At 38.1% G+C, this 61,914-nt stretch overlaps 4 protein-coding genes and 1 long non-coding RNA gene across 5 annotated transcripts; 3 read left to right on the top strand and 2 right to left on the bottom strand.

Annotated features, from left to right (window-relative positions):
• Positions 1-25,589: 25,589 nt before the first annotated feature.
• On the top strand, positions 25,590-32,387 carry LOC114276829 (cellulose synthase A catalytic subunit 7 [UDP-forming]). The gene is made up of 13 exons (XM_028218666.2): positions 25,590-25,820; positions 25,927-26,122; positions 27,280-27,479; positions 27,581-27,680; positions 27,829-27,949; positions 28,291-28,557; positions 28,693-29,038; positions 29,124-29,387; positions 29,497-29,709; positions 29,825-30,038; positions 30,138-30,334; positions 30,618-30,971; positions 31,606-32,387. The coding sequence occupies exons 1-13, from the start codon at positions 25,746-25,748 to the stop codon at positions 32,185-32,187; spliced, it is 3,129 nt and encodes a 1,042-aa protein (XP_028074467.1). The 5' UTR covers positions 25,590-25,745; the 3' UTR covers positions 32,188-32,387.
• On the bottom strand, positions 28,094-29,942 carry LOC145824607 (uncharacterized). Its single transcript, XR_014366411.1, has 3 exons — positions 29,803-29,942; positions 29,491-29,717; positions 28,094-29,384 (listed from the first exon to the last, which is right to left on the bottom strand). It is a non-coding gene; the product is annotated as an uncharacterized LOC145824607 (long non-coding RNA).
• Positions 32,388-33,985: 1,598 nt separating the features above from the next.
• Positions 33,986-36,593, bottom strand: LOC114276830 (pentatricopeptide repeat-containing protein At4g30700). The gene is given in 2 exon segments (XM_028218667.2): positions 33,986-34,476; positions 34,479-36,593. Coding segments are annotated over 2 exon segments (2,331 nt in total). The 5' UTR covers positions 36,541-36,593; the 3' UTR covers positions 33,986-34,207.
• Positions 36,594-45,100: 8,507 nt separating this feature from the next.
• Positions 45,101-46,419, top strand: LOC114289928 (uncharacterized). The gene is made up of 3 exons (XM_082923243.1): positions 45,101-45,796; positions 45,878-46,260; positions 46,404-46,419. The coding sequence occupies exons 1-3, from the start codon at positions 45,101-45,103 to the stop codon at positions 46,417-46,419; spliced, it is 1,095 nt and encodes a 364-aa protein (XP_082779369.1).
• A 154-nt stretch (positions 46,420-46,573) lies between these two features.
• On the top strand, positions 46,574-47,898 carry LOC145823318 (uncharacterized). Its single transcript, XM_082922885.1, has 4 exons — positions 46,574-46,928; positions 47,068-47,272; positions 47,354-47,547; positions 47,649-47,898. Exons 1-4 carry the CDS (start codon positions 46,580-46,582, stop codon positions 47,804-47,806), a joined length of 906 nt encoding a protein of 301 aa, XP_082779011.1. The 5' UTR covers positions 46,574-46,579; the 3' UTR covers positions 47,807-47,898.
• Positions 47,899-61,914: the final 14,016 nt, after the last annotated feature.

Below are 61,914 nucleotides of genomic sequence, written 5' to 3'. Positions count from 1 at the left end.
GTGGCCGCAATGAAGAATTTCCGGTTGCCCAGTGCTGTTGGCAGTGGCCCTACTATATCTAGCCCCCACATGGCGAAGGGCCAAGGACTGGTGAGGGGGAGAAGTTCCCTAGCAGGCTGATGGATCTGATGGGCGAATTTTTGGCATTTTTCCCACTTGCGGACGTACTTTTGTGCGTCGGCCTGCATGCACGGCCACCAGTATCCCTGTGAAATAGCTCGGTAGGCCAAGGACCTGCCCCCTATGTGGCTGCCACAAATGCCTTCGTGAATTTCGTACAAGAAGGTCTCCACACTACTCGAGTGCACGCACTTTAGATAAGGACCGGTGAAGGACTTTTTATACAACGCACCAGATGGAGAGAGCCAAAACCGCTCTGACTTCACCCGGACTTTGTGTGCTTCTTTCTTGTCAGTTGGTAGAGTCCGGTCTCTGAGGAACAAGATTAAAGGGTCCATCCAAGAAGGACCTAGCGCGGCGCAGAGAACATCCGACTGCCCGGCGTCTTCAATGCTTGGCCGTGGAAGAAAGTCAATTAACAGGGGGTTTGGAGACGTACAATCTACCATGGAAGCGAGGCCGACCAGCTTATCAGCTCGGCTATTTTCTTCACGGCCAATCTGTTGGACTCTGATTGCCTGAAACTGCTTGATGTGTTCCCTCACCAGAGCTTGGTACTTCGCCATCTTGTCGTCCTTTGCTTCGTAAATTCCAGAGACTTGGTTAACCACAAGCTGGGAATCACTGTACACAAGTAGCTCGGCAGCCTTCATTTGAATGGCGCTCTTGAGCCCGGCGAGAAGGGCCTCGTACTCAACCTCGTTATTAGATGCGGGGAAGCCAAGTGTGATAGAATGTTCAATGGTTAGGCCATCCGGGGAAATAAGAACGATACCTAGGCCGGCACCATGACGGTTGGACGCTCCATCAACAAAAAGCTTCCACATTTCCCCAATAAAAAGCTTCCAGCAGTCTGATGGGTCTTGAGAGTTGCGAAGGGCAATGGGGTCACGGTTTCTTGGCTGTCTAGGTTCAAGTTCCGTATTGATTGGTTCCACTCCAGCCCCCCTTGGTGATTCGGCATCGGACTCAACAAGTCGGTCTGTAATGCTCAAGTCCGTAGGCGAATCATCAGGTTGCAGTGCTATGCCGACCGCAGGTTCTGAGCTGTGGGGTTCCATTTATTCCCCCCTTGGTGATACGAGACCGGACAGAGCAGATGAGTCGGTGATACTCAACTCCGTCATCGCATCACCAGGTGGTAAAACCGTGCAAACTGAGGGCGCTTCGATGGTGCGCGCAAACTCCGCGTCGCTACCTCCACCAACTGGTTGTATCTCGGATGGGCTTGCGTGCATCTCATCATCTGCCACGGTAATATCGACCGGGCATACCGGATGAGTGCCAGATGAGAACTCGGCGACGAAGTCTGCCAAAGTCTGGGCTTTGATTGCAGTGCGCGGCTGGAACTTCACATCAAACTGTCCCAACTCGACCGCCCACTTAAGAATTCGGCCTGAAAAGTCTGCCCGTTCAAACAAGGCCTTGAGGGGAAACTCGGTCAGTACGACGATGGTATGGGCGTGAAAATAATGCGCCAACTTCCTTGAAGCCATCATCAATGCCAACGTAAGCTTTTCCAGCGGCAAGTACCTCGTCTCAGCCGGCAGCAAGGTCTTACTGACATAAAAAATTGGGAGGTGCTTGATTCCTTCAGCGCGGACTAGCACCGCACTGACTGCGTGCTGGGAGACGGCGACGTAAAGGTAGAGCTCCTCACCCGGCTTTGGTGTAATCAACAGTGGCGGAGAGGACAGATATTCCTTGAGCTCGGCCAAAGCTCGGTCACACTCTTCGTCCCACGAGAAATTTGACTTCAACGCTTGAAAGAAAGGGCGGCAGCGATCTGATGACCGGCTTATAAACCGATTAAGCGCGGCAGCCATCCCGGCCAGATGCTGCACGTCCTTAGCCGAGCTGGGCTGCTTCAATTCTTGCACGACTCTGATCTGAGTAGGGTCTGCTTCGATGCCTCGGTTCGTGACTAAGAACCCCAAAAATTTTCCAGATCCCACGCTAAAGGCACACTTTGATACATTCAAGCGCAGCTGGTGCTTCTTTAAAATGGCAAACATCTCGGCTAAGTTGGATAAATGGTTTGCCTCATGTCGGCTCTTTACCACCATATCATCGATGTAAGCCTCCATTGTACGGCCGAGCAAAGGAGCAAACATTTTGGTCATCATCCTCTGAAAGGTTGCCCCGGCGTTCTTCAAACCAAAAGGCATGACTCGGTAGCAGAAGAGTCCCCTTGGAGTCGTGAAAGAAGTGATCTCTCGGTCAGGCCCATGCATGGCGATCTGATGGTAGCCGCGGTAGGCATCCAAGAAACTGAGCCTATTATGTCCAGCCGTCAAGTCCACAAGCTGGTCAATTCACGGCAAAGGGAAGCTATCTTTGGGACAAGCTCGGTTGACTGTCTTATAGTCGACACAAACTCGCCACTTTCCATTCTTCTTGGGCACCACTACAGTGTTGGAAATCCACCGAGGGTAGTGCACTTCCTGAATTGCTCGTGCCTCAAGCAGGTTCTTCACCTCCTCTGCAACTACCTCGGCGTGATGCAGTGCCGATCTCCTTGTTCGCTGGATGACTAGCTTTGCTCCAGGGAAGACATTGAGGTGATGGCAGATGAAACTTGGATCGAGGCCAGGCATGTCGTAAGGCGACCACGCGAAGACTTTGATGTTGGCCATCAAAAACTCAACCATCTCGGTCCTTTCTATGGCCGTGAGACTTGTGCCGAGCAAGAAGAACTTGTCCGACTGTTCTGTATCAATTCGTACCTCAACCAATTCCTCAACAGCCTTGTCTTCGGCCTTGGTGCCCACATCATCCAAGACACCCTGGTCCTCCAGTCCCTCAATCATTTGAACGAATCCTTTGGTAGCCCAGCTTCCGTTGACTGCCACGAAGCACTGCTTGGACATGACCTGATGACCCCAAATCTCCTCGATTGCCCCTATAGCCGAGGGGAATCTCATCACCTGGTGGTTGGTCGACGCTACAGCTTGCATAGCGTGAAGTCATCCCCTTCTAAGGATAAGGTTGTACGTCGAAGGCACTTGTAGCACCCAAAACTCCACTTGCTTGACCACGGATCCCGCTTTAACCGGCAGGATAATCTTTCCCAAGGGCCACTCCGGTTGTGAGTTGTATCCAACCAGTGGCGAAGTTGCCGGAGCCAAGTCTGTCTCCCGGAGTTTGAGCTGCTTGAACGCATCATAATACATGATCTCGACCGAGCTTCCCTGATCGATCAAGATCCGTTTAACATCAAATTCCTTGACGCGCAGTGTTACTACTAGGGCATCATTGTGTGGCGTCTGGATACGCTCTAGATCATTTGAGGTGAAACTAATCACGTCTTTTTCTTCTGTCTTCCCTCTTTTGATGGCAGGCTGTACCGACAAAACCTCCCTCATATGCTCTGTCTTTTTTATCATGCCCCGGAGTTCACAAACACGCTCCGGTTCCACGATGACGTGGATAACATTAATAACTCCCTGTGGTGGTGCGTCTCGGTCATCCTGTCCCCTGGGGTCGACCGGAGCCTGGTTCGGCTTTACGCCGCCATCAATGTAAAGGTTTAGATGCCCGGTCGCGACCAGCTCTTCTAAGTGTTGCCTCAAAGGCAAACAATCCTCAGTCCGGTGGCCCCTCTCCCGGTGGAATGTGCAATGATACCGCGGATTGTAGCCCTTCTGTCCATCGCCCAACTTAGCAGGAAACCGGACATACTCCTCGTCTTGGATTTCACTAAGTATGCGATAAATTGGAATCTTGAAGACCGTGGTGATGCCAGTCCTTGCCTTCAATCTTCTGTTAGCATCCGCAACATCATCTCGGGCGTAGTCATCCCGGTCGTTCCGACGTCCTCTACCCCGGTTTTTGCGATTCGAGCCACGGTTTGACTCCTCTGCTCGGTCACTTGTGCGGCTGGACTCTTGCCTAACTGCGTGCACTTTGCCCGCTGTTTTCTTGTCTGTTGCTATCGGAATTGCCTTCATGGTAGAAGCTGACGCGTCATCCTCTACTCGGATGTGCTCATTGATGCGCTGCATAAGCTGGCCCATGGAGGTCGGTTGGTGCATGGTCAGCGAGTCCCGCAATCTATGGCCGACCGGGAGACCACGCTTATATTGCGCGATTGCGAGGTTGACCGGGTAATCCAAGATCTCGTTGAAGGTTTCCCAGTACCTTGAGTTGTATGCCTTCAATGTGTCGCATGGTTCCATCTTGACACTTAGCAAGTGATCGACTTCCTTCGGTGTTTTTGTGTTGGTTTTGAAGCGTGTAACAAACGCCTCGGCCAACTGATGCCACCTTTGTATGCTCCCTTCCGGCAACCTCTCGAACCACTTTAAGCCCAGCTCGCCTAAACTTGACGGGAAGATTAGGCACATGAGTCCGTCATTTCGCCTATGTCCCGCCATAACCTGTCGGAAGTGGCTCACATGCATGTAAAGATCGGTTTTTCCGTCGTAGAGTGTGAACTTAGGATGGTGGAAGCCTGCCGGAAGCGGTGTTGTTTCTATTTCCAGGGAAAAAGGGGTGGCACTCAGCCTGGCCAAGTCTGTATCTTCAAAGAGTGGCACTGCTTGCCGGGGTGGAGGCATTCCGACCTCCTCGCTGGCGTGAACCCCGTAGGATAGCCGCTGGAAAGCCGGTATTCTCTGAGCTTCGCGCCGGCGAGCCCGCTCCTTTAAGACCGCCCGTAAATCCTCTGAATGAGCGGAATAAGAGTACCTCGACGTCGTCGCCGGACGTGAGGGTTTGTAGGTGCTGTCTTGCGCGCTAGACTTTTCTGCATGCGCGTCGGAATCACCAACCTGGTAACTTCTGGTAATAGATATGGACTGAGTACGTCGCTGACTCTGACCGCCTGAACGGCGGGATGGGGTGCGCTCACTGTGGTCTCCCACTCCAGCTACACCTTTACCTTTGACATGCCGCTTCAGATCCTCCATCTCCGCCGCCATTCGCCGGATGACAGCGTCTTAGTCCCTCAACTTATTTTCCAGACGTCTGGCATGTGAGTCTCTCCTCCGCCGGTGACTGTCTGGACTCCGTGAATGACCATGACTTCTTCCGCGCTTATCCCGCGCGTCTCCTGACTGTCCTCCGGTGGGCATCCCCAAGTCCGCCATTGGATGGATGGCGGGAGGGCCTTCTCTCCTTCGGGTGAACTCCGGGGTGGATCCGTCTATGGCAGACAACGGAAACTCGTCGTTGTTCGCCATGGACGGCGATCAGATGAACCTGGAAGACAAGGTTTTGTCTGTCAAGCTTCCCACAGACGGCGCCAATTGTACGGGGAGCAAATATTCCGGCAAGCCCGTACTCCTTTCTTCCAAGCTCCGTTTACATCCGATCACCTGCGAGCAAATAACGGTGAGCTGCCCGGCGGTGTGTGGCCGGAAAAACCCTCCAATGATCAAGTCAGCACACCTTAGGATAGAGAGAGAGAGAGAGGAGTGTTAGAGCATAGGAGTTTTCTTACAAAGTGTTCATCTATCGCGTATGGGGGGCGCAGATATGCTTATATACCCTCTGCGCCCCATACCTACTCCCAGTCATCTCCTGACATGTGGCTCCGCTATCCCATCTGTCAACGTAAACCTTGCTGAACATCACTTAATCTCAACTGCCTGTCTTCTCAGCTGGAGCTCGGCAGCCGGGTTGCTCCATCCACGGTCGTGCTGTGCTTCATACCCAAGCACTTTACTGGCCAAGTCCAAGGAGGACCGGGCTAGGCGGCATCTCGGCAAAGCCGAGCCCGGGGCACCTCCTGTGGTCGGCCTTCTTGCCGATCAAACGATTACCTCAGCTGACCACGCCTTTCCGGGCGCCGGTTACTCAGCTTGACAGGCTCCACCATCGCCTAATCAAGCAGCTCGGTCCAACCGAGCACTGCCTTGCCGAGCAGCTTCTTTACGGTCTGGGGCGACACATACTTGGCCCAACTTCTGCCCGGCCCAAGTTCTGGCAGCCCATCCCCGGGCGGATCGCCGGTCAACTCGGCCCCATGCACCATTAGGCTCTCAACCTGCTCGGCCGTTACCTCGGCCCAATTCTAGATCATAAATCTCCCTTTCATATGTTTATAGCACGTTTGAATTGTTATTTAGTGAGTTACAAGATTTTATCAAAAAGTAGTTCAAGTTTAAAAAATAGTAGTGAAGTAATTTAAAATATATATATCTATATATATATATAGATATGTGATTAATATATCTAAATGTTCCAACCGTTTATTCAACAACCTTTTATTTAAAATGTATTTAACAAAAGTGTAAAAATCATATTATTTCTTCACCTTCAAATTCTTTAGTACAAAAAAGTGACGTGCTTTGTAAAAAACTAACTATAAATTATTTTACTTGTTTGTATTGTGGGGATTTGGCTCCTCTCCACCCTTCATCCGGCCATATTATGGACTAAGAAGTGTTACAAAACGTGGTATGCTTTTAAAAATGCAAATTATATATATTTTAAAGATTGACAAAAACATGTTAATAATAAGTAACAAACATATTTAAGAATATTCATTTTTTTATTTATTTAAAGGTTTCTATAAATCGAGAATATTTGATAAATTTAGTATAAATTATTGATAATTCTAGAATGGTAGGCCGAAACACATCGACCCTAGTATATACCATAGTAATGACAAAAAAATAAAACATTGGCTAGTACGGTATTTAGGGCTGTTCAAAAATCCGTTCAAACCAGTAATCCGGACCGAACCAGGCCGAATCATACGGTTTGGTTCGGTTCCATTAAGAATTGGTTCGGTTTTGGATTAAGAAATATGAGAACCGTAAAAACGGTTCGGTTAACGGATTTTATGAAAAAACCGCGGTTCGAACCGAACCAAACCGAATTTTAAAAGATATATATATATATATATAATATAATATCAAGTTTTATTTTTATTAATTGGTTTTTTATAATTTTAATGATATTAGGATGATATAGATATGTAATATTAAGTAATGCCTTAATATTGTTAGTTTTTATTATGAGTTAAATATAATTAGTTGGAGTAATTATTTTGCTAATATTAACAATTTATTCTTGTAAATAGAAATTTTTGGAACCGTAAACCAAACCGAAACCGAACCGTTTTTTTGGTTTGGTTCTGGTCCGATTTTACAAGTGTAACGTTCTGGTCTGGTTTTCAAAATCACAGAACCGTTAGGATCGGTTCGGTTCTTAGATTTTCTCAAAACCGAACCAATCCGGACCGTGTACACCCCTAGGTATTAGCATGTAGAAGTAAAAAGTTTTAGATACTTTACCCGTTATAGGGTGAGCCCCTTTCAACACAAATAATAATAATAATAATTTTAAAAAAAATAAGCACTTCAAAGTTCTATCATGGCATTGGTCTTTTAAACTAATACGTTTGGTTGAGTTTTAGAATTAATTTTTCAAAACTCAAAACTAGCTTTCATAAAATACAATTGAAAGCCTCATATTGAATCCAAAATCCAAAACTCAAAACCTGTTTGGTTTCAAGTTTTCACAAAATTGTTTGATTTTCAAGTATTGGTTATGTTAGGTTTTATTATTGGCAATCCCGTTTAACAATGATTTCTTTAAAAAGTTATTTTTCTTCCAAAATTAGGATTACTTTTGGATTTCTATAAGTAATTGGATTTCTTCCAAAACTAGGATTACTTTTAAATTTTCTATAAGTAGTTGGTTTTCTCCCAAAACTATTCAATTCCTCCAGATCTTCTTTTTGGTTCCTAAGGTTTATATCTGGGGATATTTTGTTAGTTTTCTTTGATGTTTTCTTGAGTATTCAACTCATGGTTTAAAGAGAGTACATCAAAGGTTTTGTTTGTTATACACAAGAGAGAGAGAGTCGTTCTTCGGTGGATTCTGAAGAATTCGAGCCTAAAGTTTCGGTGGATTCTGGAGTGGCTCATCGTAAAGATAATTCCGAGGTGAAGACGGGGTTGGAAGAAGCACATAGAGGTTGGTTCAATTAGGCGTGGATTCGCTAGGTAATTGAGAGTATACTTGTGTAATTCCTTTAAATCTTCTTAGTGAATTGTTTTGTGACTGTTGCCCGTGATTTTTTGATCACAGTTGGAGGTGTCCAATTGTGGTTTTTCCACGTTAAAATCGTTGTGTTGATTTGTCTTGATTGTTTGATTGAGATTGTTATATACTGCTTAAAATTATTACATAATCACAAATCAATATCTAGGGGATTTCTAAATTTTTCAATTGGTATCAAAGCAGGTCGTTCTATTTTTTTAAAAAAAATTCTTTTAAAACGAGATCTTGTTTGATTTGTGATAATGGATTCAATTCGTGAGGGAAATTCTATGTTCGACCACCCCTACTTGACGAATCCTCGGAGAGTGGTGATGAAGAGCTTGAGCAAACTTATGAAAAGTTGTATAAGGAGTCTCTTAACTTATTCAAATTAAATGACAAACTCACAAAGAAACTCAAAGCATGTGAAAGTGAGAATGTCAAACTTAAGGAGGAGATTTTCGAGGCCAGGATTGATGCCATCAAGATAACTGATGATCGACAAGCTTTTTGTGCAAAACTAGTGACTTGTGAGACAGAGAGGAATGAGCTACAAGAAACCCATGCCATGGATGAAGAAAAGATTGAATCTCTCGAGATGTCACAAGTTGCTTTGGAAGAACTAATGATCAAGAAAGAGGAAGAGCTCAAGTATGTTATGGCTACCATTGGTCTTTGGAATAGAGGATCAAAGACTTTGGATAATATCATTGGGTCTTAACAAATTTGTTCTGACAAGAGTGGCATTGGCTTTGGTGGTAAGAAAGAGCAAAAACAGAATGCACCACATCTCATGATATAAGAACTCAAGGAAAAGCAAAACAAAAAATTCAACATAAGGATGGACTTCTCAAACTTGCTAGAGTTGGTAAGGTAAAAGAAAAGAAGGTACATCCTGTACACCCTGTTTTTATTTGTCATCATTGTGGTATGCATGGTCATATTCGCCCTTATTGTTATAAGTTGCATGGGAGAGTGCCTCATAGAGATGGAAGAAATTCTAACATCTCATGGGGTAGGATACACTTCATTGGTCATAAGGAGGTTAGGGGTCATAATAAACCTTGCTATTTTGATTTACTTGAGACCAAACATGAACAGAGGCTGTGTTTTCCTAGACCTAGGAATAAGAAGTTAGAAACCATGTCAAGACGGGTTCTCATTGAAAGCAAAGGGAACCACAACGTCAAAACACCACCCAAGAACCGCAATGCTTACAACTTTGTTCATACTAAAGCGGTTTGGGTGAGAAAACTTGACTTGTATTAATTTGTTTATTTGTTTTAGTTTTGGGGTTTCTGTGTGTTTTTTTTTAATGAAAAAAAAAATGTGTGCATGTTTTTTTTTTTATGTCTTGCTTTGTTTATAAAAAGAAAAAAAAAATCCAAAAAAAAAAAGATTTTCTTAGTACGGTTTTGCAAGCTTGAAATTTTTGAGTGGTCCTTGGTACATATTGGAATTGATGAGAATATCCATTATATGTTAATATGTGTGTGCTTTCTTTGGTCATTACTCATTTTAGAGTGTGTATTTTTTGATTAGTATGTCTTATTCTGTACACACTCTTGGATTAGCAAATATCGGAGTCTTCCGCCTTAGTGATTATTTTTTTTGGACTTCTGGCATGGTATCTTTTGTTTTTCTAGAGGAATTGACCGATACTAGCATATCTTGGGTGATGTTGAGTCTCTTAACCACCTTCCATCTTTTTGCATCTCCACGGCTTTCCTCTCGATTCTTTGTAGTCCAGCCATGAGGAAAAGGCTACCTAAGAGTCACCAACCAGGCCATCCTTATTATATCCATGCTTCTCTGGTTCGGTTTCCATACTCTTGAGCGTGTCAGCCACCAATGAGTGTGCAAAAGAAAAAGAAAACGAAAAAGCAAGAGTATAAGAAAAAATATGCAAAAGAAATAAAGAAAGAAAAAAAAAAGATTCATCGATTGAGGGGGAGCCTCCGCATTTACTCACCTAATACCCCTTGATTCCTAGTGGTTTGACTTTCCTTTGTTGTGCTTAGATTCTCATGTCGGAGGTCCAACTTTCAGATCACTACTAGGATTGAATCTAGTGTTTGTCGAACTCTAAGAGTCACACACACACTTTTATCATGGGATCTATGCTTTTCACATAATGCATCACTTTCTTTCATAAGGAATCTTCTACTGACTGTGCACATTGTGTTTACTAGTAATTGTGCTTCATGGATAATCTTGTGCGTTTTAAGGTACAAATCTGAGATTTCTTGCTTGCTCCACCATATTGTTTTTGTCGTTTTCTTCTTGTTCACTGCTTTCAGTGTTTGTGGTTGTTTTTCGTGAGGGGGAGTTTGATTTATCATTACAAGAGTTTGTTAGCATTAACACTTTGTTTTGTTTGGTAAGGGAGATTGGCTTTAGTTATTTTGCATGTTGCTATGCACTGTTTGCTTATCATTTCCTTCTTGCATGTTCCTGATATTTACATCATCATATCATTGCTTGTGTGGTTTATGATATGGCTTTAGTTGATTGCGCTTCCTTTGTCAATTCGTGACAAAAAAGGGGGAGTATGTGTCTTAGTTTTCAGGTTTTCATGCTACATGTTCTTAAAGTTTTCAGGTTTTCATATTACATGTTCTTAAAATCTCTAAGTCGCATCTATTCATGTTTTCCATCTCATGCTTCAAATGCTTCAAGATAATCTAGCCATATGTTTATTGTTTTTTCATATACTCTTGTGAGACTAATAGTTGTTTTGGAGATTGTGACACTAATAGCTGTTTTGCAGATCTTAATCTTGAGAAAGAAGTTTGTGTTTGTTGGTTGTAATGGATTGGGGTGATTAGGATTTTATTTGTTAGGTGTGTTTTGTCCCGGCATTGCCAAAGGGGGAGATTGTTAGGTTTTATTATTGGCAATCCCGTTTGACAAGGATTTCTTTAAGAAGTTGATTTTCTTCCAAAACTAGGATTACTTTTGGATTTCTATAAGTAATTGGATTTCTTCCAAAACTAGGATTACTTTTGGATTTTCTATAAATAGTTGGTTTTCTCCCAAAACTATTCAATTCCTCCAGATCTTCTTTTTGGTTCCTAAGGTTTATATCTGGGGATATTTTGTTAGTTTTCTTTGATGTTTTATTGAGTATTCAACTCATGGTTTAAAGAGAGTACATCAAAGGTTTTGTTTGTTATACACAAGAGAGAGAGAGAGTCGTTCTTCGGTGGATTCTGAAGAATTCGAGCCTGAAGCTTCGGTGGATTCTGGAGTGACTCATCGTAAAGATAATTCCGAGGTGAAGACGGGGTTGGAAGAGGCACATAGAGGTTGGTTCAATTAGGCGTGGATTCGCTAGGTAATTGAGAGTGTGCCTGTGTAATTCTTTTAAATCTTCTTAGTGGATTGTTTTGTGGCTGTTGCCCGTAGTTTTTTAATCACAGTTGGAGGTGTCCAATTGTGGTTTTTCCATGTTAAAATCGTTGTATTGATTTGTCTTGATTGTTTGATTGGGATTGTTATATACTGTTTAAAATTGTTACATAATCACAAATCAATATCTAGGGAATTTCTAGATTTTTCAGATTAAATAATTTTTTTATATTTTAGATGTATATAATTTAGATAACTTGGCCAGGGTTGCTTAACATCTCCACCGGTCCCAAGACCGGGTAAAGGAGGAGGGTTGTGTGTTAGGTAGTGGACAGCCAACACGTAAAAATGCCGCTTAGATCCTTTATAACATGAAGCTTAATATCTGAATCGATTAAATACTAGGTCGTTCCCCTTAAGTGACGCATTGCGCCTGCCTCCAAATGTTTCGAAAAGTGAGCAAGGGGCGCCACATCGACGCTTGGGTGCGGTAAAAAATGAGTAAAGATTTTTGCATTTTTCTGGACGAGCGCAGATAAAGAAGCTAGTCCAAGATTATAGGTTCAGGATAGCCACATGGAATATAGGAACTTTAATTGGTAAGACTATGGAATTGGTATATGTCATGATTAAGAGGAGAGTTAGTATAGCTTGCATATAAGAACTAAGTAGATGAGTGAGAAAATTTGAGAAGTAGAGAATACCGGTTTTAATCTATATTATAGTGGCAAGGATAGATAGACACAGTAATGTGGTAGGAATAATAGTTGTCAAGAGTCTTGTAGAAAATGTAGTTGCAGTCATTAGGAAATGTGATAGGATTATGTTAGTTCAACTAGTGATTGGAGAGAATACAGTGAACGTTATTAGTGCATATGCCCCCTAAGTATGATTAGATGATCAGACTAAGAGAGTTTTTTGGGACCAAATGGATGGGTATTACAGGAGATACTCGTAGAGGAGAACCTAGTTATAGGTGGTGATTTCAATGGCCATGCAGGAGTAGATAAACTAGGTTATGAAATGGTGCATGGTGGGTATAGTTTTGGTGATAGAAATGAGGTTGGAGAAAGTATTTTAGATTTTGCATTGACTTCTGACCTAGTGGTGACCAATACTATGTATAAGAAGAGAGATGAGTATTTGATAACCTTCAAGAGTGGGTTAATTAAGAGCCAAATAAATTACTTTCTAGTAAGAAAATGAGACTGTCTAAAATGCAGCGACTGTAAAGTGATTCCTGAAGAGAGCTTGACATCTTAATATAGGATTTTGGTACTAGATTTATGCTTTAAAGGGCAATGCCAAGTTTGGAAAATAGTGGACGTCGCAGGACTAGATGGTGGGACCTAAAATTAGATACATTTAAGAATAAAATGGATAAAGAAGGTACTTAAGACTTGGAAGATGATGCTAACGCTATGTGGAACTCGATGGCCAATTGTATGAGGAGAATCTCAAGGGAAGTTCTTGGAGAGTCGAAAGGAAAGGGACCCAACTTTAGGAAAACTTGATGGTAGAGAGAGGAGGTCCAAGAGGTAATAAAGACGAAAAAAGAGAGCTTTAAAAAGTGACAGAATGATAGAACTGAGGAAAACCTTAAGTGCTATAGATTGGCCAATAAGAAGGTCAAAAAAGTAGTGAGGGAGACTAAGTTAAAGTCTATGATGATCTATACACTAGACTAGATAGTAAGGAGAGAGAGAAGAGGATATACAAACTTGCTAAGATAAGAGAGAGGAAAACAAGAGATTATAATTAGGTTAAGTGCATCAAGGGTGAGAACTCTAAGGTGTTGGTGAATGATGAAGAGATTAAGGATAGGTGAAAGAACAATTTTAAGAAGTTGTTAAATGAGGAATATGGAGGTAGGTCAAAAAAGGTTGAAGTAGGCAGTAATAAGGAAAACTAGGGCTATAGGTTCTATCGTAAGATTAGGAACTTTGAAGTGGAGTTTGCATTTAAGAAGATGAAATTGAATAAGGCTTTAGAACCCGATGATATATTTATTGAAGCATAGAAATGTTTAGGTAAGAAGGGAGTTGTTTGGTTGACTAGGTTATTCAGCAAGATTTTGTTAACTACTAAAATGTCAAAGGAGTGAAGGAAAAGCATTTTAGTGCCAATATATAAGAATAAAGGAGATGTCCAAAATTGCAACAACTATAAAGAATCAAGTTAATGTGTCACACAATAAAAGTGTGGAAGAAAGTGATGGAACGTCGATTGCAAGATATAACAGATGTGTCAGAGAATCAATTTGGGTTTATGCCTAGTAGGTCAACAATGGAAGCGATCTATCTTTTGAGGAGAGTAATAAAAAGGTATAGAGAAAAGAAAAGAGACGTTTATATGGTTTTTATCGATCTTGAGAAAGCATATGATAGGGTGCCTCGGGATATTATCCGGTGGGTATTAGAGAATAAAGGGGTGACAAAAGGTTACATTAATGTGATTAGGGATATATATGAAGGTGCGGTGACCACTATTAGATCGCTTGCTGGAGAAACGAGTTAATTTTCAATTACTGTAGGGTTACATCAAGGATTAACATTAAGTCCTTATCTTTTCGCTTTAGTTATGGATGAGTTGATGCGCAATATTTAGGATGATGTGCCATGGTGTATGTTTTTTGCATATGATATCGTGTTAGTGGATAAGATTAGAGAAAAAGTTAACACTAAGTTGGAGATTAGGAGAAAAACACTTGAATTTAAAGGATTTAGGATAAACAAAACTAAGATAGACTATATGGATCATAATTTTAGTAACAGTCACAATGGTAGCAGAGGAGAAGTGAAGATTGAAAAACAAGAACTATCTAAGAGTGAACATTTTCATTATTTAGGATCGATTATCACAACGACTAGAGAGTTTGGAGTGGATATGGTCTAGATAGGGAAGAAATTTATTATGCCCTGATATTTCTATACTATTTTATAGAGTAGCAATCTGTTATTATTTCCTAATTTCATAACATTAATGTGAACAAGAAATAAAAGACAACAATTTTATGAGCCAGAACTCATCAAATTCTCATGAATTTTTCATAAAGGTACTTACATTAGTTTACAATACACGGAATTATAAAATATACATCAAATTGCCATAAGAGCTTACACCTTTCAAGACTAAGGGTCTTGATCATAACAAAATAAAATCCTATCCCAGCAAGTAAGTTCAATAGCTGTAAATACACAACATCCAAAGGAGCTTCAGTGCTCTATCTACAACTTCATTTACTTTTTAACGAATCAGAGACATATCTTCATCACTTGGAATGTTGGATGTCCAGCCCATAAAAAGGAAGTGAGCTTTTACGCCCAATAGGAAATAAATATGATTATACTCATGCAATGCCATGCTATGCATAAGACTTTGACCTTGCTACTCAAATGCTCAATGTATAATTTAAAACCCATATTTGTCCCAACCCTTTAACCTTTATCATACCCTAGAAATTCTCATTTTTTTAATAAAAATCCACAACACATATTTCAATCATCCGACATTTACCGACTACCGAGCACGGAAGGGCGAGTGGGCCTAATACATTTTCGAGAAACCATTTCCATGTTTACCGACATTGCATGGAGGGGCAATTGGACACCCAACTATTTATTCAACCACATCCCTTACATTTACCAGCGTTTAGTGCGAAAGGACAATTGAGCACCTCAACAATATACCAATAGCATTCCCAGATTTTTTGGCCTTTGACTACGGAAGTGTAATTGGGCACCTTATCACACAAAATGTGTTTCCATAACACACACACACACTCACCTTTAAATCACTCAACACTTAGTCCAAAACTATAAGAGTGCAATGCAATGCATGAATTTGCAAATATTCTAATTTGCCTATGGTTCGATTTAATTGCACAAGAATTCAACAAGTAAACAATGAATGAAATATCCACATTTCCATGACTCAAGGTCTTCCTCATTACTAATAATAATTTTACACTAAATACTAACTTTATATCCTTCCAACATTTCCCAATTTCCACTTGGTTCGACTTCCTTGAATCACCAATAATTTCATCACATATCAAAATCATCCCATTCACATATCTCCAAAAAAAATTAATTTAAATTTCAACACAAAGGACCAATTAGTTCAAACTCTCTTTTAAATAAAAAAAAAATCTCAAATCTAGAGTTTCAAGAAAATTGGGGTTTTTTTTCATTTCTTTATCAAGTCCACAATTCATCAAATATTAGTCATCGATATGTCAAAACAATCAAAACATTGCAAACATTTAAGTGAAAACCCTATTTTTGTACAGTAACAACTTTTTATCAAAGTTTTCTAGCTCATAACAATCCATAACCCCAAAATATTACAAAATCACACCAAATCATAAATATATGGAGCTAAGAGAATCTCCTACCTCAAAGATAAGAGCTAACAATGAAGACCTAAGTAAGAACTTTGACAAAAAAGCAATCCAATTAGTAAATATGGCGATCTACACTTCTCCTTCACTATTCTTGCAAGATCTATGGTAGATCATTACTAAAATGAGGTGAAATCTAAGGTTTTAGGGTTAGGGTTTTCGGACATAGAGGGGGGAGGGAAGAGAGAGAGAGAGAGAGAGATGAGGAAAATGAGAGAAAATGAACAAAAAGTGAGTTTTATACTAACTGAACCCAAATAGACTGCTCAAGTGGTCTTTCCACCGCTCAAGCGATGAACATAAACTCTCAGCATTTTAGGCCTGTAAAACCAAATATTGAATGCACCCCCTTCATTGCTTGAGCAGTAACCTTGGACACATCAAGTCACACAACTCAACTCCTCAGACACTTCCAATACATCAACCTTATTTCCATTTAGCCTCTTACATTTATATTTTATTCACTTAAGTTTACAATGTAAATAAGAAAATTCCCCTCATTTGTATTCAAAGAAAAATACAAAAAAAAAAATAAATAAAAATTGAATTAAATCAAAAAGTGGTTTCCCTAGTTTTAGTACAAAATTATTTTTTTGACTGAAATTTTTAAGTTTTGCGTTGAAGTAAAGTGGTTAATATCTTGTAGAAAAATCATATAAAATCAAATTAGACTATTTAATATATAAGGAACAATTACCGTAAAAAATTATTTCCAAAATTGTAAGTTTTGAAAAATCTAATATTTTTTACGTAGAAAATTTTCAAGTTAGTCCGATCTTTTAACAAAAAACCTTTTTAATACGACCCTCTTTATACGAAAAAGAATAAGAGTCAGATCTCGACCCGAGCCATTACAAAATTTAACAGATAAGAAAAAAATTCAACAGATACATATAAATTTGAACAAATAGTTAAAAAAATGAATAGATAGAAAATAAATTGAACAGATAGATATAAATTTGAACAGATAGTCAAAAAAAGTAAACAGATAAAAAAATCAACAGATTAATTAAGGTGGTAAAATTGGAAATAAAATGTTCTTCAAAACAAACTAGAAGACTTCTCACCAAACTATTTCACAGAGGATGGACTTTACACCAATAAAAAATATCCACTGGACCTAATACCTTATATTCTCTTTACATTGGATTTATCACCAATTTTCTCTTAATTAATTATAATACATTAAAATATATTTTTTTTGTTGGGATGGACACTTTATCTTCATTGAATTTTATAGAAACTCATATTTATGGTGATGTGTAATTGAATTTATTTAAGAAATTCTTCAATTTGTACACAAAATCTTTCAATTTATAATGATGTCAATATATTTATTTAAAAAATATAATATATGATTGAATTCAATTATGAAATGTTTTAATTTTTTTAATATATAGTTAGAGCTGCAAACGAACCGAATTGTTCATCAATAGCTCAAGTTCGACTTGTTTAAAACTCATTTGAGCTCAAGTCATTTAATAAATGAACGAGTTCAAGCTCGATTTTTAAGCTCGTTTATTAATTGAGTTGAGCTCCTAAGCTTGGCTCAATAAAACTCGTGAGCACAAAAATAAATAATAGATATTTATTTTTAATAATATATCAAATAAATTTTTAATAATCTATTTTATTTTTCTGTTTATGTTTGGTATTTGTGTAAATTTACACATTTGATTGATAAAATTTAATCATAATAAACTATTATATATTTTACTTTTATACCTTAATAAGTAGATTAATTGAAGTTTAATTTTTTTTTTTCCAAACTCGAGTTTGAGCTCAAACTTGGCTCGTTTATGTAACTGAGCGAGCTCGAGCCGAGCTCGAGTTCATCAATATTTGACGACTCGAGTTCAAACTTAATTAATTCGTAATAAACAAGTTTGAACACTCAAAAGTTTGGCTCCGCTTGGCTCGGATCGTTTGCAATCCTACATATAGCCCAATGAGTAGGTTTAAGATTTATAATTATGTTTTAAACTGAGTTTGAACAGATATAGAGGCCTGATATTAGGGACAGATCGAACTTGAACAAAGACAAATTTTTTTTATTAGATAATGTCGATCCGGCCCCACATATGCCCACCCTTGACACAACACCAATCTAGGTTCCTGTCAAAATAACAATGCCAAAAATAAAATTTTGGCATGTTATAATTCCAATGTCAAAATTTTGCAATTTTTACTTTAGTGCCATTTATTGGTCCTGTTTGGCTGAGATTATTTGACTAAATAATCACTAAAAAAAAACTCTCATTTGGCAAATGATTTTTTTAAGGTTAGTAATTTTTTTAGTTATAAAATGATAAAATAAATAAAAAAGTCAATAAGATAAAATGCCACATTTAAACCATAATTATTTTACTTTTTCTCTCATAAAAGTAAAAAAAAACTAAAAAGACCAATCTAAATGAACTTTTTTTGTCCCAACCCACTTTCCAAATGAAGTCAAAATAAGTTAAAATTTGATAATGTCACATTTAACCCATAATCATTTCATTTTTTCTTTCGCAATTATAAAATCGACTAAAAAAATCAATTATCACCCAAACATAATTTTTTTTTTATCCAAATTAAAATAATCAAAAAAATCAAATAATTTATTCCCAAACAGGACCTATGCTTTTTCATAAAAATTTTTTTTTTTGAACGATATTTTTTTTCATAAATGTTATTTGTAGGTACCATTACGAGATAGAGAAAACTCTTGCCAAATTTCGATATTTTGCTAATTTGTGTCACACTTGTCACAACACAAATTGCTATGATTTGCCGTGGAAGGGTAGCCCACCATTAGATAGCACACCATTGAAAAAATTGAGAGATTATTCATTACTTGAAGGGCATTGCTCTATTCTTTTTATAGATTGACACTTAATATTTTATTTCCTAAAATTTTAATACAAAAGTAATAGATCCCATGATTTAAACCTTTAATTATTGATTTGGAGCACCACCCAAATTTGCCCCAGGAGTATAGAATCATTTCTCCTAAAAATAATTGTAAATGATGATAACACAGAAGGAGTTCGGTAAAGGAATGATTGAAGATTTTATATATATTTCTATTTATTAATATATTATCTGTGTTATATACGGATATAAATAAATAGTCAAAATTAATTTTTTAGGTTTAAATAATAATTAAAATTTTTCTATGTAGTAAAAATAATTTGTAATCAATTAAATTTTATTTGTTTTTATCAAAATTGCACATAAGAGAAAGTTTTGATTCTGATGTCAATAATTGTGTGTTCTAAGTTTTCATTTTATGATAAAATATAAATATATTTCATTTTATAAGTTCTGTAATTTTAACTTACCATATGATAGTAGTAAATTACATTTGTTAATATACTATTTTTTTATTTTTTATTTTGTAAAGTTTAAAAATTTGTCTACTTAAAATTATAAATTGTCTGATATCATAACTCTTATATGAAAATAGATTAGAATTAACTTGTGGTGTTAGAGTTGGATTGCATATTAAAAGTGACCTAGAAGCTAATCTACGCAATATTTTTGCCAATGTGATACTCACCAAATCATTAAAATTTGTCTTCATCTATATCCAACTTATGAATCATTCTTATTTATTTATCAAATTAGTAAATAAATATTTGTTTGTATTTTTATGATAAAAATATAAACATATGTTATGCATATTTATTAAAAATTTGAACTTAAGTAAAAAAATTATACGTGACACTATGAAATGTATAGTTAGGCATAAAAAAAAAAGGGGGTTAATTATCTAAAAGTCCTATTTACAAATATTATAATAACTCATGTCCTATTTAAGATTTTTTAAACCAATAAGACCTATTTAGTAAAACTGAGAATATTAATTATCAGTTTTTTTCAATTTTTAAAGAGTGCTGCTATTAGCACCCTATAAATTATTTTGGCCTCTCAATTTTTAGCTTTTTTTTTTTTATTACAGTAATAACCTCAAATAAAATTACTAAAAAGGATATTATTAATTTTGGGACATTCCATCTCACAATTAAACCTACACACCACTACATCATAAATTAGGATTTATGAGAGCACCCACCTCCATCACCACCCATTTATCTTTCCCAAATCTCAGTTTCAAAACTTACACACCCTTAAAACTTTGAAAATATTTTTGCGGCAATATTCCGGCAATAAAGATAGCAACCATTTGATTATCTACACTTTTTCGGCAATGATAATGAATGAAAATTTTTTCGGCAACCACAAGTCCATGAGATGAGGGTAGTATAACAATAAAAGTTCAGAGAAAGTTCATAACTTTGATGATGTTCTTAACTTAGAAAAGATTGGCTTTGTAAGTGTAAGTTTCTTTGAAAAAAAAATGACAAACATAATAAAATCTGTTCTTTATTTTTTCGGGACTGAACTCTCTAACATATGACCAAAATTCGAGAATACAGACTCGGACATTGTTTATTTGTTTGGAAATTGGTAATCAAACATTAATCACCGAAGAAAAGGATGAGGAGAGAGAGAGAGAGAGAGAGAGAGAGAGAGAGAGAGAGAGTGATCACACTTGGCTTTTCTTCTTCTTCTTCGTGGGTTTTGTTAGGGTTTTTGGAAGAGAGATTTTTTTGGGGGTGTGCGGGGTGTGCATTCAATTGAATGAATGAAATGTTTTCACAAGGATAATTTAAGTAGGGGTCCAAAGAAATAAGGGGTCCAAAATAATAGATAGGGTGCTAATAGCACCACTCTTTTTAAAATTAAGAATATTATCAATTTTACATAGTAATATTTTAGATAATTGTTTCACTAACTGATGAAAAAAAAACAGAGTATGTGATTAAAAGTTTTTGTCCTTCTACTTATTGGTTTGATTCAATTATCAAATAAAATTGAGAACATTATTAATTTTTTCCAGTTTTAAAACTGAGAATATTATTAATTTATTTTTTTTAATTCTTTTTTCAATTTTGCACATAAATGTTCCATCATTATATTTCTTTATAGACACAAAATTTTTAGTTTTGTACAAAAAAAAAATAATTCAGTTTTTTCATTTTTTTTTTTTAAAAAAAATTAGTTTTTTTTTTGGCACGTATTTTTTTTTTCAATTTGAAAATTTATATTTTAAAGTTTTGAAAATCAAAATAAATGTCAAATCATCATGTTCTTTTATAGATAATTATAAATGATGAACAATCATTGTTTGAAGGACAATTCCGACTACTAAAAATTTAATAGGACTTGAAGGTCTAAAAAATCTTAGATAGGACTTAATCAAGTATAAGTTCATAAATTAAGACTTGTGTGTAAATGTCCCTAAAAAAACTTATCTGAGATAGAACCATTTTAAATTATTGGTCATATTCTAGTCCTAATCTTACACTTAATCTAAAAATGGATAGCTTAATTAGTAAAAACGTCTAATAATAATAAATTTAAGCATTATATATAAATTATATCATAGATTATCGGTTGTTGACCGGTATGAATTAGTTTGGGAGTTTCAATATTGGATTAAATATTAAAAATGAGCCTAGAAAATCTGATTCGAGTAATTTTTTTTTCCAACAATTCTTGATTTAAGCTTAAAAATACATCATATTTTAATAACTCAATATCATAAAAAAATTAATCTTGTAAAAGAGAATTACATTTGGATTAAATACGCAATATCATTAATGTTTACATGCTTTTCTTCCATCAATAAAAAATATTTATAAATATTAAGAGAATTACATTTGAATAAATTCTAACATAAAATTTTAATTTTAAAACTTTAAAACCTACACATTTTCTTTGACTCTATCACTAATATTTGAGATAGCAATTAAAACAAATTTCAATCATTATTACAAAAAATATTACCCAATTAAATTTAAAAATAATATTAATTCAATCATTATTTGATAAGAGTTTGTAATATATGACTTTAAAAAGTAATATTAATTCAAAATTTTCAATATGAAAAATATGTACCTAACTTTATGTTATTTTTGATACATGAATTTAGATAAGAATTTGGAAAGAGAAAAGAAGAAGATAAGTAAAATGTGAATGAAATATAATTATATTTAGGGAAAATCGGTCTAAGGTCCCTATCCACTTTTTAGTAATGGATTAGGTCCACAATATATTCTTTTGTAGTCTAAGGTCCCTCACCCCCATACCCAACAAATTAGACACAGGTGATAGAATTAAGCTTGAAGACAATGAGACGATCGCGCTCCACAGTGTGAAACCGGGAACGATCCTCAACATCGACCAAGAGTTCGCCTTCTTCGGAGGAGTGGACACTCCGCCCGCTTCAGCGTCGACGTCCGCCTCTGGTTCGCGATCTCCGACAATGAGGCAACGGTCTGGACTCTGCTTTGGCCGCTCGAGCTCTCCGTCAACAGAGACCAAGGTCCACAGCTATTGCTGCTTGCTGCCATGGAAGTTGTGTGTGTGTTTCTTGGTTTTTTTTGAGGCTTCTCCGTTGAAGTTGAAATTTCTGGCTCTGGTTCTGAGGGTAGAGCGAGAGTGAGTTCTCTTTCCTCTTCAATTCTTTTCCTTCTTTCACAATTTTTGGTTGTTTTTTTTTGGCACAAGGGTGGAATTATCTGGTTAAAATGTTTTGTCAGTTTATCAAAATTTTTCCCCAATGAAAGGAATTGTCATATTGTGATGCGAAACTATCAATCAATCTATTTCTCAATTAAAATCATCTATAGTATTTAGATGATCATGTTAACCATTTTGTTTCTGGTTTTGTCCATTTTGTGTATTTCTTGTTTTGTCCATTTTGTTTTATTACAGAAATTCTGGGTTTAAACTAAAATTTCCATGGGTTGATTTTGAAATTTCTCTGGAGAGGTAATGTTGTGGAAATGTAGAGAAATTTCTCTGGAGAGTGGAACATATATGGAATGAGAGAAATTTGAAATTTCTCTGGAGAGTCTATCAAAGGCTAAGGAGACCAGAGAAATTTAAAATTTCTCTGGATGGATAATTTTGTGAGAAGACCAGTGTAAGGGTGTTTATGGATGTAGAGAAATTTAGATTTTCTGAGAATAATTAGATTTTCCAGAGAAATTTGGACTGAAATTTCTCTGGACCAATTTTCTCTGGACTGAAATTTCTCTGGATCAAGGTTGAGGGACCTTAGACATTATGAAAATATTGTTGATGGACCTTAGACTTCATAAAAATATTTGATGTCCTTTATACTATAAAATCATAATATCAAGGACCTTAAAAAAAAACCCCTTATATTTATATTTTACCTAATTTTAAACATTTTTTTTTATTTTTTTATTTTTCCTTTCAAAATCTCTATCCAAAACTATGAACCACACACAACATCAATGTTTGAAAGGAGTTTTAAATTTTTTTATTGTATTGATAAACGCTATTTAAAAAAAAAATCTATATAATATTTGGTACAAAAAACAAATTCTTAAAATAGATCATTAATCACATTATAAAAAATAGTTATTCCATAAAATACATGCTAGATAGGGCATGTACTCATGCTCCTAGGATAAATTTAAGTTCAATATAAAGTATGAGTTAGTTTGGAGTGCTAAAATTAGGTTAAATACCAAACATTGCTTAGAAGCCGAGTTTGAGTTGATTTTATTTTTCGACATTTTATGTTATCTCTCTTTTTTTTTTTTTTAATATATTGAATTTGAATTTAAAAATTAGATATGATTAGATAAGTCAATAGTATTAAATTATATTTATTTTTTAGTTTCCAATATTTTAAAACATGAATAATATTTTGAAGTAAATATTTTTATAATTTTAAATTATATAATACTACTAAATTTAAATTTAGAATTTCCTTTTAAGGATTTTCAAATATCAAATTAATGTGGCTTAAATATGATTAAATTTATTTATTTGACTTTCTACATATAAATATATATTTTTTTAATTTTAAAATTATAGATATGGTTAAATTCGCCAATAATTGTATGTCACTTGTATTTCATAACTTTTAAAATTTTATATTAAGTCTCTTAGACGAAAAGTTTTTTTTGCTCGGTAATAGTATATATATAGATAGATATAGATCAGAGTATACTCTATATATAAGAAACACACTAATTGATAAATTAAATATTCACTAAATAGAATTGAAACTAAAAATTATGAAAAATATAATTATTGACTTTTAAGGACTACATATATAAAATCAATAAAAGATACAATTATTTTTTTATATTTTATTTTTAATCTATATGAAAGAGGTATAATCAATCAAAAACTCTATTTTTTTTTTTAATAATATTGACAATTTAAAAGATTATATTTGAAACATTGATTCATTACATGTCTTAGAAATAACAAACATGTAAAAAATCTCACACCCAATCTTAATATCGAGGCCAACAACTATTTGTATACCTTAGAATTTGAAGGAGGCATTCATGGTCATCTTCACATATGAATCTAATTTATTGTTGTTCCGTTGCTACTGGACAAACGTGGAGATTAAGCTTAAACAAAAGGCAAAAATAAAAAGAAAAAAAATTTAAACACCAATGAAATATTAATAATCACTATTTTGAAAGAGAGATGTAAAAAATATTTATTTTGGTAGAGATGAAAATGTTTATTGTGAAAGTTTCCTTTTTATTTTGAAAGCAATGAAAGATTTTTCTTGTGTAAAATTTTTTTTTAGCTAAGTAAAATATAGAGTATATTTTTATTATAGAAAACAATTACTTAAATCATGTGGATTTTGAAATTTAAATCCCTAAATGAAATGCGAATTCAATAAATTCTTTATTAATTATAATTTTAAATTTTAATCTTTATTAGCCAATGATTTTTTTTTCTTTTTAAAAAATAACCGAAAAACAACATAATTGAATTGGAGTTTTGAAACTCCTAGAGCTCTTAAAGTTAAAAACTCTATTTTTCTTCATATATAGTATAGATGAGCATTTATTCATAAATCTTTTTTCACTTTCACTTAATCCAAGTTATTTTCTTATATTCTAATAATTTTTTTGGATGACATAGTTACCAAAATACTCCTAATAATAATAGGATAATGTGCGCATTAATGTTCTCATAAATGTTTCATGATGTGAATATTCACACTGTTAAATTTGTTTAATGTGCATGTTCACACCATAGAATATTTAAAATAGTTCAAAACAATGCACACTATGTTGCTAAGAGGTTAAAAAATATTTATAAATGTAAAATTGTTCATAAAATAATTATTGTTTGATGGATTAAATATCTAAAATAATAGGACTTATTGAAATATAAGAAAATCTTATGGATTAATTGAGATACAAATACTTAGAGGATTTAGTATATTCTTTTTTTTTTATTTATTTAAGAGTTTAATTTAATTATAATTTTATTTTTTAGTATTTGTTTTACTTACTAGATTTTATTAGTTAGTTAATATGCCTCTTATCTAATAGTTTTATTAAACTAGAATATGATATGATATTGAATATAAATTATTGAGATATTGATTTGGGATTCGGATTGTTTAAGTTTTATTTTTTATTTTTTATTATTATTATTTATATTTCTTTCTTTCTTTCTTTTTAAAGTCAAATTGTCTAATCCGTATGAAGGAGGCAACCATACCAATTTGATTCAAAAAATATCAGAGGGAGATTTAGACAAATTAACTTAACCATTTCTACACAAGGTAGTCGTTAGAGAGGGAGAGAGAGAGAGAGAGGATGTGCATGGTAGTTGAATAGAGGAAGCTTAACTTCAAGGCAATGGGGACTCTACAACCAACACCACCACCCATTATGTGGACACATTAGGTGAGAGAGAGAGACTACTATCTCCCCCCTCATTTTCAATCCATAAAAACCAACCCCAAACTTACCATACCCCTCTCATCAGTCCCATTCCCATCACCACAGTAACCACCACCACCATGGAAGCCAGTGCCGGACTAGTTGCCGGTTCACACAACCGCAACGAGCTTGTTGTCATCCATGGCCATGAAGAGGTACATAACAGACATTAACAAAACGTACATGATATGGATAGATAATTATTGAATTGTGAAGATGACTAACATATTTGGTTTTTGGTGATATTGGTGCAAATAACAGCACAAGCCTTTGAAGGATTTGACAGGTCAATTCTGTGAGATATGCGGCGATGGAATTGGTCTGACGGTGGACGGAGACTTGTTTGTGGCCTGCAATGAGTGTGGTTTTCCAGTGTGTCGCCCGTGTTATGAGTATGAGAGAAGAGAAGGCTCCCAACTGTGCCCTCAGTGCAAGACCAGATACAAACGTCTCAAAGGTACTACTAACAAAACTCATCAGTCATACTGTTGTTGTTGTTGTTGCACCAATATGATTAGCACAAGTTACTACACAAACTGACACATCCATCAACTTACCAAAAATTATTACAAACATAGAAATCATTCACAAAAAGTGTATATAATGCAGTGCTGGCAATACTGTATTCTGTGTGTTGTGAGGCAACATACCAATACTGTATTTTGTATATTTTTCTGAAAAATAAATAAAATAAATAGTGTTTATGGGCTTGCTGCTAACTTACACAACTGAAGGAGCGTCAATGAAAACGAGAGTTGTTATGGTGTACATCCCTTTTAGGAGCAATGCCGTATTATGTAATATAGTCACAATGTGTCGTAACAAACAACATAATATATCATAACTTTTTTTCATTAAAAATGGTTAGTAACATTTTCAATACATTATAACTTTCACTTTAGGAGTGCATCTCATAAATTTATTACTATTTATAATTTGGGTAAATTATACAAATAGGCCCTATAGTTTACAAGATGTGTCAATTTGGTTCCTGTTATTTTAATTTTCTCGATTTTGCTGCTTAATTTAACGGATTGAGTTATTTCAGTCCAATAAATAAGATTGTTAAGTTTGGTGGACGGAAAGTTGAACTATGTGTCAATTTAGTCCTTATAGTTTATATAATGTGTCAATTTGGTCCATGTCAAAATCGAGTAAATTAAAACAAGGGTCAAATTGACACATTGTATAAATTACAAGAACCAAATTGACACATAATGTAGATTTTCCGTCCACTAAACTTAACAACCGTTATTTATTGGACTAAAATGACACAATCTGTTAAATTAAGAGGCAAAATCAAACAAATTGAAACAATAGAGATCAAATTGATATATCGTGTAAATTATGGGAACCATTTGCATAATTTACCCTTATAATTTTTATCATCATGTAGCATAACACAAATCATAAACATTTGTAATTTTCACTTCAAAAATTTGTAGGGAGTATGCATGGTAGCATTTTCCATGAAAAGCCCAATTCGTTCGTCTGTAATCAATGGAAATTACATTGGATGATGAGGATTGCAGTGACAGTAAAGAATATAAATGTACTAGAACTAGAATCAAACACTTATACATGCTTTTTGTGTCTTTCCTGAAAAAAACAAAGGGAGCCCAAGAGTGGAGGGAGATGAAGAAGAAGAAGATGTGGATGATATTGAACACGAATTCAAAATCGACGACGAACAAAACAAGAACAATCAACTTGCAGAAGCCATGCTTCATGGCAAGATGAGCTATGGAAGAGGTCCAGAGGATGATGACAACGCCCAATACCCACCTGTCATATCTGGTGGTCGCTCCCGCCCGGTAAACAAACACTTTAGTTCATACTTGAATCATATAGTATGTCTTTTGCTTAAATTTTGATCCAACACTCAAAAAGCTATAAAAAATTCATGTAAATGCAGGTTAGTGGTGAGTTCCCCATATCAGGTAGTCATGGAGATCAGCAGATGTTATCTGGTTCGCTACATAAACGTGTGCATCCATATCCAGTTTCCGAGCCTGGTAGGTTTTCAATTTCCATATACCCATCTCAAATATGTTTTGTGAAAACACTTCCTCACAACATGTTTTGGGTTATACTTTCTTCCACATAATGCATATATATGTGTACTTATTTAGTGTGTTCTACATGACCTGATGTACGAATTAGGAAGTGCAAGATGGGATGAAAGGAAAGAGGGAGGGTGGAAAGAGAGGATGGATGACTGGAAATTTCAGCAAGGCAATCTGGGGCCCGAAGCAGATGACTTGGTTGACCCTGACATGGCCATGTATGCACCAAAGTTCTTCCAATATTGCTATCTCAAAATAACATTTTATACATACAAGCTAAAACTATTTTTTCCCAACAGCCAAAAAAATTTCTTGAGAATCACATACAACCAAAACTATTTTCTCAACAGTCAACATATATATTTTAGCAAAGAAGAGATTTCATTGATTAAAAAAGACTACACGAGGAGTACACTGAGATTACATCAATAAAATGAGAGCAAAGAGAGTGGGAGAAAAAAAAAAGGCGAAAATAATTTGTACAAGATGTTAATAACAACATTTTATTGTGTGTCCATTTTTCTCATAAATCATCCAATACAATCATCAATAAATGCAGGCTAGATGAAGCAAGGCAGCCACTCTCAAGGAAAGTACCAATTGCATCTAGCAAGATCAACCCATACCGGATGATTATTGTGACTCGACTTGTTGTGTTGGCCATCTTTCTCCGGTACAGAATCTTGAACCCAGTGCACGATGCCATTGGGCTCTGGCTAACTTCTGTGATCTGTGAGATTTGGTTTGCTTTCTCATGGATTCTTGATCAGTTTCCTAAATGGCTCCCAATTGATCGCGAGACCTATCTTGATCGCCTTTCTCTCAGGTGAAAACACTTGGGTAACTTACATAGTTACATGTCACAAAACATAACAGCAAATATCAATAAATTCAAAAGAGAAACTAGATTGAATCTATGTTGTGATCATACAAAATTATAGATCAAAAATTTGTATTGCAGGTATGAGAGGGAAGGGGAACCAAATATGCTAGCTCCGGTAGATCTCTTTGTCAGTACGGTGGATCCCATGAAAGAACCTCCTCTTGTTACTGCAAACACAGTTCTATCAATCTTAGCAATGGACTACCCTGTCGACAAGATCTCGTGCTACATTTCTGATGATGGTGCTTCGATGCTTACTTTTGAAGCACTGTCGGAGACTGCAGAATTTTCCAGGAAATGGGTTCCCTTCTGTAAGAAATTTTTAATAGAGCCTCGAGCACCAGAGATGTACTTCTCTCTCAAAATTGATTATCTCCAGGACAAAGTCCAGCCAACATTTGTCAAAGAGAGGAGAGCAATGAAGGTTTGAATCTTAAGACTCTTGATTTCATCTCTGGTTAAAAACTGAAAACAGTTTGAATATTAGCCTCTTTATTTGCCATTGACAGAGAGAGTACGAAGAATTTAAGGTTCGGATTAATGCGCTTGTTGCAAAAGCCGTGAAGATTCCCCTAGAAGGGTGGATCATGCAAGATGGAACACCATGGCCAGGAAATAATACCAAAGATCATCCGGGTATGATTCAAGTCTTTTTGGGTCACAGTGGGGGCCTTGATGCAGAAGGAAATGAGCTTCCCCGTCTAGTCTATGTATCTCGTGAGAAGAGGCCTGGTTTCCAACATCACAAGAAAGCCGGTGCCATGAATGCCCTGGTAAAGATCACTAGCTCTTCTAATTCTTCTGTTAATCATGGAAATAAATTCACAAAATATAACTAAAATATGGAGTATGGTATTTGATCCTATGGATTCATACCTGCAGATTCGTGTATCCGGAGTGCTTACCAATGCTCCATTCATGCTGAACTTGGATTGTGACCATTACATAAATAACAGCAAGGCTGCCCGAGAGGCAATGTGTTTCTTGATGGACCCACAACTTGGCAAAAAGGTTTGTTATGTTCAATTCCCTCAAAGGTTTGATGGCATTGATAGGCACGATCGATACGCCAACAGAAATACAGTCTTCTTTGACGTAAGTCCCTACAAGAAATGACAACAATAAATATTAACTGAAACTTATTTCACTCAGATTTAGAGTACAATTAAGAAAATGTTATTTATTTACTTTTTCTGTTCTTCTTTGGCAGATTAACATGAAAGGTCTAGATGGAATCCAGGGTCCTGTGTATGTCGGCACAGGATGTGTCTTCAGAAGGCAAGCATTATATGGTTACAATCCTCCAAAGGATACAAAGCGCCCGAAAATGGTAAGCTGTGACTGCTGCCCATGTTTTGGACGCCGCAAAAAGCTTCCAACATATTCTAAACACGGTGCAAATGAAGAAAGTGCAAACATTCAAGGTTTTTGACATTCTTTACTATGACAAACTGGCTGGATTGTTTCCTAAATTAATTTCTTCAGCCTCAACTATACATGACTTACATTCGTTTTGTGATCAGGATTTGATGACGACAACGAGCTGTTAATGTCCCAAATGAATTTTGAAAAGAAGTTCGGACAGTCTGCGATATTTGTGACTTCTACCTTAATGTTTGAAGGTGGGGTCCCTCCTTCCTCAAGCCCGGCAGCCCTGCTGAAAGAAGCCATTCACGTGATCAGCTGTGGTTATGAAGACAAAACTGAGTGGGGTACTGAGGTAATATATCAAATTATTCATAACAAGCATATCAGAAGTTTTTGCAATGAGTTTCGCAAAGCCTCCCATACCCCCTAATTCTAACTGCACTATCAATTTAAGCATATGTGAAACCAACAATTTCTCGTTATTTAATGAGCTGCAATTCCTGATTTATCTGTATCAGCATTATTCTCTATAATATTACTATTCTGAAAACGAAAACATAAGCATCCAAGTGTCTCATATGACAACATTTAAGCCATCCATTGATTCATATCTTTGATCGTTCTTGACTGTGCAGTTGGGTTGGATTTACGGCTCTATTACAGAGGATATCCTAACAGGTTTCAAGATGCATTGCCGTGGTTGGAGATCCATATACTGTATGCCAAAGAGGGATGCATTTAAAGGGTCTGCTCCTATCAATCTATCAGATCGTCTTAACCAGGTGCTTCGTTGGGCTCTGGGTTCAGTTGAGATTTTTTTCAGCCGTCATAGCCCAGTTTTTTATGGCTACAAGGGAGGGAAACTTAAATGGCTTGAGCGCTTTGCATATATCAACACAACTATCTATCCTTTCACCTCCATACCTCTACTTGCATACTGTACGCTCCCCGCCATCTGCTTGCTCACAGACAAGTTCATTATGCCAGAGGTACTAATATGATCCTTCTTCTTACCAATAACCTATGTTACACGAACTCGGGTATGGGTGTTGGGTGTCGGTGTGTATCTAGAGGTCGAATCCAATAAACCTCAAATTTAAGGGTACGTGGGCTTGGCAAAGAAGGGTCATATTTATATATATATTTTTTGATAAATAAGGAATAAGTATTATTGAAAGAGCATCAAGGAGATGCTAAATAAGTGAGATAAAATGATGTTATATGCAACATACATTGTCAAAAAGGCATGTTACTCATTTTATATTAATTAGACAACAATATATACATATAATGATAGTGTTACATACAAATATATAAGAAGTGTTTGATGGAAAGTATCGGACACATATCCCACAGCGTTGTTCAAGTGTGGGGTGTCCAAGTCAGGAATTAGTTTATTTTAAAGACTCCATGTAACATAGCCAATAACACATTAACCAAGGAATGTCGGACACTAGGAAAAAATACCACATAGTTCCTTTCCATGTTTTAACACGTAACAAAATGGATGCTTAAAAGTTCATTTTTTCAGAGGCAAGTATGCTTACATGTTCTCCAAATTGCCTTTTGATTGCCTTCTATTCTGTTGCTAGAGAACTGAATCTTTATTCATTCTGAATCCAGATAAGCACCTTTGCCAGTCTCTTTTTCATTGCCTTGTTCATCTCAATCTTCACAACGGGCATTCTTGAGCTGAGGTGGAGCGGAGTAAGCATAGAAGAGTGGTGGAGAAACGAGCAATTTTGGGTTATAGGTGGTGTGTCTGCACACCTGTTTGCTGTTGTACAGGGTCTACTCAAGATTTTGGCAGGTATTGACACAAACTTTACTGTCACATCCAAGGCATCAGACGATGAGGACTTTGGAGAGCTATACGCTTTTAAATGGACCACCCTACTTATACCTCCAACCACAATCTTAGTCATCAACCTTGTTGGGGTTGTAGCTGGAATTTCAGATGCCATAAACAACGGGTACCAATCGTGGGGTCCACTGTTTGGAAAGCTCTTCTTCGCCTTTTGGGTCATTGTACATCTCTACCCATTCCTAAAAGGTCTCATGGGGAGGCAAAACAGGACACCCACCATTGTTGTTATATGGTCAGTGCTTTTGGCTTCTATCTTCTCTTTGCTTTGGGTCCGGATTGACCCATTTGTGATGAAAACAAAGGGGCCCGATGTCAAGCAATGTGGCATCAATTGCTAAAATGTTTCACTTTGTTTCTTTTTGAGATTTATGCTTATCCGGAGAAATACATGTAAATTTTGTATGTTTACCGGTGTGATGTATGTACCAGCAAAATGGAGTTGCAGAAGAAAGAATAAAACCAGAGGGGGAGAGTTTTGTTTAGCTGAATGAATTGTACTCGGTTTTTGTATGTGAATGAAAGAAAAATGTTGCACACAGTTATTTTGAGCCCTAATTTTATGAGGTGTGTAGATCAACTCAAAAGCATATTCATCAGAAACTTAAGTTTTTTTCTCACTATTACACCATTCGCATTCTACTTGTAAACGAAGGAATTTAAATCCGTTGACATAACAGACAAAATGTTTGAAACATAACATGATGACAAAAAAAAACTTATCATGCTGAAATGAAAACAGATTGAAGTGAGCACAATGTACCTTTTGCATCCTCAACTGAACTGAGAGCGTCTCCGTAATCAACAACATTACATTCAAAATAAGGACTTCCTCTGCAGTACAAAACAGGACACTTACAAAACCTTCAAGAGAAATGCACCAAATATCAAATACTAAAAGAACACAAAATATGTTTGTTTAGCTTTTTGTAAGAGAAAGGTAAGGAAAGAGGGAAAAGACGTTGCTTCTAGTTGTAATTAAGAGAAGACCATGAAGCCAAAAGTAGAACTCAAATAATATTGTGGGATGGTGCAAGATCCACTGTTGTTCGAGCATACTGCAAGACATTTATTATAGTTACCCCTTGAAAACTGTAATGTCAACAAATTAATGCAAGCCAATTAGCTATCAGTTGATTTTATGATGTACAGAAACTCAACCACTAAACAGAACTACATCAAAACTGAAAACTGCAGTTCCATATTTTGCTATGTTACGACTTCCGAATTAGCCTAGAAACAAAGCTTTCCAGATGGTTCTTTGACACAAATTTAAAATTTTATACTTGTATACAGCACATTGATGAGTAAATTTTTGGTTTGAAAATGTAAAAACAGTTTGACAAGCTTGTTGAACACACTCATCACCACATCCCAAAAAGATGACAATGATAACATGAAAGAACAAATTCATCTCTATGAACACTGCCTGAATAAATAAATCTTGAATAACACAAATTTGGTAGAGGAAAAGTTTAAATACTTTGGACACTGCAATAAATTTAAAGCTTTGAAAATAACCCATAAAAAAAAACCTGTTTGTGCAAACAGGCACCTCAAACAGCCATTTTCCAAATCACTGTCCACATATTTAAAACATTTCTTCATCTAAATAACAAAGATGAGAACTTGGAACTTGGAAGGAAGAAACCCATCTGGCATGCTGATTCTCATCCCAAAATTTAACAAAAAGCTTGAGATTCACATGGAACAAATCTGAAGGAATAATTGAAGAAGATTCAAGTTAGATTCCAATTGGAGTTTGTTGAATTCATTTTGTTTTCTTAAATAGACATAACATAACTCTATTCTCAATCTCACAGCACTTTGTACCAGCACATCAAACAATGCCATTTCATTCAGGCTATGATCCACGGATGACAAGAAATCTGGTGCATCTTTGAATGAATACAACATGTTTTGGTTCGTTCCAAATAAGAAATTTGAATTGTATAGTTAGGATCCAGCAATATTTCATGATTAACATGCAGGAACCCAAATTTCCTTCCAATCATATTATCTTTGGCCAGTGCAATGGTGTCTTCACAAAAACTTCCACTATGATGGAATCCGGGAATGAATTTTAAAATTTTTCCTTTTTTTTGATTGGCAACCTGACAATAATGAACACTTCAAGAAGTGCCGGATAAGCTAGCGATGCGTAGATTGATTGATCAAGAGGAATCTCAAGAGTGAATGGTACAATGCCACCTCCTTGTTCTGGCATGACTTAGGTCATCATCCGTTTAAACACAAAAACCCAGTCCACAGCCAACCATATTGATCAAAATGACTTTAAGATGTAAATCCCAAATCCCAACCCAGGCATTTTTCATTGGTGGAGAAAAATTAAAAAAAAATTCACCAGTAATCTAAGCAAGAACACACACCATCTTTGAAATGATGGAACCTATTAGCATCCCTTACAACTATAACTCTTCCTGTGATGTTGGATATGAATTTCGTAAAATTATGACAGTCTAAACACACCCGAAGATTCTTGATGATCCGGATCTCCGTTCCCGGTTCAGAAGCTATAAGCCCAAAAGCAATGGCCAACTTCTCACTATGAACCTTCACCATTAGCTCCTTCTCCTCCTCCTCCACATCATGCAATGCTGTGTCTCTGTCTGAAATCCAGCCTCCCTCATCTCTCCCATCAACTTCTCTAGTTTTGAGTAGATTGCAGCTGCTTGTGGGTGAGACTGGTCACTGGATGTAAAGACATGTGGGGTCCCATTAACCTCTATAAGGGTACACCCAGGAGTCTTTGCCAGATTTCTCTTCTTAACCACCTGTCGAACTGAAGCAGCCTGAGGATAGTTCCGGTCAGCTGAGTATATGTTAGAGAGTAGGACATAGTATCCTACATTTTGTGGGTCCAATTCAAACAACTTATCAGAAGCCAACTGTGCAAGGTTTCTATCCTTATGAATCATGCAAGCACCAAGTAATGCACCCCACACAGCAGGACCTGGCTCAACAGGCATTCTTTTAATGAATTCGAAGGCCTTCTCTAATTTTCCAGCTCGACCAAGAAGGTCAACCATGCAAGCATAATGCTCAGCCAAGGGCTCAAAACCATGATCATGGACCATAGAATGGAAAATCTCCTCTCCTTCTCTCACCAAGCCAGCATGACTGCAAGAATACAAGACAGAAAGGAAAGTAACCCCAGTTGGGGAAATCCTTGAATCTACCATTTCAGTAAAGAGGTTAAGTGCGTCATGTCCATGCCCATGGAGGCCATAACCAGAAATCATGGCATTCCAGGTGACCACATTCTTCTCCTGCACAGTGTCAAATAACCGCCGTGCCTCCACAATGCTTCCGCACTTTGCATACATGTCAATTAAAGCAGTTGACACATAAATGTTGGACTCAAAACTCTCTTTCTTTATTAAATCATGGACCCATTTCCCTAGACTAAGAGTTCCAAGTTGAGAGCATGCTGATAGAATACTTGTAATTGTGACAGGATTTGGACGAATTTCAAACACCTGCATCTCCCGGAATAGAGATATTGCCATTTCCGTTAGCCCATTTTGGGCATATCCTGAAATCATAGCATTCCACGAAGCCAAGCTTTTCTCTGGGGAATCATCAAAAAGCTGCCTCGCAGATTCAATTTCGCACAATCGACTATAGACAGTAGTTAAAGCAGTCGATACTGAGGGATTTGAAACCATACCAGACTTCAAACAGAAACAATGAATTGAATGTGTTAGATCCAAACGACCAAAGGGAGAAAAAACAGGAATCAAACCTACAACGGTGCTTGAATTGACTCTCAATTCCAAAACAAGCAATTCTTTAAAGAGCCTCACTGAAGACTCAGTCTCATTATTACAAGAAAACCCAGAAATCATTGCATTATAAGATATCAAATCAGGGTACCCAATCTGCTCAAACAATGACCTCGCTGTGAAAATTTCCCCGCATTTTGAATACAACGAAATCAAACCCGTAAGAATATATTCATGACAATGAAACCCAACCTTCACTGCCAAACACTGAATCATCATCCCAACTCTCAACTCCTGCAACTCTGCTGCAGCTGGAAGCACTGCAGTCAACGTTGTTGAGTCGAATTGGGTCCCACCTACAACCATATCACAAAAAACCCTCATCGACTCGCTAAAGAAACAATTTTTCACTAACCCAGAAATCATTGTATTCCACAAAACAGTGTCTGGATTGGGAATTTCATCAAACACCTTATACGCAGATAAAACCTTAGAAAAATTGAAATACATATCAACAAGAGCAGACCCAACAAACAAATCCGAGCAAAACCCATCAACAATTGAATGGGAATGAAGCAATAAACCCACTTTCTCAGACAACGATGACGACGCAGATACAATAAAAGCATAAGTAAAGTTATCAGGCTTAAGGGTGGTGTTTGTGCGAAGGTGAAGATAGACAGAAAGAGCATTGTGAGGTGAGTTGTTCTTTGAGAAGCCTCTGATGAGGACATTGAAGAGGAATAGATCAGGATTGGGAAATGTGGAACAGAGGAGACTTGCGTGGTGTATGTGATTGAGGTCTGAGAGCTTGTGGGTGAGCTTAGTGACCGTTATGAGGTCGTTGTGAAGACCGTTGAGGATGATTTGGGTGTGGGTTTGGCTGAGATGAGAGAGAGTGGTAGCTTTGTTGATGAGATTCAGAAACAAGTTCCGATTGCAAATCATCTGTTTTGGAGAATGACAACAAAACTACCAACAACTGGCGCCCAAAACATGCACTGTATTTACTTCCATTTAAAATTTAAATGCTATATAGAAAAAATTCTTAAGCCTCCGTTTGGGAAGTTGGTTGACTTTTTAGCTTTTTTAGTTATTTTAGTCTGGGTTAAAAAGCTTAGTTTGGGAAGGACTTTTTGATTTTTTGGCTTTTTTAGCTTTTTTTGTGAGAGAAGAGTGTAATGATTATGGGTTGGATGTAATGTTTTATTTGTTATGGCTAAAATAGCCTATTTTGTTTTTTGTGGCTAAAATAGCCAAAAAAGCCCAACCAACTTCTTCCCAAACGGTGCCTAAATTTTATTATTTAGGGCAAACATTGGTCCTTATAATTGGACTTAATTCCCATAAAGTCTTATTATAAATAAATTTTAGTAAAATTATAGTTAAAAATAATTTTTTTGTGACAAATTTTTTTATGTCGTTAAAAATTGACAATTAGTGACTTTTTTTTGTCATGATTTTTATAAATTGTCGTAAAACTTACAATTAGTGACGTTTTTTAACAAATTTTTTTCATAAGACCTATTAGATAATAAGTCCACTTATTAAGACCTATACGTAAGTACCCCTATTATTTAGGCCCTTCGTTTGTTTCGACGTAAGATATATATATATTTTAAATTAATTTTACACAAAAATAATTTTTATTTTTATTTTACGGCGTCCGGTTGATTCTTCAAATAAAAATATTTTATTGCCCAAGAAAGAAGTTTTGATTTAATAAAATGTCATTTATGATAATTTAGTGAGTTAAGATATTTATTTGAAAAAATTAAATATGTTAAAAGGGTAGTAAATAGAGTCAACTTTATAAAAATGATACCAAAATATATTCTTTAAAAAATGTTTTACATGCTTTTTGTTCAACTAAATAATGAAAAATAAGTAAAATATTTTTCACAAAATTATTTTACATCAAAACAAATGAATATTAATTTTGTCTCAAAAAAAATGTTTTCTTACTTTATTTGTAATTTTTTATTTTATTTTGTAGGTTGTGAGGTGTTGGAGTACTGTGATTAGGCCCAAAATGAGTCGATTAAGAAGTAATTTCACTGTATTTGATTAGTGGAATTTTACTAACTTGGTAAATATTCATTTACATTTATTAGTAAAATTTTACTGATTATTGACAAAATTAATGAAGTTTTATTGAGTTTTTAAGATCGTAAAAATTTTATTGAAATGAATTTTTTGGGTTTGAAAGAAAGATGGCAATGGCTATGTATTAAACAATATTATTAAATGCATACTAAAACTAAATTAAATTTGTATTTTGAAATACATTTTATTTAAAAATTCTAACAATATATATATGTCCCACACAAGATAAACTTATTCTAAACCATGCATCAAAATGGGAAATAGAGGATCTTAAATGAATCAATGGGAGAGGACAACCATAACATACTCTCGTAGTCGCAGGCCGGCCCTGGGAATAGGCCCACAAGGCCATGACCTACGGCTCCTCAAAATAGAGTCAAAAAAAGGGTTTCTTTCTATTATAATTTAGTGTAATATATTATGTATATTTTAAGTCCAAAAAATTAAAGAAACCCAAACTAACTTAAAATAAATTGACCGATTATAAAATTGAAAGGCCCATTTAAAAAAATTAGTATCGTTATCCATTGAAAATAGACCGAAAAGGGGATCCCTCCTGTTATAGTTTAGTGCAATATATTAAGTATATTTTAAGTCCAAAAAAAAATCAAGGAATACCGAAATTAACTTAAAATAAATTGGTCTATTAAAAAATTGAAAGGCCCATTTAAAATAATTAGCATTGTTATCCATTAAAAATGATTTTGTAAAAAAAAAAACTAGATTATGCAAGCATGATTTATTTATTTGCTTCTAAAAATGAATGAAGAACGAGAATCAAACGATACTTATTAATTATTGTAATTTAATGTTAGATATTTTTTGTAATTTTGACACAAATCTTTTGTCCTTTACTTTCAATATATATATATATATATATTTTTTTTTTTTTCATTCAATGAGAAAAACAAATGTGAAGGGCCCAAAAATTTATTAATTGATTATCGACATTGAGCCCCAAAAATCTCAAGGTCGGGCCTACCTAGTCGTCCCAAATGGGACTAAAAAAAACAACAAACAAACAATGAACATGCTCTAAACTTGACTTTCAAACAAAGAGATAGAAAATATAGGTAAATTTTCACAAGTTTTCAACAATTGCAAGAAGAATTTGAGCATGCTTGTCTCTTTGTCAAGCCAAACTAAACCCTAATAGTATATAGAAAAATGACTTAGACCCCCAGCTGGGGGTGCTGGGGTCGTCCTTGATTGGTGCGAAAACATTTTTTTTTTTTTGGATTTCGGCCAATCACACGCTGCCACGTCACTAGGGTGGCACTGGAGGTCGTCCGTACTGGGGTCTATAGCATTTCCCTAGTATATATGACATCACAATCCCATTGTAACAACCCTCATACTGTTTACTGATTAATGACTGACCGATTACTGTTAAACGAAACTGATAATGACTGATAACTGACTGATAATCGAACTGAATGAAATACTGAACTGACTGACTGAAATTGAAACTGAATTGACTGAGTATATGTTAGTTAATTGCATTCTATCTGTTTGATTGTCTGATTATCTGTTCATGTTTATATGTTTAAACTGCTAATTGAAGGCCTTATCGGCGGCCGAACTAGAAACCAATTGATGCTCCGTGACCCTCATATTTAATGTGATTTTATGGTATAAGTATCTGAAAATTGATTAGGTATGATTAAATTAGATTAAATTAAGCTAATTAAAGAGTTGGACTTAATTACCTTTTTGCCACTTAAGTGGCCCACTACTTGGATCATCTTTGATTCTCATTATGCTCACACATACACATTTCATTAGCTCATCTTGAGCACACCACCGACTAGAGAGAGAGAGGTAGGGAGTTAGAGTGAATTCACCTTGAATTCCTTGGAAACTTGAAGAATTGCTTGGTAATTGAAGTGTATCTGCATATTTGAGCTCCCTCACTCCTAATTCTACAAGACTAAGGTAGGACATCCATCTTCTTGTTGCTGTTCTTGAGTTCATTCTTGCATGATTCATGTTAATTTGTAGAGCTAAGTTATGATTTGGTTCATTAATGATGGATTGAAGATCATTTCTTGCATGCATATTGGTATTGTTGCATTTTGAGGTTGATTACATGGACATTAGTTCATGCATGCTCATATTGTTGTTATAGACCATGTTTTCATCTGGTTTTGGAAAGAAATGAGCTCATTTGAGCAAGCTTTGGAGCTTCCATTTGGTTTAAAACTCATGCATGACATGTTTGAATGTTGTTCTTGAAAATGGGTTTGAATGTGGTTTTAATTGACTCACCTTTGGGGCTTGAATTCATAAATTGAGCTTTGAAACTTGTTATACATTGAATTTAATGATGTTTTCCAGAATTTGGGCCCAAGAGGTCGAGTTTGGAATGGTAGAATGCTTGGTTTGAGCTTGGGAGGCAGATCTGGAAATTCCAGATTTGGCTTCCTCGCTCGAGCGAAGGATTCCCCGCTCGAGCGAGCACCTTTGTCCAGGGATCCGCTCGAGCGACCATCGAGCGACCATCGCGCGTAAAATTTCAGCATCCAGTACTTTTACTGTTTTGCAGACCGCTCGAGCGAAGGATTACTCGCTCGAGCGAAGCCTTTGATTTTGGACTTACGCTCGAGCGTAGAAAGTCTCGCTCGAGCGAAGCCCCTATTTTCAGCAAAGTTTGCGAAATGTTTTCTAAGTGTATTGTTGCATCCTCATCCCATCCTAGGCATTCTTAGGCCTAGTTTAAGACATTTAGATGAGGATATCGTTGTAGAACACACCAAGGCAAATTAGGGATTAAGTTATGAGATTTCCCAACTGTGTAGCTTAGTGTGTTCAACCTGTGAACTGTGTAGGGTTGGCAACTGGGGAGGCACGCTCTAGCCTACTGTAGCCCAAACTCTGTGAGTAACGATTGTGTAAAGATATGTTCACAAATGATTATTTTCTAAACAACTGAACTGTACTGTTTTCTGAACTGATTACTGGTATTACTGAATGAATGTATGTCCTTTATTTCTGAACTGTACTGTGGCATCCTTAGTACCTACTGTTTACTGTTACTGTTACAGAGATCTCTGTCGGTTCCCTCGTGGAACCACTACTGTTTACTGACTGATGGCCATCATTACTGTTCGGTCTTTCAAGACCTACTGTACTGTTATGCTAATGGATGTACCACATATGACTGTTTACTGTACTGAACGACCGAAATACTGATTGAATTGAACTGTTTTCATTACTGTAAGGACATTCATTCTAAACCCCTTTACGCTTTATGTTATTCACTGGGCTTTAGCTCACTGCTCATATATATATGTAGGTGTTCAGGCACCAGACCGCAGCTAGAGGCGTCAGGGTTACTCCAGTTTTGTCAAGCTAGCCTTTGTGCCTCACTGCGAGGTTCCGAGTTGCCATGCTATGGCTTGGGGGTGTTTTGTCTGTTTTTCCCCCTTCTGTACTGTTTTACTGTTTTGTATAGACCGTACTGTTTTGTACAGACGGAATGTTTTCTGTACTGTTCTGTAGGGTTGAGTCCCTAGTTGAATGGATGTGAATATTATACATACTGTTTTGTACTGTTTATGTGCGAATATATGAAAAGCCTTTTCGCATTCAGACTGTCTCAGCTCAATGGACACTATTTATTTACTGTATTGGCTTCCGCCAGGCCCTGTACTCTGTTTTACTGTATTACTGTTCAGCAGGCCTTCGGTAATCTCGGATTACTGGCCGGTTACGGTGCTAAACCCATAGGGCCGGGTTTGGGTCGTGACACCCATCGTGTCCCTGTTGCCATGGGTAATGTAATCCTAATGTGTTGTTGTCATGGTGTTCTAATTGCGACCGCAAGTCAAGTTGAACTAACTATAACCCACCGAGTATAAGTATATTAATAAGAAGAGGAAAAAAAATGTCCATGAATTTCCTTAGTAATGGCAAATAAACTGAGAAGTCACTAGCTTGAAAATCGAGCAATGTGAAAAAAGAAAAAAAACACATACTTCGATAGCATAAACATCATTGTTAATATTATTATTATTTTCTTTGTGTTTTAAGCCTCCTACTGCATCCTCCTTTTGCATGAAGCAATGTCAATACAATTTACACGAACCAATTTCAATGCTATTTTCAATACAATTTGCATGACCTAATTTCCATTCTATTTGAATGGACCACATGTTATAAATATCTCTAATTACATTTCAATTTAAAAGCTCAAGCAATGAAGCAAGAATGTGGAACAAATCATTTGGACAACAGTAAGGTTGAGGTTATTTGTTAGTTGGTATCGTTATCATTTTGAAGGCAAAAAATAAAGAATAAAAAATGCAAATTTGGGATATTTGAGGAAACCTAATTATACTATGAATTTATTGATGGAATGAGAGTGACCACACCATGATTCGGTGGGTCTCTCCACACTCAATCATAACTCATTTGATTGGTGATGAACCTTTCCACAGGAAAGGAGAACAATTTGGAAGCAATAGTTTGAATTTGAAAGCCAAAGAACACAACTCTTAGACAAAGCCTTGTGACTATTGATGTTGTGAAACAACACCAAGAGTTGTGTCCATTATTAAAGGTCACCATGATGTATATAAATACACATAGTTGTAGTGCTATAAAATTAATTCAATATTACAAATCTTTCTTATTTGCTGTGTTCTCGGATTGTCGACTTTCTTGTATGATAAACACCTCATGAGATTATTGATCATCGCCGTTGTTAGTTTATTCTTACATCTATAAATGAGAGATTTTGATACATTTACCAATGGGGTTGTAATTTGTGACAAGCAAACTAGCACAAACTGTTTCAGAATCGTCACTTTTATTTCTTGTCAGCGTTTCCGTTTTGACCTAAAAATAAATTGATAGTCACTTTTCAATAATATACTTTTACACATGAAATATTCTAAAATCACATAATAAAAAATACCAATAAAACATCCTAAAGGATACGTGCAATTTAACTCCAGTCAATCCTAATTCTATTTCCAACATAACTCCAATCAATCCTAATTCTTATTTTTTTTTTTCCAACACAACTCCAGTCAATCCTAATTATAAGTAACGTGTTCTTCAGAAAAACAATTCTACTATCTTAAAAATTCATATCAATAATTGTTCTCCTCTAGGGGAGTTATACAATATAAACAACCCTAAGGAAGTAAAAGAGAAAGAGCAAACACGACTGAGGTAGAGAGAGACGAAAAAAGTAGTACAAACACTGATGATGAAGATGATGATCAATCATCACCATCTTTTGTGAATATCCCTCTTCATATTCTCTTTTCCGAGATCTTCACCAGACTACCCATCAAGTCTCTCTGCTGATTCAATTGCCTTTCTGAATCAATCTGATCTTTTACACTCAACAACAACGGCTCTTTCTTTCTTGATCTTCACCTCTATTGTTCCCAAACTCGTCCACTAACCATGTATAATCTTTAAAATTGTAAAAGTAAGTGCACCTTCCCTAAATTTCAGTAGGGGAACATGGACTCAAGTCTCTTTCCTTCTTTCCTTCTTTCCTCGAGGTCGGTCGCATTCAAACCGATAATAGTTAAGCAATCCTTTTTTCCATCTATTCAGTTTTATTACACGGTCCCACTAGGAAAAGTTAGGTTCTCGGGTGAAACCTTCTCTACCATAGAATTCGGCCTTCACGGTCGGCTTCTATAAGGAAGGCGGCGCAAAGGAGGCTCGAGGGCTTGTTAAGGAGATTTGGATGCAAAGAAGTAAATGGCAAAAGAAAAAAGAATAGAGATTTCAATCAAGGTTTTGAAACCCGGACCGGACCGGCCGGTTCAACCGGTTGAACCGGTGACCGGGTGAGGTTCCGGTCCGGTTGACCCCCTAAAACCGGTCAAATGAAAAAACTGGTCTATTTTCATAGAACCGGTGAAACCGGTGGTTCAACCGGTGAACCGTTCGAACCGGTTCCGGGTTAGTTGAACCGGGACGGTTTGATTTATATATATATAAAAAAAAAATTGATCTGCTTCTATTTTTTTTGGCTTATCTTCAGCGGCTGTAGTAGAGCATCCGATCTAGGGCTTCTTCACACTCACACAGGTCTCTTCCTCCCTTCCCTCTGTTATCCGATCTATCTCTCTCTTTTTTTTCACCATTAACGAATCAATCAAGCAAGGTTCAACTTCACACCACCATTGCTGCCAACAGTCCAGGTATTATTTTGATGAATCTTTGAATCTCCTTCTTTGAATCTCCTTCTTTGTCCAGGTATATATAAAAAAAAAAAAAAATTGATCTGCTTCTATTTTTTTTGGCTTATCTTCAGCGGCTGTAGAGCATCCGATCTAGGGCTTCTTCACACTCACACAGGTCTCTTCCTCCCTTCCCTCTGTTATCCGATCTATCTCTCTCTTTTTTTTCACCATTAACGAATCAATCAAGCAAGGTTCAACTTTACACCTCCATTGCTGCCAACAATCACAGCCGCCAACAGCCTCCAGTCCAGGTATTATTTTGATGAATCTTTGAATCTCCTTCTTTGTTCTCCACTCCACTTCTCTGTTTTCCATTTTCCTTTTCCTCTATTTTTTTCTACAAAATGAAAAATGTATAGAGATTCTCACAAAAAAATTTCAGATTGAAAAATATATACAGATTTTTTATTCTTCTATTTTCTATTTTTTCCTTCAGAATTTTTTTCCCCCCTTTATAGATAAATCATAGATATATAGAAAACATATTTTCAATTGAAATGGTGCACTAATTTCCCAATGTCAAACGACTACTTCTCAGTTGAGAGTGAAGACTAAAGTGAGAGAGAGGGGTATAGAGAAGCAGAGAGTGCATTTGTGAAGAAACCCATCTCATTATCTTCACCCAAAAGGTATGTATTCTCATCCCTTTTAATTTATCTCTTTATCTCAAACATTTTACACCATTTTATTTTATTTATTTATTTATTTTTTGTGGCAACTCATTGTTTTACAGGTTGATATTATTGTGATATTTTCTATCAATTTCTTATTTTTCCTGCCTAAATATCTGAAGATCTCTCTCATGCTTTCACTTTGATTGAGTTTTTGATTTTACTTTAATGCCTGTTGCATCAGATTGTGAAACGGGTCAATATTCATATTACCAGTCAATTTAATATTAAATGACCTTAATTTTCAAATATTTATGAAGTTAAATTGTGATTTGGTGGGTATGTTGTTTTGGGTTGCTTCTTGATTTGTGAATTCAGTGATGATAATTTGGATACCCATGAATTCAGTGGTGATAATTTGGATACCCATGAAGTTAAATTGTGATTTTACACCATTTTGATTAATTTGAATAATTATGATCCTACTTTCTGGAATATTAATTTGAATAGGAGTACTTTTTTTCTTTTTTCTCTTTTCTTTTTTTCATTTGTTCTTATTCTAAGTTGTAGTTGTGAGAGATGTCATATGGCCAGAATTCAACAGCTAATTCCACACAAGCCACAAGGGGAAAATCTGATATTGCATGGGCACATGTTATTGAGGGACGAGATGCCAATGGGAAGAAGACTTACTCATGTATGTATTGTGGGAAAACTATTAAAGGTGGAAGGATTAATAGAATGAAGCAACATCTTGCAAAGAAGTCAGGTGAGGTTGGGCCATGTAAAAAAGTTCCCCCAGATATTCAATATCAAATGCATGAATCTTTGAAAGCATTTGATGAAAAGAAGAAACAAAGTGAAGAAAATTATGATCAATTAAATCCTTATGGTCCAGGTGGCTTTCAATTTGAGGGTGATGATGTTTATGTCAATGTTGATGATGAGGTTGTGAGAACAATTCCTCAGAACAACAAGGGCATTTCAATCAATGAAGGAGCTGGAAGTGGGAATAAGAGTAGACCACCAATGACACAGAAAGGGAAGGGGAAGAGACATGAATCAACAAAAATTGGTGATTATTTTGCAGCAAGGACCACTCCTGGTTCTCAACCAACTATCAAAAGTGCCCTCCAAACTAAAGAAGCCATACATAGAGCACATATGATTGTTGGCAAATTCTTTTATGATACTTGTATTCCAATCAATGCTGTGAACTCCATTTATTTTCAGCCCATGTTTGATGCCGCAATTGCCATTGGTCCAGGATATAAGGTCCCTACGTACCATTAACTTCGAGTTCCTTTATTGGGAGACTCAAAAAAAGAGCTTCAATTGTATATTCACACTTTGAAGAGTTCTTGGGCTGCTTGTGGATGTACTATTATGGGTGATGGTTGGACTGATGTTAGACAAAGAAATCTAATAAATTTTCTTGTCTATAGCCCTATGGGAATTGCTTTTGTGAAATCAATTGATGCCTCTGATGCTGTCAAAGATGCTACTCTTCTTTCTAAATTGTTTCTAGAGGTTATTGAGTGGGTAGGAGTGTCGAATGTTGTTCATATGGTGACAGATAATGGAGCAAATTATAAAGCTGCTGGAGGACTTGTAAATGCTACTTACAAATCTATAAATTGGTCTCCATGTGCAGCTCATTGCTTGAACTTAATCTTAAGTGAAATTTCCAAGATGAATCATGTGCATGAGCTTGCTATTAAGGCATCAACGGTGACAAGGTACATATATAACCGTTCATGGTTGTTAGCTCGGTTGAGAAAGAAGAAGAGTTGGACTGAAATTGTGCGCTCAGGAGCAACGCGCTTTGCCACTACTTTCCTTGCATTGCATAGTATTCATGAGCATATGCATGATTTGCAAGCTTTGGTGACAAGTAAGGAGTTTGCAAGTTCAAGATTTGCCAAAGAGAAGAAAGGAAAGGATGCCATTGATATCATTTTAGATAAACAATTTTGGAAGAATTGCTTCATCATTGTTAAGATTGTTGAGCCACTTATGCGTCTCTTGCGTATTGTTGATGGGGATGAGAAACCGTCCATGGGATATGTTTATGAAGGCATGTATAGGGCAATCAAAGGTATTAAAGATATTTTCAAGAGAAATAAGAGGTTGTATAGGCCTTACACAACAATCATTAAAACTCGTTGGGATAATCAATTGCGAAAGAATATACATGCGGCTGCTTATTGGTTGAACCCAGCTTTTCAATATGATCAAGCTTCATTTTGCAAAAAGCCAGAGGTTATGAATAGTGTACTTGATGTGATTGAAACTAAAGCCACATCAAGTAAAACGAAGCTCATGAATGAACTTAGATTGTTTCGAGATCGACAAGACAGTTTTGGAAGAGAGCTTGCCATTGTTACATCAAAGAAAACACAACCTGGTAATCTCTCTCTTTTTTTTTAATAGTAATTATCATTATTATATGCTTTTGATTAGAATATTTTATCTCATTTATCTATTTCTTGTTTCTTTTTATTTTTAATTGTTTATAATATTTTTCTTTCTTTTGTGATAATAAGATGAATGGTGGAAGATGTTTGGACACAGTGCTCCAAATTTGCAAAAGTTAGCCATTCGAATTCTTAGTCAAACTAGCAGCTCTTCTGGGTGTGAAAGGAATTGGAGCGTCTTTGAATGCATACATACAAAGAAGAGGAATAGACTAGAACATCATAGGCTTAATGATCTTGTGTATGTTCATTACAACTTGCGATTGAAGAATAGGTAAATTAATCTTTCTCATATAGTAACTAATGGATTCTTTATTTTATTCGTTTATTTAGTCTTATAATTGAATCAATATAGGAAGTATTACAAAACAAGGAATTATGATCCCATTGACATTGAAAGCATTGACAAAACCGAGTTTTGGATTATTGAAGAAGAAAGACTAGAACAAGAGGAGCCTCCATTGCTTGATTATGATGAGCTCGAAAAAATGCTTTATGAAGAAGATGAGCCTCCACGATATAAGAAGCAATGTCATGGTCTACGAGATGGTTAGAAAATATTGTTTCATCATTATGCAACAATTTTTTTTTTTTTTTTTATCAATCATTATCAAAATGATAGCTTAATGATTTTATTTTAACTATTGTAGATGATGTTGAGGATGATATGGAGGTAGAACTTCTTGGAGATGATATCGACTTGGGATCTTTTGGTGACGTGAACATTGATAATAGATCAAACAATCCGAGCTCTAGTGCAAATGCGAATGAGAATGATGATGATGATTGGCTAAATTATCGTCCCTAGGAGATTTAGGCAAAAATCAAAGATTGTTTGTGATGTTATGTTGTGTTGTCTGTGAACTTTGAACTTAGTTTTGTCTTTTTTGTAACTTATGTTTTATGGATTGCTTTGGTTGGATACTTTTATAATGTTTCTTACTATGATTGTTGTTTTTAATGGCTAAATTTTCATCTTTAATTTTATTTGTTGTTAGCATGTGAAGTGTTATGGCTTATATTCAGGAATTTTTTTTTTTAATTATAGAAAAACATCACTAAAAATATTTAAGATTTTTTTTAAAAAAAATTGAAAATTTAATATTTAAATTATTAATTTATATTTAAAAAAAATTATTTATGACATAATTATGACGTCACGGTTCGATCCGGTTCAACCCACCGGTTGAACCGGTGACCCGTCCACCCGATCATTTTTCCGGTTCGCTCACCGGTCCGGTTTTTAAAACCTTGGTTGGAAGGGGAATTGAGATGGAGGTGATGGATGTGGTATTAGAAAAATAGTGAGGGGATGAGAAATTTTTTTATTATTTTTTTATTTTTTATATATTGGGAAAATATTAATGTTTTATTTTTTTATATATTTTTTATTTATTTTATTATTTTATATAAAAATAATTTAACAATTCCTACACTAACAACTATTATCAAAATAAACACAATTTTACTTAATCTCATCACTATTAATCCCTTCCATCTTACCTCTCAAAACAAACTGGCCCTAGACTTTAAAAGATAAACCCAAATAAGTGGTAGAAATGAAATCCAATCTACAGTCAGAAATAGAAGCAAAAGTCCCAACATTTGGTACATCCCCCAGCGGAATCAAACCTGGTTTTCCCAATTTCACCTCCAAACCCAAAGCAACCAAAATTGTTCATGTGAATTTTGTATTACTCTTTGAAATTGTTAGCTTAGTGTATAAATTTTGGTGCCATGAGAAGTAGTGAATGAATGTGGTTTAGGAAACTTTCAAGCTCTTGGTTGAACTTAAATTTTCATGTTTTGTGCCATGAGGAGAAGTGAATAAGTGTGGTTCTGTTTGGGGATTTTATGTTGTTATTGTCCATTTATTTTGAATACCAATCATCGCCTCCCTTTGTTATTGTCCTATAATTCTCCTCGTATAATCCTGTTGACCAAGTCCACGCTCCTCCGTACGACGTCGCTTTGTCACCTGAAAACACAAACGTGAGCTAGCCGGCGGGTGTGTGCCGGAAACCTCTCCGATGCCTAAGTCAGAAAACTTGAAAAATAGACAAAGCTCTAAGTTCTCAGAAAGATCGTGTTCAATTACCCCCTCCAAGGTGATGCTTGTGAGCTTTTATAAGTTTCATATGGCATAATCCTAGTAGGACTTGTATTTCTCCATACAGAGTCCTCCTAGGATTCAATCTCTTAAGGATAATGCTTATCCTTTTACACCCTCCCCCACTGCTTAAACCAAGTGGGATGGTTTTCTTTACGGCCGAACTTCCTTTTGACCGAAGTAAACTTGGCTATACCGAGCCAAAGAAGGCCGAACTATCCTTAGTTCGGTCTTCTCCTCCAACTCTTTACTTCGGCTGCCCTGTTCGACCTTGATGCGCTTAGATCAAACTTCCAGGTAACAAGTTCGGACCGACCTAACCAATGTAAGTCACGACCGGACTAATTCCGACACCGGTATTCTCAGAACATACTGCGACCGGACTAACTCTGAGTTGCCTCCAGACCGGAGTAATTTTACTCTTCCTCGGGCTGAAGTAACGATCTCTTCTTGAACCGGAGTAATTTCGTCTCCTTGGGCCGAAGTAGCTTTGTCTTCCCAAGGCCGGAGTAATTTTGCCCTTCTGGGCCGGAGTATTCTGTATGGCCTTTTTACCTAGTCCACTGCGTTTTGGGCTTCAAAGCTCAACTTGCAGCTCGGCCCAATCTTTCCCAAAAATTACCCTCTCAATTGCCCCTTAATTCCATCTGCATAGCATGATTGGGATTACCAGTCCACTGGCCGAGCTAGTGTCGTTTTAAGCTTCTCCAGCCGAGCTAAAAAAATACTTTAGCCTCTCCAGCCGAGCTAAAAACTCTCGAATTTTAAGCCGAGCTAACTTTACTCCTGGCCATGTTTTGTCCGGTCAAAAACGTCTCTTCAATCATAAGGTCTGTAACGCTTCCCATTCTTATGACACGTGGCATGTTTTGGTTGGCTAAGGACGGCTGTCACGCCGTCTTCGTGCTCCGTGATTCTGAAACAGTTCCCGCTTCTTCCTTTCCTTTTCCCTCTCTCATATTTCTCAAAACATCCTTTCCTTTCTGAAACCTTCACCTGTATTCACATTCCCTATCTTCTCTCTCTGTCTTCATTTCTTTGCTTCCAAATCCGTGCTTTTCGTTGCTGCTACTGTTCCACCTTTAGCTTCTTCTACTCTAATCTGGTGAGTAAGCCTACCCTTTCTTGCTTTTTTGGTTGTTCTTCCATCTGTTTTTGTTTTGTATGCTTTTTGTGAACATTTTTCTCCTTCTATCTGCTTGGCTTTTGTACTTTTTTATGAAGAAGCAAGTAGAACTCTATGTATGTATGAACTATTTTGTAGAAAAATAGTCTTAGATCCAAAATCACCTAGCAACCGGACTAGGAAACTGTTTGTGTTATGTATGTGGATAGATTCAGAACGTAACCGAACTAGAACTTGTAGGAATATCAGTAGTTTCTTCTGACCCACTCTAGCCAAGATAAGTTCACCGAACAAGCTTGCTCATACCGAACTAGGTACTTCGGTCTATAACCGAGCTAAGATTTTAGGGCTAAGCCGGCTTTCTTAGTTCTCGAACCGAACTCAGAAAGCCGCCCCTAAGAGCTCAACCGAAGTAATTATACTGTAATCGTTTTAGGCCTTGGGACTAAACCAGCTTTCTTAGTTTTTTAGACCGAACTCAGAAAAGCTGCCCCTAGACGTTAAACCGGTCTAAACTGCTCAAAACCGAGCTAAGAAACCTTCTGATGAGCCAAGGTAGAACCAGCCAACTAAGCCGAAGTAGGATTTGTATATCTTGCTTATAATTTGTAGCGCGGTCCAGCGATCTGTGCTTAACCCCCTTGCTTTCTACTTTGCAGACTTAGGTTGCCCAGGCACTCCTGCGTGTGCTAAACCGAGCTACTGAGCCAAAATTTTGTACCGAAATAACTTATCCGTAATTTATACAACAAATGGGTAAATATAGATATTTAGTCGAAACCCCTGGTGGCATGGCCGAATTCAGGCAGGACTACCAGATTCCTGATGATGTCCAACTGGAGTTGGCCAAGAAAGATGCTACTCCCTGGGACAATGAAGGCTTCGTCCCTTTCACCCTTCAATCCATAATAGAGACCGGACTACGGTTTCCTGTCCAGCCGTTAATTTGCGAATTTCTTAGACAGACTAGGTTATGTCCCACCCAACTATCCACCAACACATATCGTATTATAATGGGGATTGCCGCATTAAACCATCAAACCGGACTAAATCTTGGCCTAGCCGAAATATTTCATCAGTATTCCATCGGTTCGAAGAATGCTGGGTGGGTCTACTACCTTAGAATTCGTCGCCGTCGAGAGAAGATAATTAAACATACTCCGGATAAAGATCTAAATGATGATGATTTCTTTTGGGTCTCTGGGAACTTTGAGGATTTTCAAGCTCAAATTCCTGGCCGACCTATAAATTGGAAAATGGGAGAGCCAGGTAATTTTACTTTGGTCTTCTGCTTCGTAAGTTATCTCGGTTGTTTAGTCTACTAGCCGAACTAACACTTCTCTTTTTTTTTGCAGATTTTGCCCATCTCCATTCCCTGTATAGCTATCCTAACCTCGGAGTCTTGCGAGCCGCTTTTCGGGTTAAAGAAAGGGATTGGGCCAAGCTTCTAAATTTCGAACCGACCTACCGTTACAGCGGTCGACGGAAAGCAAAGGTGACTGACTTCCTTCTTGAAGAGGCACCGGAACCGGACCCAACTTTGCCCGAGATAAGACTTGTTCCATTAACCGCTGAGGAAGAAATGGCGAAGAAGAGCAGAGTCAGGGCCCTTCTAACTTCAACAACTAGAGCCGAAGTAACACCAACTACTGAGGTGCAGCCTGCCGTCGTGGCCCTTCCTTCACAACGGCCTTCTTCATCTCGCCCTTCAAAACGCGCCCGATCTACGTCAGCCGAACAACAACTGGTTGATGAAGTCGAAACCGTCCCCCAAAGTCCTCATGCTGCGTCCCAACCAGAGCAAACGGACCGAGCTCGATCTCCGAAGTGGGCTCCGCCTTTGATCTTCAATGACCGTAACATCAAAGCCACTGACTCGGTCGTGGCTGAAAAAGACCACCAACTGGCCTTTAATCTGGCCAAAAGTGTGTGCCTCCCCAAGGACATGGAGCACCACTTGAAGCAACTGAACACCGAAATGAAATCAATTCGGTCTGCTTCCAAGTCCATGATCTTGGTAAGTAGCTCTGTCTGTCTTTTCCTGCCTAAATTTTTCCTAACTTTTACTTCGGCTGAGATGAGATTTTTGTTTTGCCAGGCCTTGCAAAAGAACAATGTCACGTATAGGAAAGTCCAAGAACTCCGCAAAACCACAAGGCAGGCGATGGCGGAAGCCGAAGCAAAGTCGGCCGAACTACTACAAGCCGAAAAGAGAATGGCCGAGCTAGAAGCGGAGAACGGCCGTCTTGCCGATCTAGTCAATTCGGCGGAAGCGGAGAAGCAGAAAGCTGCCATCGTTATGAAGGACAAGTATTTGCGGGAGTTGTTGAAGCTTGAGAAGAGGAAGGACGCCGAAATAAGCGAACTAAAAGAGAACATGGAGGCGGTCGACAAGGGGGGGTACAAGCGAGGTTTCAAGGAGGCAGAAGTGGCCTACGTCAAGCAATGCGATGCCGCCAAGGAGCTCTTCTTCAAGTGCGGCTGGAGGGCGGCTGTGGAGAAGCTCGGTTATGATCAACAGACCGAGGTCTTCAACCCTCCAGAGTACTTTATACCGAAGTCCCTTGCGGGGTTTGCGGATGCCCTGCACCAGCAATTCCTTGAGGGTTCAGATACTGACGAAGATTCTGCTTCTGAGGATACTCCGGTTGAAAACGTGGATCAGATAGATCGGCCGGAGTCTAGAGTTGAAGATCTGACTATTGAACAGCCAAATGACACTGTGGCTCCGGTCGATGCCACTATTGTGACTGAAGGAGTCCTGCCGCCAGAGACCGGTCTTCCTGCTGATACTGATGCGGCCTTTGATGCCGAGATAGATGAACTTTTCTCTTAAATTTGTACTCTTTTCTCTGTAACCGAACTAAGCCCCCTTGTAATGACTTCTTTTTGAATGAAAATTTTACTTCTTTTATTCCAGTTGTTGTGTGTATGCTTGCGTTTGTAATGACTTCCTCTCACTCCAAGTGTTATTTCGGTTTTTGGTTGGTTAAACTATGCTTACCAGCCAACCACTCCTTAGCCGACATAATTACTTCGGCTGAGGGGTATTAAGTGTTGGTTTATTCCAGCCAACCACTCTTCAGCCTTACACTTACTTCGGCTGAAGAGTTACAGGTGTTGGTTTATTCCAGCCAACCACTCTTCAGCCTTGCACTTACTTCGGCTGAAGAGTTACAGGTGTTGGTTTATTCCAGTCAACCACTCTTCAGCCTTGCACTTACTTCAGCTGAAGAGTTACAGGTGTTGGTTTATTCCAGCCAACCACTCTTCAGCCTTGCACTTACTTCGGCTGAAGAGTAACAAGAGTTGGTTTGTTCCAGCCAACCACTCTTCAGCCTAACACTTACTTCGGCTGAAGAGTTACAGGTGTTGGTTTATTCCAGCCAACCACTCTTCAGCCTTGCACTTACTTCGGCTGAAGAGTAACAAGAGTTGGTTTGTTCCAGCCAACCACTCTTCAGCCTTGCACTTACTTCGGCTGAAGAGTAACAAGAGTTGGTTTGTTCCAGCCAACCACTCTTCAGCCTAACACTTACTTCGGCTGAAGAGTTACAGGTGTTGGTTTATTCCAGCCAACCACTCTTCAGCCTTGCACTTACTTCGGCTGAAGAGTAACAAGAGTTGGTTTGTTCCAGCCAACCACTCTTCAGCCTTGCACTTACTTCGGCTGAAGAGTAACAAGAGTTGGTTTGTTCCAGCCAACCACTCTTCAGCCTAACACTTACTTCGGCTGAAGAGTTACAGGTGTTGGTTTATTCCAGCCAACCACTCTTCAGCCTTGCACTTACTTCGGCTGAAGAGTAACAAGAGTTGGTTTGTTCCAGCCAACCACTCTTCAGCCTAACACTTACTTCGGCTGAAGAGTTACAGGTGTTGGTTTATTCCAGCCAACCACTCTTCAGCCTTGCACTTACTTCGGCTGAAGAGTTTACAGGTGTTGGTTTATTCCAGCCAACTATTTGAAGTTAGTTTTTCCAGCTAACTTATAGTATTTGGTTATTCCGACCAAATGTCCTGCAGCCTGGATCCTTATCCTGGGCTTAGGAAGGATGTTGGTTTAATCCAGCCAACCTCTGAGTTAGTTTTTCCAGCTAACTTGGAATAGAATGCTCGCAAAAAACTTAGTCTCGAAAGCTAACTTTTACAAAGAATAATTTGTGCTAGAAAGAATTGCTCATTTTATTGAAGGAAGAAAAAATTACACATGTTTGAAAAAGAAAAGCTAAAAGTAAAATAACTTGAGATTGGCCGTATTCCATGGCCTAGGGATTGCCTTGCCATCCTTGTCTTCTAGGTGGTATGCCCATTTGCCGGCTAACCCAACCACCTTATAAGGACCTTCCCAATTTGGGCCTAACTTGCCGTCTCCTGGGACCAAGGTGTTTCCCATTACTTTGCGCAATACCCAATCGCCAATTTTGAATTGTCTTGGATGAACCTTTTTGCTGTATTTTTTGATTAATTCTCGTTGGTATGCGGCGATGTGGACCAACGCTCTTTCTCTTCTTTCTTCTGCAAGGTTGAGTTCTAAGGCTATGGCTTCTTCATTTAAGTCTGGATCAAAATTTTCGCTTCGAATTGTGGGGAGGCCAACTTCTAGTGGGATCACCGCTTCCATTCCATATGCTAAGGAGAATGGTGTTTCTCCTGTTGATCGTCGAGGTGTGGTGCGGTAGGCCCATAAAACATGAGGAAGTTCATCTGCCCACTTGCCTTTTGCCTTCTCTAGCCTTTTCTTAAGTCCATCCAAGACGACTTTATTTGATGCTTCTGCTTGCCCATTTGCTTGGGGATATGCCGGTGTGGAATTGTAGAACTCTATCTTGTACTCTTCACAAAAGCTTCTAAAGATCCTGCCGTCGAACTGAGTTCCATTGTCTGAGATCAGTGCTTTTGGTATGCCAAACCGAGTGATAATATTCTGCCAAACAAACTTCTTCACATCCTTCTCTTTGATTGACGCCAGTGCTTCTGCTTCCACCCATTTTGTGAAGTAGTCTGTTGCTGCGAGAAAGAATTTTCTGCCTCCGGGTGCTGTTGGAAGTGGTCCTACTATGTCTAAGCCCCACATTGCGAAAGGCCATGGGCTAGTTAAAGGTAGGAGTTCTCTTGCTGGTTGATGTATTTGGTGCGCGAATTTCTGGCATTTTTCACACTTCTTCACATATTTTTCTGAGTCTGCTTGCATATACGGCCACCAATATCCTTGCGAAATAGCCCTGTAGGCGAGCGACCTTCCCCCTTGATGACTTCCACATACCCCTTCATGTATTTCGAATAGGAAGGCTTTTACTTTGCTGGGATGAACGCACTTGAGGTAAGGCCCAGAGAATGACTTCTTGTATAATGCCAAAGATGGAGATAGCCAAAATCGCTGCGACTTTGCCCTTATTTTGTTGGCTTCTTTTTTCTCTGCTGGTAGGATGCCGTCTTTTAGGAACAGGATGATGGGATCCATCCATGAAGGGCCTAATTCAGTGCAATATACTTCTTCTGCTTCGGGGTCTTCTATACTTGGTCTTGGTAAGAAGTCGATGAGTAATGGATGAGGGATCGATGTATCCGCCATTGAGGCCAGGCCTGCTAGCTCGTCCGCTCGGCTGTTTTCCTCCCTGCCAATTTGTTCTATCCTTACCACATCAAACTTCTTGATCTCTGTTCTGACTAACTCTTGGTACTTGGCCATTCTGTCGTCCTTTGCTTCGTATTCGCCGGAAATTTGGTTTACTACCAGCAGAGAGTCACTGTATACCATTAGTTCGGCTGCTTTCATGAAGTGTGCTGACTTGAGTCCTGCGATAAGCGCCTCAAACTCTGCTTCATTGTTGGATGCTGGGAAGCCAAGGTTGATTGCTTGCTCTATAACCAGGCCGTCTGGAGAGATGAGGACTATGCCAAGCCCTGCACCATGTCGGTTGGATGCTCCATCCACAAAGAGCTTCCACATCTCTCCAACAAATAGTTTCCAGCATGTGGAAGGGTCAGACGATGCCGTGGGGTCAAGGATGGTGTTTTCTTCAAAGTCCATATTGGCTGTCTGCCCTTCGTCCTCTGTTTGAACTGCTGGTGAGCCTTTGTTTGGCTTCTCCTTGTCGTCCTTAATGTGGTCTGCCTTTGTGCTTGATGGACTACTTCCCACTAGGGGTTGCGCTATTCCGGCGTCAACTTCTGTCTCTAGTTCGGTCGATGGACTACCTTTCACTAGGGGTTGCGTTATTCCGGCGTTAACTTCCGTCCCTAGTTCGGTTGAGTCAGTCAGGTCGACTGGACAGATATGATGACTTCCAGGAGTAAACTCTGCGACGAAGTCTGCTAAAGATTGAGCTTTTATTGCGGTCTTTGGTTGGAACTTGATATCGAATTGTCCCAACTCTACTGCCCATTTCAAAATTCGCCCACTGAAGTTCGCCCTTTCAAACAGAGCTTTTAATGGAAAGGCCGTGAGGACGACTATGGTGTGGGCATGAAAGTAGTGCGCCAATTTCCTGGATGCCATCATTAATGCTAATGCTAGTTTCTCCAATGGTAAGTACCTTGTTTCGGCTCCCAATAATGTCTTGCTGACATAAAAGATGGGCAAGTGTTGTATTCCTTCTGCACGAACCAACACTGCGCTGACTGCGTGTTGAGAGACTGCTAGGTACAAAAAGAGTTCTTCACCAGGTACTGGAGTAACAAGTAGTGGTGGGGAAGACATGTATTCCTTCAAGCTTTCCAGAGCTCGGTCGCATTCTTCATCCCACTCAAACTTGGCCTTTAAAGCTTGGAAGAACGGTCGTAGTCTGTCCGACGATCTGCTTATGAATCGGTTGAGTGCAGCCGCCATACCAGTAAGATGCTGCACTTCTTTGACTGAGTTTGGTCTCTCCAATTCCTGGATCGCTTTGATCTGAGAGGGGTCGGCTTCTATACCTCGGTTGGTTACCAGGAAGCCCAAGAATTTGCCAGATCCAACTCCGAATGCGCATTTGGACGCATTGAGGCGTAGCTTGTGTTTCTTCAGGATCTGGAACATCTCGCCTAAGTCTTTCAGATGGTCATTCTCATCCTTGCTTTTGACTACCATGTCGTCGATGTACGCCTCCATCGTTCTGCCTAACAATGGTTCAAACATCTTGGTGACCATCCTTTGGAATGTCGCCCCTGCGTTCTTTAGGCCAAAGGGCATGACCTTATAGCAATATAACCCCCTTGGTGTTGTGAAGGAAGTGACCTCCTGGTCTGGTTCATGCATGGCGATCTGGTGGTAGCCTCTGTATGCATCCAAAAAGCTAAGTCGGTTATGTCCTGCTGTTAAGTCCACCAGTTGATCTATCCTTGGTAGAGGGAAGCTATCTTTTGGGCACGCCTTGTTGACTGTTTTGTAGTCGACGCAGACGCGCCATTTACCATTCTTTTTTGGCACTACGACGGTGTTGGAGATCCATTTTGGGTAGTGCACTTCCCTTATTGCTCCTGCCTCCAGCAGGTTGCCCACCTCTTCTACCACTATTTCGGCGTGGTGGAGTGCCGATCTGCGTGTGCGTTGAATGACTGGTCTGGCGGATGGGTGGACATTGAGTTGGTGACTGATGAAGTTTGGATCAATGCCTGGCATGTCGTAAGGTGTCCAAGCAAACACTTCGATGTTAGAGGTCAAGAATTCTAAGACCTTTAATCTCTCAGTGCTGGACAATGATGAGCCAAGCAAGAAGAACTTATCCGGGTTCTTCTCATCTATTTTTACTTCCACCAAGTCTTCCACCGCTTTCTGATCAGCCTCTTTGCCGACGTCAGCGAATAGTTCATTACTTTCTGGCTCTTCCACCGAATGAACGTATCCTTTGGCAGCTCGGCTTCCATTTGCTGTGGCGAAGCACTGTTTTGACATGATCTGATCGCCATAGACTTCTTCAATTATACCGGCGTCATTGGGGAACCGCATTACCTGATGGTATGATGACGCTACCGAACGCATGGCATGTAGCCATGTTCTGCCCAGGATGATGTTGTAGGTGGAGGGGACCTTCAATACCCAGAACTCCACCTGTTTTGATACACTTCCAGCTCTGACTGGAAGGATTATTTTGCCGACAGGCCACTCTGGCATGGAGTTGAATCCAATCAGGGGAGAAACTGCAGGTGCCAAGTCTTTGTCTTGCAGCTTTAGTTGTTTGAATGTGTCGTAATACATGATCTCACATGAACTACTCTGGTCAATCAGAATCCGCTTGACGTCAAAATCCTTGACTCGGAGAGTGACAACCAGGGCATCATTATGGGGGCAGTAAATTCGTTCCAGGTCCTTATCCGAAAAGGACATGACGTTTGTTGCCTCTGTCCTCCCCTTCTTGATGGCGGGTTGGGAACTTAATACTTCCCTAAAGTGTTCAGCCTTCTTGATTGAACCTCTAAGCTCGCATACGCGCTCAGGTTCAAAAAATCCATGAATTACATTGATAATGCCTTGCGGTGGTGCGTCGTTTGGCATTCTGTTGGGTTGGTCATGATCTTGGGGGGCTGGTTGCGCTCCTCCTTCAATGTATTCGTCCAAGTGGCCTGCTGCCACCAATTCTTCTAAATGCTGTCTTAGGGGCGTGCAATTCTCAGTTCGGTGCCCTTTTTCTTTGTGGAAGGTGCACCGTGATCTGTCGTCGTAATTCTTCTGAGCTTCTCCAAGCTTGGCTGGCCACTTGACAAAAGGCTCATCCTTGATTTCGCTCAGAATCCGATATATTGGTTTTTTGAACACCGTGGTTATGGCAGTGCGAATTCTCAGCCATCTTTTGTCTGGGTCTTCTCCGTTATCTCGTCTGCCACGTCCATTTTTGTTACTTCGGTCCACCGTATTAACCTTTGCTGAGGTTTTCTTTTCTGGTACCGTGGCCGCACTTGTTTTGGCTTTGGAACGTGCGCCATCTTCTTCTACCCTGATGTGCTGATGCACTCTCTCCATCAGGGCTTCCATGGTGAGGGGTGGCGTCATGGTAATTGAATCCCTTAGTCGGTTCCCTACTGGTAGGCCTCTTTTATATTGTGCAATGGCTAGATTGGTGGGGCAGTCTCCAATCTGGTTGAATGTCTCCCAGTAGCGACTGTTGTAAGATCTGAGGGTTTCTTTCTCACCCATGTCGATGGAGAGTAGCTGGTCTATCTCCACCGGTGTTTTAGTATTTGTCCGAAACCTTGTTACGAACGCTTCTGCCAATTGGGCCCAGGAGGCTATGCTGCCCTCTGGGAGTTTTTCGAACCAAGTCAAGCCTAAGTCGCCCAGACTTGATGGGAAGAGTATGCACATTAGGGCCTCGTTTCGCCTGTACACAGCCATGACTTGGCGAAAGTGGCTCAGGTGAGAATACGGATCCGTCTTCCCTTCATATGTATTGAACTTCGGCTGAAGGAAGCCTGATGGTAGGGGTGCGTTTTCGATCGCTGGGACAAACGGCGAAGTCTGTAGTCTTGCCAATGCTTTGTCCGCTGGTTCGTAGGCCGGTTACGGTATTGGCATTCCAACCTCGACGCTTCCATGCGTTCGAGGAGCCAACCGTTGTAGGGCCGAAATTCGGTGTGGATCCTTTGCCCTGGCATCTTCCTTGCATCGTGCTTTTTCTTCTAGCACGGATCGTAAGTCGGATGACCTGGGTAGCTCGGTTTGTCTGGATCTGGTTTGGTGTGAATGTGAAGGCCAATACGTGCTTCCTTCAGTGTATGATCTTTCGGATCTCGTCCTTTCAGACCTGGAGTGACGAGTTCTTGAAGATAAGGAGTGAGTGTCGCCTGTCCTGAGGCTTCTGCTCTCTCTTTGGGAAGGTGTAGTATTCCTACTACGACTCTGTGAGTGGCGAGGGGGCGTCTTGTGCCTGCGCCCCTCTCCTGTCGCCACATCTTTGGTCTTCATCCGGCGTTTCAAGGCCTCCATGTCCGCCGCCATCCTCCGAATCAGTTCATCTTGTTCCTTTACGCGATCTTCCAGGACTTGAGGATCAATCCTCCTCCTTTGCCTGTCGGGACTTTGAGAGTGACGAGGGCTGCCATTCCGCCTTCCCCTGCCGCTCCTCCTGGAATTATGTTGTTGGGGCTCCAAGTCCGCCATGGGGGGGACGGCAGGTAATCCTTCACGCCTTGCGCCCCCTTCTGGAGTTAGTCCGTCGACGGCGGACTGCGGCAAGTCTTCAATGTGTGCCATTGGATGAGAAAAGGAGAAGCTTAGTCAAGAGGTTTTTGTTCTTGTCTGTTCTTCCCACAGACGGCGCCAATTGTACGGGGAGGAAATAATTCTCCTCGTATAATCCTGTTGACCAAGTCCACGCTCCTCCGTACGACGTCGCTTTGTCACCTGAAAACACAAACGTGAGCTAGCCGGCGGGTGTGTGCCGGAAACCTCTCCGATGCCTAAGTCAGAAAACTTGAAAAATAGACAAAGCTCTAAGTTCTCAGAAAGATCGTGTTCAATTACCCCCTCCAAGGTGATGCTTGTGAGCTTTTATAAGTTTCATATGGCATAATCCTAGTAGGACTTGTATTTCTCCATACAGAGTCCTCCTAGGATTCAATCTCTTAAGGATAATGCTTATCCTTTTACACCCTCCCCCACTGCTTAAACCAAGTGGGATGGTTTTCTTTACGGCCGAACTTCCTTTTGACCGAAGTAAACTTGGCTATACCGAGCCAAAGAAGGCCGAACTATCCTTAGTTCGGTCTTCTCCTCCAACTCTTTACTTCGGCTGCCCTGTTCGACCTTGATGCGCTTAGATCAAACTTCCAGGTAACAAGTTCGGACCGACCTAACCAATGTAAGTCACGACCGGACTAATTCCGACACCGGTATTCTCAGAACATACTGCGACCAGACTAACTCTGAGTTGCCTCCAGACCGGAGTAATTTTACTCTTCCTCGGGCTGAAGTAACGATCTCTTCTTGAACCGGAGTAATTTCGTCTCCTTGGGCCGAAGTAGCTTTGTCTTCCCAAGGCCGGAGTAATTTTGCCCTTCTGGGCCGGAGTATTCTGTATGGCCTTTTTACCTAGTCCACTGCGTTTTGGGCTTCAAAGCTCAACTTGCAGCTCGGCCCAATCTTTCCCAAAAATTACCCTCTCATATATATATATATGTTTTTGTAGGTTGTTTCCAAACACCCTAATCTCAATCTCGGCACGTTAAATATTTGTGAAATTCAAGCTCGATTCGAGTCAATTCAATTACATAAATGAGTTGAATTCGAGCTTTAAAACCAAATCAAATAAAATCAAACTTAAATTAATATGTATCTTAAGAGAAAAAAAATAAAAGATTGTGAGTAATACTTTTTTTTTTAAAAAATAGTCATATTAATAATAAATTTTATCAATCAAATATATAAATTTACACAAACACTAAACATATATAGAGATATAAAATAAATTTAATGTATTATTAATTAAAAGGAAAAATCCTTCAGAAATCCATATTCTCAACCCTATAAGTCATTAAGGATAAGGGTGGTTCTAGTGGGATATGAGCACATTTGTTAGTCAAAAGTCGATTAACAGATTTTGCGCGCTTAATGTTTCTCAATTTAAAATGAAGAAAACTTGGGGGCAAAGCAAAATAAATAAACAAAAAAAATAAAAAGAAAGGGCATGCAAATGGGGAAGGGATACGGCATTATTAAATCAACAACAATGATTTAGACCATTAAAAAATACATCACTAATAGTAC

The sequence above is a fragment of the Camellia sinensis genome, chromosome 4 (assembly GCF_055761805.1).
Source record: "Camellia sinensis isolate YWXY chromosome 4, ASM5576180v1, whole genome shotgun sequence".
NCBI lineage: Eukaryota > Viridiplantae > Streptophyta > Magnoliopsida > Ericales > Theaceae > Camellia > Camellia sinensis.
This window is presented reverse-complemented; position numbering and strand designations above follow the sequence as displayed.

What these genes read in the sequence shown, in the direction of transcription:
- LOC114289928 (XM_082923243.1), top strand. Translation starts at nt 45,101, where the DNA reads ATGTCATATGGCCAGAATTCAACAGCTAATTCCACACAAGCCACAAGG. An exon ending in CCATTGGTCCAGGATATAAG is followed by an intron (nt 45,797 to 45,877) that starts GTCCCTACGTAC and finishes CACACTTTGAAG; the next exon opens with AGTTCTTGGGCTGCTTGTGG.
- LOC145823318 (XM_082922885.1), top strand. Translation starts at nt 46,580, where the DNA reads ATGGGATATGTTTATGAAGGCATGTATAGGGCAATCAAAGGTATTAAA. An exon ending in ATCAAAGAAAACACAACCTG is followed by an intron (nt 46,929 to 47,067) that starts GTAATCTCTCTC and finishes TGTGATAATAAG; the next exon opens with ATGAATGGTGGAAGATGTTT. An exon ending in ATGTCATGGTCTACGAGATG is followed by an intron (nt 47,548 to 47,648) that starts GTTAGAAAATAT and finishes TAACTATTGTAG; the next exon opens with ATGATGTTGAGGATGATATG.
- LOC114276829 (XM_028218666.2), top strand. Translation starts at nt 25,746, where the DNA reads ATGGAAGCCAGTGCCGGACTAGTTGCCGGTTCACACAACCGCAACGAG. An exon ending in CAGATACAAACGTCTCAAAG is followed by an intron (nt 26,123 to 27,279) that starts GTACTACTAACA and finishes AAAAAAACAAAG; the next exon opens with GGAGCCCAAGAGTGGAGGGA. An exon ending in AGAAAGTGCAAACATTCAAG is followed by an intron (nt 30,039 to 30,137) that starts GTTTTTGACATT and finishes TTTTGTGATCAG; the next exon opens with GATTTGATGACGACAACGAG.